Below are 72,089 nucleotides of genomic sequence, written 5' to 3'. Positions count from 1 at the left end.
CCGAAACGTGCCTTTGCAAATGAAGTTTGGATAGAGATGTTCTTGTTGCGGTTCATCCAGAACAGCTCCACGACACAGGACTCTGTGCTCTACGGTCTGCTCCCCAGGTTGCACAAGATAAACATCGACTTTGCCGAGAGGACCACCAGTTTGGTGAAATATACTCATTGGTCTACCTTGAAACCCGTTTTGGCCTCTCAGAGCAAGGACATGACCTCAACCTCAAACAAATGTTGCAGACTGGCATATTCCAAGGTCCAGGACTGCATGCTTAAGGAAGCACTCAAGCTTGGAGCAACTGCTGCCATGGCACAGCGGGGAAAGGCCAGCATCGAAAGTCTTTCTGCTGAAGTTAAATGGGGATCCGTTCAGTGACTGGATTATTATCTGTAAACATAGCCTTGTACAAGTGAGAAATGCCTTTGGTTTGTTTGTCAGGTCGAGTCAAACTCCAATGTTTGTTTGCTTCTTCATATGTATAGAGCCGAACAACTTTACTGACTATTCCTAAAAACATCTTTATCTACATAAAATATAGTTTGAAATAAAAATGGCTTGCTCTCCCAGGACGAGTCCCCAAAATATGTAAATATAGTCTTGTGTAAGTAAGAAATGCCTTTGGCTTCATTGGATAGAGTCAAACTCCAATGCTTGTTTCTTCAAACGCTACTGTACAGACTGAACTGCTTTTGTGACAATGTATGTAAAGTTATCTTTATGAATAAAGTATATATTTCTGAAATAAAAAATGCTTACTTTTTGTCATTGTAATCTGCAATGAACAGAGAGCAGGAGGTGTGAGTGACCTGAGTTTGTTGACGATTAGGAGAAAGTGAGGACTGCAGATGCTGGAGATCAGAGCTGAAAAATGTGTTGCTGGAAAAACGCAGCAGGTCAGGCAGCATCCAAGGAGCAGGAGAATCGACGTTTCAGGCATAAGCCCTTCTTCAGGAATTTGGTGACGATTGACTCGGTTGTGTAACTAGCTTGTGGTCTGTAATTGATTAAAAGTTGAATTGGCTGAAGAATGTGACCCTGTGGAATGTGAGCAAGGATGGTGTGTTGCCTCCCTGGTTCCAAGATCAGGGGTGTCACTGAGTGGGCACAGGATACTCTGAAAGGAGATGTTGTGCTCCATATTGGTATAAACAACATAAGCAGAAAGCCAGATGAGGTCCTGCAAAGGGAATTAGGCAGGAAGTTGAAAAGCAGGATCTCTACGGTTGTAATCTTGGGATTATTTCCTCTGTCATGTGCCACTGAGGCTAGGAATAGAAAGATAGTACAGTTAAATGTGTGGCTAAAGAGCTGGTGTAGAAGGGAGGGCTTCAGGAATGTGGACCATTATGATATTTTCCAGGTCAGGTGGGACTTGTACAAGAAGGCTGAGTTGCATCTAAACTGGAAGGTAGTAATATCTTAATAGGGACGTTTGCAAGTGTCACTCAGGAGAGTTTCTGGTGGTGGTGGTTGTGGGGGGAGTGGGGGGGGGGGGGTTGGCTGGGTGGTGGTGGTAGCGGGGAATCTGGCAGAAACCAGAGCTATAGGTCAGCAAGACTGAAGAAGAGAAAGAGACTAAGGCCAGTAAGACAAAGAGGAAGAACAGACGGGGGGTGGGGGAGGTTACTGAACACTGCATGACTGGTGGTCTGAAGTGTATTTGTTTTAATGTGACAAGTATGTCAAATAAGACAGATGAACTTAGAACTTGGATTAATACAGGTAACTATGGTGTTCTTGCTGTTACAGTGACTGGCTGAGAGAGGACAAAACTGGCAGCTTAACTTTCTGGAATTTAAGTGTTTCAGGTGAGGTAGAGAGGGATCTAAAAGTGGTAGGGGACCTGTGTTACCGCTAAGACAGAATGTCCCAACTGTAGTAAGGGAAGACACCCAATGAGACCATATAAATCGATCTCCGGAATAGGTAGGATGGAATCGCCTTGATGGGATTGTACTACGGGCCTCCCAACTGCCTTCAGGAGATAGAGGAATGAATGTGTGGACAGATTATGGAAAAATGAAAAATGAAAAAAGGACAAGATACTTGTGGTGGGTAATTTTAACTTCCCCTGTATTGACTGGGAATTACTTCATGCCAAGTGTTGAGGAAATTACTTAGTCCGAAACTGAGTCTTGTTTCAAAAAGCTTTTTTTTTGTGAATTCACAGAGAGGTTCCACAGTCTTCGCTGTCTCAGAGCATTCTCCTGAGCTGAACAGTTGGCCTATATTTACACAATAGTACAAACAACTTTGCTTACATTCCGCACTCAAGTAATGTTAAATGCAATAATTCAAGAGAAAGGTAAGCATAGTGTAGCTCCTCCTTTCGTTCTTTGATGTTGCTCAAGGACAGAGAAACTAACGAGCTTAAGATGCACTCCCTATATTTTGTCACATTATAATTACAGCCTTTATCTCCAGCAGTTCTTTTCCCTTGACAGCTGTGAGCCTGAGAGCCAAGACACCTTTTACCTTGGTCAAGTATCCCATCATGCAGCAGTACGCCAAATCGTACTACTTTCACACCAAGGGCTTGGACGGGGGGAGAATTTGTTAGATGTGTTCAGTTCTTTGAAATAGTATGTGAATAGTCCAACTAGGGAAGGGACCATACTAGACCCTAGTAATTGGAAATGAGCCTGGCCAGATGATCAAAGTTTCAGTGGAGGAGCATTTTAGGAACAGTGACCATAATTCTGTGAGTTTAAAATTATTTATGGATAACGTAAGAGTAGTCATGGTGTTAAAGTATTCATTTGGGGGAAATCTAACCACAATGTTAGGCAGGAACTGGGGAGTTTGGCTGAGGGCTGGCTATTTGAGGGTAAATCCCCATTTGGCATGTGGGAACCTTTTAAAGGCCAGTTGACCAAGATGAGGATGTTCTTATGAAAATGAAGGATAAGGATGGCAAGAGAAATTAACAGCTGAATCACAAAGTAAAAGGAGGCATATGTAAGGTTTAGGAAACTGAAGATTCGGACTATACAAAGAAAGCTGAGAAGAAGTCAAACAAGGAATTAGGAGGGTTAAAAGGGGCCATGAAATGCCTTCGGCAAATAGGATTTAGGAAAATCCCTAGTTTTTTTACACATATTTAAGAATCAAGAGATCAACTCGCAAAAGGATAGGTCCACTCAAGGACAAAGCAGGTAATTTATGCCTGGAGCTCGTGAGGCCTTTAATGAATAGTTTGTATCAGCATTCATAAAGAAGGGCATATGGGTACTGAGAGTTGGGAGAGTTCTTCCATTTACTGTCCACATCTCTCCTGTAGTAGACTTTCCAAAATGTATCACCTAGGGTATATTAGTATAAAAAGGAGGAGGTGTTGGGTGCTTGAAAGACATTCAGGTAGGAAAGTTCCCGAGACCTGATGGGATCGATCCCAGAATGCTGAAGGAGGCCGGTAAGGAAATTGCTGGAGTCTTGTACGAAATCTTTGCATCCTGTTTAGTCATAGAAGAGGTCCCAGAGGACTGGAGAACACCCAACATTGCTTCTTTGTTTAAGAAGGGCAATGGGGATAATCCGGAAAAATTACAGGCTCGTGAACCTTACGTCAGCGATCAGGAAATTATTGCAGAAGATTCCTAAGGATAGAATTTACTTGCATTAGAAAAAGCAAGGACTTATTAGTGATAGGCAGCATGACTTTGTGCAGGGAAGATCGTGTCTCACAAATTTGATTGAGTTTTTGAGGAAGTGATAAACATGATTGATGAGGCAGGTGAGTGAATGTTGTCTATATGGATTTTAGCAAGGCCTTTGGTAAGGTCCATCATAGCATGCTGATACAAAAGGTGAAGTAGGTAAAAACACGGACTGCAGATGCTGGAAACCAGAGTCTAGATTACAGTGGTACTGGAAAAGCCCAGCAGGTCAGGCAGCATCTGAGGATCCTCTTCTTCAGATGCTGCCTGACCTGCTGTGCTTTTCCAGCACCACTCTAATCTAGACAAAAGGTGAAGTCACATGGCTTCTGTTGTGAGTTGGTGTGGGAAAAAGATCTGCCACCCTGCTCACTCTCAGCATGGCCGCATAAAACACACAAAAGCTGGCCTGCAAAACGCAGAAATCAAACCGGTCAACACATACAGAAACTACCCAGAGTGCCCCAGTCTTGGCCAAACAGGCTAACATAGAAACCAGACATGGCCAAGCTACTCCCAGACCAGAGAATACACTTCCTAACATAGCTTTCACAATCAACACTCAGCCCAGATTAGCACTGCAGTCCCAACACCCTAAGGGCAGACTCTTTTCCCACTGAAACCGATACCGCATAAACAAAGAGGCAGACCAAGGGACTCGGTTGTGGGAGGTACAAAATGGACACACCTGAGTGCCAGGAGAAGGGACATTTCCACATATTCACGCTGACAGGAAATACAATGAAGAATCCTCGAGAAGACATTCTCACTCACTCACGGATTTGGCTGGAATCTCCTGTATCAATTACAAATGAATTGCTACTGCTGGAATCTTGATTAACTTCCATTCAGTTTATTCTTGTTCTAATCGCTTTACAATTTTCCCTATTGTACTGTAACAGCTTTACAATTATCATCTTTGGGTTGTACCCCTATAAAGCATGTCTGCACCTTCCGATCTGGGAAGAGCAGTCTGGCCAGCTGTGCAGAGAATGAGATCTGTGTCAGCCTGGCCAATTTGTCTTCCGCGGTGTCACTTTGTTTAATAAACTGTTGGTCACTGTCACTACGAACTTCATTTGTGGCCTCTGATCCATTGGGCTCAATCCTCCAACAGTTGGTAAGATGGTTACAGAGCTGGCTTAGTCATAGAAGACAAAGATTAGAGAAGGAAAGATATTTTACAGTCTGGAACTCTATGATTAGGTGTTCCTTCAGGGATCAGTGCTGAAATCCCTGTTGTTTATAATAATAAATTATTTGGAAGAGAATGTAGGTTGCCTGATGAGTAAGTTTGAGGATGACACAAAGATTGGGGGAGCTGCTGATAATGAGTAAGATTGCCAGAGGATTGAGTAGGACATAGATAGGCTAGATTCTGGATTAGTGGTGCTGGAAGAGCACAGCAGTTCATGCAGCATCCAAGTAGCTTCGAAATCGACGTTTCGGGCAAAAGCCCTTCATCAGGAATGCGGAGGCAGGCACTGAGGAAGCGAATGTGGCTGTGGTAGCGAGTTTGTTTCACGACATGGTTGAAGAGCTTCAGGGCAGAGGAAATGACCTGGGAGTTGCAGTGCGAGAGGGACTCCCTGAGATTCTTGTAGAGAGAGGAGGAAAACGTCTTCATAGGCTAGAGACATGGGTGGAGAAATGGCAGATGGAATTTAAGTTGGTTTTTTTTAATTTTATTTTCTATTCCCACACTACTGCCTGACAGCAGTAGTGCTTATATTTTCCCCGGCACCCGTGTTGTGTGTGTACAAGTGTTGGACACAGTGAAAAACAACAAGTGTGTAAATCTTTATTTATAGTCCACTACCAGGAAGAAAGGAAACACCCAAGTGACCAGTGACCAGCTTCTCAAAGGGCAATGCTGCGTGATCAAACAGAGAAGGGGAGGGCAGGGATTAAATCAAAATAGAGTTGGAGGGGGAAATAATACACTCCACTCCCTGCAGTGTGGAGTTTAATTCAGACAAATGCATGGTGATGCATTTTTGGAAGGTTTAATGCAGGAGAGAAGTGGACAGTAAATGGAAGAAACCCCCATTGCATTAAGATACAGACAGAAATAGGCAAACAGGTCCAAAGTTTACTGAAAGGGGCAACACAAGTGAATATGGTGGTCCAGAACACATACGGCATGCTTGCTCTTATTGGTTAGGGCACAGGGTATGAAAACTGGCAAGTCATGTCACAGATTTGTAGTTAGGCCACATTTGGAATGTTGTATACAGTTCTGGTTGCCACACTACCAGAAGCATGTAGAGGCTTTGAAAAGGGCACACAAATGGTTTACTAGAATGTTCCCTGGCTTGGAGGGTATCAGCTCTGTACAGCGATCGGGCAAACTTGGTTTGTTTTCACACGAGCACCAATGGATGACAATGTTCGAAGTTTGCAAAATCACAAGAGGAAAATGGATAGAAAGGATAGTCGGAGTCTTTTGCCCGGGGTAAAAATGTCAATTATGAGGGGACACAGGTGTAAGGTAAAAGAGGGTAAGTTTAAAGGAGATGTGAGAGGCAGGTTTTTCTACACAGAGAGTGGTAAGTGCCTGGAATGCACTGCCAGAAAAGTTGGTGGAAGCAGATACAATAGAAATGTTGAAGAGGCATCTTGACAGGTGAATGAACAGGCAGGGAATAGGGGAAACAGACAGCATAGAGACAAAAGATTTTCAGTTTCAATAAGCATCACGCGTCGCCACAGTCTTAGTGGGCTGAAGGGCCGATTCCTGTGTTGTTCTTTGTTCTCCTTTGCGCATAATTTAAGTACAAAAGCCATGTTTTAATAAATTTGTTAAGAAATTAGCAAAGTGGTATGGTGAGCAGAATGCCAAAAACCTTTTGAGAAAGGTAATCTTAATAAATGAACTAGTGTTGGCTGGCCCCGAAGTTTCCAAAGTTTTCAAAGTAGTAATTGATGCCAGTGACTTGGGGATTGCTGTTGTTTTCCTACTGAATAATGATGCAGAAGTGGAGAAACCATGGAGTCCTTCTCTAGTGTCAATATCAAAAAAAAACTCTACTGTGGAAAATAAGATTTTAGGATTGTTTTTGGCTCTTCAATACTTTGAAGCTTATGTCTGACACAGTTACAAGAAAATACTAATTTACAATTATCACAATCTATAGGCCTTCATTGCAAAGCTTAAAATTCAGAATGGAAGACTATTCATGCAATCATTTAATGCAATCATTTAATTTACAGATTATTCATTTTGCTGATAGAGATAACGTAACTGCTGATGCATTGTTGAGAGCGTACAATTTTGGAATATGTTAAAGGTGCAAGAGGTGCTAAGATTGTATGAGGAGAACAAAGAATGAATGAATGTAAGTCCTGTGTTTTGTGATTTGTGGACCACATAGATTCATACAGCAGAGAAAAGGCCCTTCGGCCCATCAAGGCTGCACTTACGTAATGACAACCAGAAGTGTGCTAATCCCAATTTCCTGTACTTGCCCCATATCTCTGAATGTTTTGATATCTCAAGTGCTCATCTAAATATTTTTTCAAGGTTGTAAGGTTTCTAGCCACCATGACCTTCCCAGGCAATGCATTCATAGAGTCATACAGCATGGAAACAGACCCTCCAGTCCACCTCGTCATGCCGACCAGATACCCCAATGTCAACTAGTCCCTTTTGCCAGCATTTGGCCGATATCCCTCTAAACCCTTCCTATTCATATACCCATCCAGACGCCTTTTAAATGTTGCAATTATACCCACCTCCACCACTTCCTCAGGGAGCTCGTTCCATACATCCACCACCTCTGCGTGAAAATGTTACCCCTCAGGTCCTTTTTAAATTTTTCCCCTCTCACCTTAAACCTATGCCCTCTGGTTTTGGACTCCCCAGCCAGAGGAAAAAGACCTTGGCAACTCCCCCTATCTGTGCCCCTCCGAATTTTATAAACTTCTAAAAGGTACACTCCTTAGCCTCCGACACTTCAGAGGAAAAAAACACCCAGCCTATTCAGCCTCTCCCTTTAGCTCAAACTCTCCAAACCCGGCAACATCCTTGTAAACTGTTTCTGCACCCTCTCAAGTTAGACAACATCCTTCCTATTGATGGGGCCAACTTTCACTAAGTAGCATAAGGTCAGGCAGCATCTGAGGAGCAAGAAAATCAATGTTTCAGGCAGAAGCCCTTCATCAGGAAATTATGAACCATAAGCATATAATGTTACAAATTAAGACTCCGATCTATTTAGAAACTGCTCCCTTGCACATACACAGGCACACCCCCGATGGCTGACCATCACTGAATAGCAAACAATGGCTGCCCTCAACTATTGCTGACAACAGCAATTTTCCTTGGCCAACTAAAACCATTTGTGGACTGAAATGAGAAAAGAACTGCTTTAAAAACCAAGGACTGCTGAGGGTTTCTCTATGTTTTAACAGTGAATATCCTGCACCAGTTACAAAGTTGCTTGTTTGAGCAGAACTTGAAGTGTAGATTTTACACACGTTGAAGTCGGAGGAGTTTTAGTTGGCAACAAAACATTGGTTGGTCCACAGACTAGTGAGTAGTTATCGATGACAATGCCTTCTGTTTGTCAACAACCATGTATTTGGTTCTCAGATAGCTGAACAATCATGTGATTGGTTCTCAGATAGCTAAACAACCATGTGATTGGTTCTCAGATAGCTGAACAATCATGTGATTGGTTCTCAGATAGCTGAACAACCATGTGATTGGTTCTCAGATAGCTGAACAATCATGTGATTGGTTCTCAGATAGCTGAGCAACCATGTGATTGGTTCTCAGATAGCTGAACAACCATGTGATTGGTTCTCAGATAGCTGAACAATCATGTGATTGGTTCTCAGATAGCTGAGCAACCATGTGATTGGTTCTCAGATAGCTGTACAACTTGGAGTCTGATCAACAAGCCTTCAGACCACCACCAACTCAGGAGCTCTCTTTGTTTTCTGCTTGACCTTTAAACCTGAACAAAACCAGTTTATCTTTCTTTCCGCCAGTGCTGTAAGTTATGGCTTTCAGTGGATACACGAAAGACCTATTGTAAGTGAAACAGCCAGCCTGTAACTCATGCATTCCTGTTGAAGAATCAGAAGAAGGATAACTGAAGCACAACATTGTGACCAACACAGAAATCATAAAAATCACCTAGAAATCAGCAAACCGCCTTCCATTCTTCCCTTCATCCACAAGATCCATTGGTGTTATTTCTATATGTGTCTATGTGTGCCTGTGTATGTGTAAGGGAGCAGTTTCTAAATAGATCGGAGTCTTAATTTGTAGCATTATATTCTTACAGTTCATAATTTCCTGATGAAGGGCTCCTGCCCGAAACGTCGATTTTCCTGCTCCTCGGATGCTGCCTGACCTGCTGTGCTTTTCCAGCACCACTCTAATCTTGACTCTGATCTCCAGCATTTGCAGTCCTCACTTTCGCCAACTTGTTGCTATAGTCTAATTACTTGTAATAAATAGTAATTTTTGCTAAATGCAGAAACTGATCCAAAAATCACATCAAATGGGGATCCTTGCATACTTTTTAATATCTTTAACTATGTGATGACTTTGGTGATCAGTGGGGTGTGGTTTCCAACACGCTACCCCAATGAGTCATAACATAATGTAATACTTTGGGCTGCCAATTCATTTCTAATTGCCCAAAATGTTTTTAATGACTAGAGGAGTAACCTTTATGCTTTCAGACCATTTTTGTCACGTTGTGTTTTGGAACGCTTTGATACTTTCACGTTGATGGATCATTTTTTTGATTTGAGCAAGGCACTTGTCTGGTAGATTCAATGCCACTGTTAGGCCGATGACTTCAAGAACATGTTGAGCTGCTGATCATGTTGGACCTGGAAGACTTCACACCCTGTCATAACAACTTCCACTTTATTCAGAGGGAGCAGAGCTCCCAAGGACATGTCTGTGAGGTGCATTTGTTCCTGTTGCTTGCATGTCACATCCAGATGGTATCTCTGAAATGAGACTAACATTCTTCACAGATGCCTTGGATCAGATAGCAGCAGCTTGAGTTCAAAGTTGCTAAATCACAGTTGCCTTAAATCCTGCCTTGCTGGCATCACACTGCAGGGTGTAGCATCATTTTATCATAGTATTTCAGCACTGACATTGCCAACCCTAGATACTTGATTCTAGAGGATGTTGCTTCCTGTGTCCCAGTACAGATGCTCAATCCTTCATCCAAAATGTTCGGGATCAGCTGGTTTTCAGAATTCAGAATTTTTCGTATTTCAGATTAAGTGACTGTTTGATGGTGAATGTTTTTAAAAATCGTACTGGAGGGGCTGACTCACTGACTAAAACAGGGCCTTGAAAGAGCATTGAGGCCTGCCAATGTTGGGCTACACCCTCCCACATCAAATCTGAGTGACACGCATCGAGTGGGTGTTGACTTGTGTTAAATGTTTGCACTCCAAAGAACCTTGTTAATGAGAAAAAAAAAGTCATGAAAAATCCTTCGGACTTTGGAGCTTTTTGGATTTCGGGATTTCGGATAAAGAGTTGTCTACCTGTACTGTACCTCTTGACAATGAGTTGGTAAAATGGTTCACGCTTTGACAACAACTTAAGCACAAAGTATACGAAATAATGACAGATTGGGTAGGGGGGTGGATGCTGGGGGGTGGGTTGGAGTTGATGACCTATTAACAGGAGGTCCAGGTAATGCTCTGGAGACCCAGGTTCAAATCTCACCACGTTAAATGATGCAATTTGAATTCAACTTTCTAAAAAAAACTTTGGAATTAAGAAACAAACATTTTTTTTTAAAAAGCTAGAAGAACTCAGCAGATCTGGCAGCATCTGTGGAGAGAAAGCAGAGTTAATGTTTCGGATGCAGTGACCCTTCTTCAGAACTACTTGCAGCAGCAAGGAAGAGGTTGGTAGATGTGCTAGAGAAGTGATGGAGGGGAGGGAACAACAGGAGGAGATTGAGGCCTAAAAGAGAGAAAAACAGTTGGCAGATAAAGGAATGGGTCAAGGTCAGCTTGGGCCAATAAATATTAATGGGGACCGTTAGTGGCTGACAATGGTTTGTTTGTGGTAGCAGCCCATGTCCTGCTGAGCCCAGTGTGTTGGAGTGAGGAGAAGGGACAGCACGCTTATACCCTAAAATTATTGAACTCAATATTGAGTCCAGAAGGTTGCAGGGTGACCAAGTGGAAAATGAGGTGCTGTTCTTCCAGCTTGTGCTGAGCTTCACTGGAGCACTGCAGCAAGCCCGAGACAGAGATGTTGGCCAGGGAGCACAGTGGCATGTTGAAATGGCAGGCAACCAGAAGTTTAGGGTCATTTTTTTGCAGACAGAATGTAGGTATTCTGCAAAGCAGTCACCCAGTCTGTGCTTCATCTCTCCAGTGTCAAGGAGACCACGTGGTGAGCAGTAAGTACAGTCGAGTGAAGTGCTGGTAAACTACTGCTTCACCTGGAAGGTGTGCCTGGGACCTTGGATAATGAGGAGGGAGGAAGTAGGAAGGTGCTACTCCTTCTGCAAATGCATAGGAAAGTGTTGAGGGAGTGTTAGAGATATTGGGAGTAGAGGACAAGTGGGCCAAGGAAGGGTGGACTACAATGCTGCTGGACCTGTTGAGTTTCCCAGAAATTTTTGATTTCCAGCATGTGTGCCTGGAATTAAAATTTTGAAACTAATAGCTTTGAAACTAACCAGAACCCATCAATTCACTTACTTGCTTTAGGGAAGGAAACTGGCCTATACATGACTCTGGACCCACAGTAATGTGGTTCCTCTTCACTGTCCTTGGAGCAATTAGGGATGCGATAAGTGCTGACCTATTCAGCAAAGCCCAAATCCCATGAATGAATAAAAGAAGTGACGAATCCTGCAAATCATTTCACTGTTTTTACATTTTTTTTTAGAATTAGAATTCCTGAAGACTGGAAACAGGCCCCTCAGCCCAACAAGTCCACACCAACCCTCTGAAGAGTAACCCACCCAGAACCAGTTCCCTCCCTAATGCACTGAACATACACATCCCTCAACACTACGGGCAATTTAGCATGGCCAACTCACCTGACCTGCACATCTTTGGACTGTGGGAGGAAAACAGAGCAAACCCACACAGACACAGGGAGAATGTGCAAACTCCACACAGACAGTAGCCCAAGGCTGGAATTGAACCCAAGTCCCTTGAGCTGTGAGGCAGCAGTGCTAACCACTGGGTCACCATGCTTCCCTTAGCCACTGTGCCACGCTATTTATTGGTTACCACATTGCTGCTACAGCTCTCACTTTTCTGGGTTATGCAAGGAGACCATTTCCTGTTTGTGCATGACATATTTTAGTTTCTCTTTTCGCATTTCCTTTCTTTTACTTACCTCTTGTTAAAGAGCTCGCCCAAGGTGACAGCATCAACATTGGCGCATGTATCCAGCAAGGACACAAATTGAGCCCAGCACAGATTTGTGGCAGTTGACGAGTTGGCCCGGCACTTCTGTAACAACAAGACAGTCCCAGCACAGATTCGGCCTGTAGTGGCGGAGGTGAGTTTGGGTTCCTAGCAGCATCTGCGTCCAGCGCAGATTCATGGAGGTGGTGGGGTGGGAGAGTTTGGACCCAGGACAAGGCCTGATGGCATTGGTAGTGGCTGCATTGGCAATGTCCAGTGAGTACTCATAGTGTCGGAGGCGTCAGTGGGCATGAGATGGCACCAAACTGTGACAACTCTTGTTCCAGCAATAACAGTGCAGCAAAGAGGACTCATGGCTGCCCAGCAGGTCCACTGAATAAGAAGGACTGTCAAGTTGAACAGTATTTGTTTAATTCTTTATTTTTCTGCCTTTGTGGTCTACGACTTGGTTTATTTTTTCCTTGCTTTAAGATGGCGACAGAGAGTGGTGAGACTGTACAACAATTTGTAACAAAATACACATAACAATAAATAAATAGATAGATAAACAAAAATGTATCGGACTATAGCCAAATTTAAATGAAATTACAACTTTTCAGACTCAGGTTTATTTGGTAGGCTCTATAAAGTTCAATCGCGGTGTTATCTTTTATTGTGTCTCTGCATCTATAAACAAAAAGATCATCCATTGAATGATAGAATCCCTACAGTGTGGAAAGAACCCCTCAGGTTCATAGCTCCTTGAACATGGAGTTGCAGGTAGATAAGATAGTGAAGAAGACATTTAGTATGCTTTCCATTATTGGACAGAGTACTGAGTACAGGGGTTGGGAGGTCATGTTGCAGCTGTACAGGACTTTGGTTAGGCCACTGTTGGAATATTGCATGCAATTCTGGTCTTCTTCCTATTGGAAGGATGTTTTGAAACTTGAAAGGGTTCAGAAAAGATTTACAAGGATGTTGCCAGGGCTGGAGGATCTGAGCTACAGGGAGAGGCTGAACAGGCTGGGGCTGTTTTCCCTGGAGCATTGGAGGCTGAGGGGTGACCTTATAAAGGTTTACAAAATTATGAGGGTCATGGATAGGATAAATAGGCATAGTCTTTTCCATGGGGTCAGGGAGTCCACAACCAGAAGGCATAGGTTTAAGGTGAGAGGGGAAAGATATAAGAGACCTAAGGGGCAAACATTTTCACGCAGAGGGTGGTATGTGTATGGAATGAGCTGCCAGAGGAAATAGAGTTGTACATCATGGAAACAGACCCTTCAGTCCAACCCGTCCATGCTGACCAGACATCCCAACCCAAACTAGTCCCACCTGCCAGCACCCAGCCCATATCCCTCCAAACCTTTCCTATTCATATACCCATCCAAATGCCTCTTAAATGTTACAATTGTGCCAGCCTCCACCACATCCTCTGGCAGCTCATTCCATACACGTACCACCCTCTGTGTGAAAATGTTGCCCCTTAGGTCTCTTTTATATCTTTCCCCTCTCACCCTAAACCTATACCCTCGAGTTCTGGATTCCCTGATCCCAGGGAAAAGACTTTGCCTATTTATCCTATCCATGCCCTTCATAATTTTGTAAACCTCTATAAAGTCACCCCTCAGCCTCCGATGCTCCAGGGAAAACAGCCCCAGCCTGTTCAGCCTCTCCCTGTAGCTCAGATCCTCCAACCCTGGCAACATCCTTGTAAATCTTTTCTGAACTCTTTCAACTTTCACAACATCTTTCCGATAGGAAGGAGATCAGAATTGCATGCAATATTCCAACAGTGACCTAACCAATGTCCTGTACAGCCGCAACATGACCTCCCAACTCCTGTACTCAATACTCTGACCAATAAAGGAAAGCATACCAAACACCTTCTTCACTATCCTATCTACCTGCGACTCCACTTTCAAGGAGCTATGAAACTGCACTCCAAGGTCTCGTTGTTCAACAACACTCCCTAGGACCTTACCATTAAGTGTATAAGTCCTCCTAAGATTTGCTTTCCCAAAATGCAGCACCTCGCGTTTATCTGAATTAAACTCCATTTGCCACCTCTCAGCCCATTGGCCCATCTGGTCCAGATCCTGTTGTAATCTGAGGTAACCCTCTTCGCTGTCCACTACACCTCCAATTTTGGTGTCATCTGCAAACTAACTATACCTCTTATGCTTGCATCCAAATCATTTATGTAAATGACAAAAAGTAGAGGGCCCAATCGTTAGGATTCATTGGATGACTCCTCCAAAGAGCTAGTACTGACACTGCAGACTGAATGGCCTCCTGTTGCTGTATGATCCTATGGTAGGGAGTAGGCTACTCAGCCCCTTGGACCTGCTTTGCCCTTCTAAGGTAGTGGATGTAGTGACTGTGGCCTGAACTCCACTACCTTGCTAATCCAAAGTCAATCCCATGCACCTCACGCATCTCAATAACTAAGCCTTCATCACTCCCTGGAGCAGGGCGGAGAAAAAGAATCCCACAGTCCAAGAACCCCAGAGAAAGAAACTCACCAGAAATCAGTACAATTCCCAGAGGCTTCGAGTCAGCTTTCTACCCAGCTACAAGCCAATGACATGAACAAGTTTAGTAGTCAGTCCCCCCTCGTCACTATGGCCCCTGTGCCTAATTTATAAAACCCAGGATGGTGCCCACATTTTTACACTAAATTATATAAACACGGTGTTCCTTTTTAGCAGAGCTCTGTCTCGTTCTTAAACCTTTCCGCTAACCTTTGACTAGTCAGGGTATATTTCACATGCTCCAACTTTCTACGGGAAAAAAAATTAATCAATTTTTCTGCATTAAAAAAGGTTAGCTCAGAGACCAGCTGTAAGTGATGTTTCTTGCACACTTTGCCTGTTCATTATTTCTGTGTCTGTTGGAAATATTCATCAAACTTTCCCAAAGATGTGGTAGTCTCCAGTACAGCCACTCCCCATCAGTAAGACTACTCCCGAATGGCAAAACTCCAACACCCATCCCACTCTCACCCAGCAACGTAAAACATTTTCCTGACCTTGCTCACATTCTCCCATATGACAGTTTTAAATTAGGAATGCTCACTCCAATTCTCAAGCCAGACAAAATTGCTTTCTCCCTAACAGTCCCCCTTCATGATAAACTTCAGCTCCAAAAGGAACATAGCCTCAATATCTCAGTTAAAAATCACACAGTTTATAGTCCAACAGGTTTTGGAGAACTGTTCATTCTCCACAATCACCAGATGAAGATCGTAAGACACAAACTTTATAGGAAAAGCTCACAGTGAATGACCATGTTGGTAAGAATGAGAGACTTAAACAATCCAGGACTTTTTCAATATATAATTTCAGTTACATCACACTGTAAACTTTTGCTACAAATTCTGTGTCTTACAAACTTATTCTCCACAAGCACCTGAAGGAGTGCTCCGAAAGCTAGTGCTTCCAAATAAACCTGTTAGACTTTAACCTGGTGTTGTGTGATTTTTAACTTTGTACACCCCAGTCCAACACCGGCATTTCCAAATCGTCAATCTCTCAGTCTGCTGCTTAGCCCTTTCAGCAGTGTAGCAAGATGATCATAGAATCCCTTCAGTGTGGGAACTGGCCTCTTGGCCCAACATGTCCATACCGACACTCTGAAGTGTAACCAACCCAGACCCATTCCTCTACCCTATTACTCTACATTTTACCCCTGACTAATACATCTAACCTACACATCCCTGAACACCATGGGCAATTTCGCACGGCCAATTTCAACTAACCTGCACATTTTTGGATTGTGGGAGGAAACCAGAACAAACCCACACAGAACACGGGGAGAATGTGCACACAGACAGTCGCCCGAGGCTGGAATCGAACCTGAGTCCTTGGCGCTGAGAGGCAGCAGTGCTAACCACTGAGCAACCAGGCCGCCCATTAAAGATAGTGATTTGTGTGACCCGCCTCCACATCCTTCAAGACTTTGGGTTTACAACAATCACCGATTCAGAATTTATATTTATCCCCAGTCCTAGTGAATCCCGTTCTCTGTGCTTTTAGTGAGCTTTCTGTAACAGTGAATGATACTGGATTAGTGGTGCTGGAAGAGCACAGCAGTTCAGGCAGCATCCAACGAGTTTTTACCAACAGTGAATGATAATCTCGTGCTCAGTATTGATTCATTATTACTTCTCCACACTTGTGGAGTATGTCTCTATTTATAAAACTGTACTGAATGTCCCTCTGTCCATCCACAACTTTCATGTCTTTCTCCTGAATGTACACCCTTGTTCCTTGCTTTTACTCCAGAAATGTATCGCCTCACACTAATTTGCAGTACTCTATCACATTCCATAAATGAGTCTGTTTTCCTGAAATCTTCCACAGTGTCCTCCTTGTTTGACAAGCCTCCTCCCAACGCTATCAGCTCATCTGGGCTTGGATGTCCAGGCCACAGTCTACACCATCAAAAGGATGGAGCAACCAAGAGGACCCAGCACCACCTCCAGTTCACTTGTTTTCGATATCCAACACAATCAAGTCAAACCTGGATTTCAACGGTTTGGGGCAGAGACTCACCACCACCTTTTCAAGAGCAATTAGCAACAGACAACAAATACCCATCTTGCCAGTGGCACCCAGCTATCATGAAAGAACATTTTTTAAAATAACTCCAATCCCGTTTTCTGTGTCACAGCTTGCATTCTATCCATGCAGCACCAGTTGCTGTTCGAAAACTTGGTCCAAATTCATCATTCACATCCACCACCTTCCCTTTTTCTGTACAAGTGGACACCTCAAGAGTAACTAAGATTACTCAGTACATTTCTATAGAGTCTTTCATGGAATAAAATCTCCTGAGGCATTTCATATGAGCTTTATAAAACCTAGAGCAACACTGAGCCAGGTTAAGGAGGTACTAAGACATCTGCTCATGGTGGTAGGTCTTAAACGGCACAGATGGACACTATGACACGGAATTCCAGAGCAGAGGGTTTGCAGGAAGGTAGCTCCAGGATTTTGACCCAGCAACACTGAAGGAATGCTAATATATTTCAAATTGTAGCGGTGCCAGTGTTGGACTGGGGTGGACAAAGTTAGAAATCACACAACACCAGGTTATTGTCCAACAGGTTTATTTGGGAGCACTAGCTTTCAGAGTACTGCTCCTTCATCATGGTGGAGGCTGGTACAATTGTAACATTTAAAAGGCATCTGGATGGGTATATGATTAGGAAGGGTTTGGAGGGATATAGGTCGGGTGCTGGCAGGTGGGACTAGATTGGGTTGGGATATCTGGTCAGCATGGATGAGTTGGACCGAAGGGTCTGTTACCATGCTGTACATCTCTACGACTCTATGAGTCTGCACTGCAAAGAATTACACTCATACAGAGCTCCACAGCCCATGGCCGTAACCCTGTCTTTACACTAGCTAATCCACCTTAGTCTGCAACTTCTGGGGCAACTTTTTTTCAGTATGGCCAATCTACCTAACCTGTACTTCTTTGGACTGTAGGGGGAAGCCAGAGCACTCAACAGAAGCACATGCAAACACAGGAGGAAATACAAACTACACATGGTCAAGCTTCCACTTGGGAAGATCATCTGTTGTCTGTTTTGATCGTTGTATGATGGTATGGAAATGTCAAACAGGATGCACAACCATCTGTACCTCCAAAACAGTATCCAGAATTAAGTTAAAAGTCTGTTGCTTTCCTACAGCTTCACCAAACAGTCTTTGCATCGAGGGTAGTGAAGATTTTTAGCTTTGCATACTATGGAAAAATTCCTGATTGTTGGCAATGTGGTAGTGAGATCTCTTCAGATACCTATTAGATTCGTTTGGTGAATCTAGATTCGTTTGCAGCTTTCCAATAAAGGGAAAATGCTGTGGGTGCTGGAAACAGAGTACGTGTTTCGAGTCTGATATGGCTCTTCTTCAGAGTCTTCTTTATTAGCACTTCTATTTTGTCTTTCAAACGAAATGTAGCAACACAGAAAATAGGAAAACAGAATAGGCCGTTCAGACTATCAAACCCACTCCATTGTTCAATGTAATCATGGCTACCGTTGGTAAAGAATTCCAGAGGCTGTCCTTGACTGCAACTGGATCCTTTCTCAGCGGATTCTGAATTGGTCTTACACTCTAACCTTCTTTGACATAATATTCTTCAGGAAGACATACCTTATTGTACTGGTCCAGGAACTGTTCCACATTCCACATTGCAACAGGTTGCAATTTTCTTTTGGCACGATGAAGCTTACCAGCTGACATTTTGAACTCAGTCTAGCAGAATTAGATTAGATTCCCTACAGTGTGGAAACAGGCCCTTCGGCCCAACTAGTCCACACCGACCCTCTGAAGAGTAACCCACCGAGACACATTCCCCCTAACTAATGCACTTAACTCTACTGACAATTTAGCATGGCCAGTTCACCTGCCCTGCACATCTTTGAACTGTGGGAGGAAACCAGAGCACCCGGAGGAAACCCATGCAGACACGGGGAGAATGTGCAAACTCCACACAGACAGAAAGCGGCTTTTGCTTGTTAACTATTATGTAGAACTCCAAATCTTTGAACGGAAAATACATACAACGGAAAGCTGACTGGAATCAAAGTTTGGTGGCCAGCCCTCAAAACCGATAGAGGCCCGGCCCAGAGCCACGGTGGAACAACTGGCCCTTACATTATGTTGATCGACATTCCAGACTAAAAGTGCAAAATGATCAAAAACAAAGTGCAGGAAGCAAATACTAAGGAGAACATCACAAAAAAAGGATAAGAAGGCTGCTCCAACATTGGGAAAGCACTGTTTTTACTGCAGTAAACCGAGTCATTTTGTACACAAGGATGAGGTTAAAAGAAAGCACGACCATCACTATCAGGTACACATGGTCACTGGAGAGATACAACTGAGCAATCTTTCCTCTTAGCAATGACACCATCATTTAGCCTTATACTTGAGGGATTGTTTTAGGATCACAATATTGAGGCAGTTTGACTCCCCCTCCCACTCCCCTGAGGACATGTCCATTCTGGGCTTCCTCTACCACCTTCTCAGTTGGTTTTACAATTTACAGGTGTGCCAAAAATTTCCCACTCTAGCTTCCTTGCAGTTTTCATTCTGAATTGCTGAAATTGCAGGCTTTCTTCGTGATTTAGGGGCAAGGACAACTGATGCCTCTGCACTACAATATTTTGCAGTGTTTCTCTGTTCAAATAATTTACTGTATCCTAATGCTTTCTGTAACAGTGAACAATCTCACTTTTTAGACATCAGACTCGACCTACCAAATTTTTGGCTTTTCTATTTCATTTTGCAGACTCTTTGTACTTTCAAACAACTTGATTTTTGACTTATTTTTATGAAGTCAGCATCTTCTGTACTGTAAAGTTGCATCTGCCCAAAATAAACTGGGAACAGCTATTTGAGGTTAAACTTCAGTAGAGCAGTGGGGGTGGGGTTCAAAAAGATATGGGGAATGTACAGCCCAAACATACCCAAGAGAACCCTGGATGCCTAGGAGTATTCAGGCGAAGGTAAAAAGGAAAAGAGAGATGTATAAAAAATTATGCAAAACAACGATGGCCCTAGAGAAAAGTAGGAATTGCAGGGGTGAACTCAAGAAAACAGTTAGGAGAGTAAAGAGGAGGTATAACAAAATAGCAGGCAAGATCAGGGAGAATCCCAAAGTATTCTGCAATTTTATCAAGAAAATGGAACTAACCATGGAAAGATAGGGGCCTATTAGGCACCAAGGAGTTGATCTCTGCATGAAACCAGAGGCCCTTGGTATGAGTACTTCATTTCTGCCTTTACTCAGACTGAGTCTCAAGACAGTAAGGTAAGGCTAGATGGTCTCTATTTTAATGCTAGGATGAATTAATGATGAATTAACGGTATGGATTGACACATGGAAGTATGGCATTGTTGCCATCACGGAAACATGTTTGAGGGAAGGGCCGGACTGGTAACACACCATTCCAGAATATAGGATCTTTAGGTGAGATAGAGGAGGATGTAAAAACGCTGGTGGTGCAGCACTATTAATTAAGTAGTCAATTACAGGACACCTGGTTATAGTTGAACAGGTTTATTTAAAATCACAAGCTTTCCGAACGTTGTTCCTTCATCAAGTGGGATGGGTGGAGGCACACAGCCACATCCTCAGAGTTCTGAAAGCTTTTGATTTTAAATAAACCTGTTGGACTGTAACCTGGTGTTGTGTGACTTCTGACTTTGTCTGCCCCAGTCCAACACCAACATCTGCACATCATGCAAGAGGGAGAAATAATATTGAATGCGTCCACAAACAAGGCTTTGTGAGTAGAGTTAGGAATTTTAAGGGAGCAACTTCTTTACTGGGAGCTTGGAATAGACACCCAAAGAGTCAGCAGGAAATAGAGGAGCAAATATGTAAACAGTTCACAGAGGTGTGTAAGTAATAATTGGGTAATTATACTCAGGGATTTCGACTTTCTCAACATAAACTCCGATAAGGTAAAAATAATGACTGTAGATGCTGGAAACCAGATTCTGGATTAGTGGAGCTGGAAAAGCACAGCAATTCAGGCAGCATCCAAGGAGCAGTCAAATCGACGTTTCCGGCAAAAGCCTTTAATCAGGAATACAGGCAGAGAGCCTGAAGGGTGGAAAGATAAATGAGAGAAGGGTGGGGATGGGAGAAAGTAGCATAGAGTACAATAGGTGAGTGGGAGAGGGGATGAAGGTGATAGGTCAGAGAGGGGAGGGTGGAGTGGATAGGTGGAAAAGAAGATAGGCAGGTAGGATACGTCATGGGGACAGTGCTGAGCTGGAAGTTTGGAACTGGGGTGAGGTGGGGGAAGGGGAAATGAGGAAACTGTTGAAGTCCACATTGATGCCCTGGGGTTGAAGTGTTCCAAGGCGGAAGATGAGGCGTTCTTCCTCCAGGCGTCTGGTGGTGAGGGAGTGGCAGTGAAGGAGGCCCAGGACCTCCATGTCCTCGGCAGAGTGGTAGGGGGAGTTGAAATGTTGGACCACAGGGCGGTGTGGTTGATTGGTGCGGGTGTCCCAGAGATGTTCCCTAAAGGGCTGTGCTAGGAGACGCCCAGTCTCCCCAATGTAGAGGAGACCGCACCGGGAGCAACGGATGCAATAAATGATATTGGTGGATGCGCAGGTAAAACTTTGATGGATGTGGAAGGCTCCTTTAGGGCCTTGGATGGAGGTGAGAACGATGTGGGTGCAGGTTTTGCAATTCCTACGGTGGGTTGTAGGGGGGGTGTGGACATGACCAGGTAGTCATGGAAGGAACGGTCTTTGCGGAAGGCGGAAAGGGGTGGGGAGGGAAATATATTCCTGGTGGTGGGGTCTGTTTGGAGGTGGCAGAAATGTCGGCAGATGATTTGGTTCATGCGAAGGTTGGTAGGGTGGAAGGTGAGCTCCAGGGGTGTTCTGTCCTTGTTACGGTTGGAGGGTTGGGGACTGAGGGCGGAGGTGCGGGATGTAGACGAGATGCGTTGAGGGCATCTTTAACCGCATGGGAAGGGAAATTGCGGTCTCTAAAGAAGGAGGCCATCTGGTGTGTTCTGTGGTGGAACTGGTCCTCCTGCGAGCAGATTCAGCGGAAGTGGAAGAATTGGGAATACTGGATGGCATTTTTGCAGGAGGTAGGGTGGGAAGAGGTGTAATCCAGGTAGGTGTGAGAGTCGGTGGGTTTGTAAAAAATGTCGGTGTCAAGTCGTTCGTCATTAATGGAGATGGAGAGGTCCAGGAAGGGGAGGGAGGTGTCAGAGATGGTCCAGGTAAATTTAAGGTCAAGGTGGAATGTGTTGGTGAAGTTGATGAATTGCTCAACTTCCTCGCGGGAGCACGAGGTGGCGCCAATGCAGTCATCAATGTAATGGAGGAAGAGGTGGGGTGTGGTGCCGGTGTAATTACGGAAGATGGACTGTTCTACGTAGCCACCAAAGAGACAGGCATAGCTGGGGCCCATACGGGTGCCGCTTCCTCACCACCAGACGCCTGGAGGAAGAACGCCTCATCTTCTGCCTTGGAACACTTCAACCACAGGACATCAATGTCGACTTCAACAGTTTCCTCATTTCCTCTTCCCCCACCTCACCCCAGTTCCAAACTTCCAGCTCAGCACTGTCCCCATGACTTGTCCTACCTGCGTATCTTCTTTTCCACCTATCCACTCCACCCTTCCCTCTCTGACCTATCACCTTCATCCCCTCCCCCACTCACCTATTGTACTCTATGCTACTTTCTCCCCACCCCCACCCTCCTCTAGCTTATCTCTCCACCCTTCAGGCTGTCCTCCTGAATTCCTGATGAAGTGCTTTTGCCCGAAACGTTGATTTGACTGCTCCTCGGATGCTGCCTGAATTGCTGTGCTTTTCCAGCACCACTAATCCAGAATAAACTACGATAATCATAGTTTTATGGGTTTATGGGGGCAGATTTCTTGAAATGTATCCTTGTGGGTAAATCTACAGCAAAGCAATAAGGCGCATTCAAAAAGGACTTGTGGAGAATACAGTCCAGCATGTACACTTTAAAGGGAAATGTAGGAGCAATATGTTCAGAGAACCCTGGATCAAGAAGAAGAGTAAGGTTTTTAGCAAGTCCAAAAGGAGCAATTCAGCAGTAACCCAAGAGGAATGCAGGAAATGTAGGAGGGATAATAAGAAAGCAATTCGAAGAGCAAAATGCAGACATGGGAATGGACTTCCAAACAGGATCAGGGAGAATCCTAAGATATTTCATAACTACATTAAAGGGAAGAGATTAACCAGGCAAAGAGTAGGGCCCATTAGGGACCAAGGGGGCAACTTGTGTGTGAAGCCGCAGGATATTGGAAGGGTGTTGAATGAATACTTCTCTTCAGTCTTCACACTGGAAGATGAAAATGTAAGTATGGAACTCAGGAAAAGGGACTGTGAGGAACTTGCACGCTTTGACATAGGAAATGGGGAGGTACTGGGGGTTCTGTCAGACTTAAGAACAGACAAATTTCTTAGACCAGATGAATTGCATCTCAGGCTGCTGTGGGTGGCAAGGCAGGAAATTGCAGGCACAACCTTTTAGTACCTCTCTGGCCATAGTAGAAGTGCCTGAGGACTTGAGGAGGGCTAATATCGTTCCACTTTTTAAGATGGTGGTAGAAATAAAGCAAGAAATTACAGACTGGTGAGTCTCACGTCAGGGGTAAGGAAACTATAGAAGAAAATTCTGAAGGAGTGAATTAACACCGACTTGGAAAGGCGTGGGTTAATTAAGGATAGTCAGCATGGCTTTGTCAGAGGGAAGTCATGTCTAACAACTTTTTGAAAATTTTTTTGGAAATATGATCTAAGCGTGTGGATGGGTTAAGTTCAGTTTGATGTACTCGAAATGGATTTTAGCAAAACTTTTAATGAAATCCCACATGGGAGATGATTGAGAAGGTTAAAGCATATAAAGTTGAGGGAAACTTGATGAAAAGGATCAGAATCTGGCTTAGTAAAAGGAGACAAAGAGAAACGGTAGAAGGATGGTTGAGTGACTGGAGGCTGGTGTCCAGTGGTGTGCCATTAGGATCTGTACTGGGGCTCTTATTGTTTGTTGTATACATAAATTAAATAGATGAAAATATGAGGGGGCATCTTAAGCAAAATTAGACTAGATTGCCTACAGTGTGGAAACAGGCCTTTTGGCCCAACAAGTCCACAGTGACCCTCCGAAGAGAAACCCATCCTCCTAGATTTACCCCTGACTAATCCACCTAACACTACAGGCAATTTAACACAGCCAATTCACCTAACCTGCACATCTTTGGACTGTGGGAGGAAACCCACACAGACACGAGGAGAATGTGTAAACTCCACACAGACAGTCGCCCGAGGCTGGAATTGAACCCAGGTCCCTAACCACTGAGCCACCGTGCCACAGATGAGTCTAAGATTGGTAGAATGGTTAATAATGAAGAAGATGATTGTTGGTTTCAGGAAGATATTGATGGGTTGGTCAGTTGGGCACACCAATCGCAGATGGTATTTAACCCTGGAAGAAGAAACAAGATGAGGGAGTATTTAATGAATGGCAGGACACTAGGAACCTTACAGGAACAAAGAGATCTGGGGCTAATTATTCACAGATTCCTGAAGCTGGCAGAAAACATAAATAGAACAGTTAGGAAGGCGTTTGGGACACTTGCTTTCATCGGTCATGGCATAGAATGTAAGAGCTGGAGTACAGTGTGTAGTTCTGGTCAACTCCCTACAGGAAGGGTGGGCAGGTTCTTCTCTGATGCAATGCTTATGGTCTTGTACAACCCTGCTTTAGAAACAGTGTTTAAAGTGTTGCCGATGTAATCAGCCCGCGCATGTTTTAAAAGTTTGCACTTTAGAAACAGTGCCCCCAATTCGTCAATCGCATTGCAGCGAATTTGTATTAACGAAACGCGTGTTATAGCAGAACGACCTGTAATAGCACTAGAGGAAGTACAGAAGAGGTTCACCAAGATATTGTCTGGAATGGAGAAACTGAGCTATGAGGAGAGACTAGATAGACTGGTATTGTTTTCTGTAGAGCAGGGAAGACGGGGGTGGGGGAGTGGACTTGATTATGACGGATATGGACAGGGTGAATAGAAAGCAGCCGTTCCCCTTGGTTGAGGGATCAATCATGAGAGGGCAGTTTTAGGGTAAGAGGCTGGAGATTCAGAGGGGATTTGGGGAAAAACTTTTCCCCTCAGCAGGTGGTAGAAATCTGGAATGCACTGCCTGGGAAGTTAGTGGAGGCTGGAAACCTTAAAACCTTTAAAAATATTTAGAAGTGTACTTCAAATATCATAGGTTTCAAGGGTAGCGGACAAGTGGAGGAATTTGGAGTTAGTGTATCTTTAGTGGTAGTTATGTCAGTGCGGACTCGGAAGGGACTTTTCTGCACTGTATGAACCTATCAATCTAAGAATATCCTTTGGTTAGGTTACGGAAGGGATTAAATAAGTTGCTCAGATGGTAGATGCAGGTTAATTCTGGTAAATGTGAGACATTGCATGCACTTTGGAAGAACGAACTAGACAAGGGTCTGCTCAATTAATGGCAAGGCACTAGGAAGCTCAGAGGAACACAAGAATCTTGGCGTGTGTGTCTGTAGATCCTCGTAGGACAGGTTCATAGGATAGTTCAGAAGGCACACTGGATGCCTGCAGTCAGAACATGGACTATAAGAGGAGGAACATCACGTTGGAGCTATACAAGGCTTTGCTTAGGCTCCAGGTGGAGTACTGTGTACAGTTCTGATCACCACACTCTCGGAAAGATGTGATTCACTGCGGGATGTTGCTGGAATAGAACATTTCTGCTATGAACAGAGACTGGACAAGCTCACATTGTTTTCTTTGGAGCAGAGAATGTTGAACAGGGAACTGATAGAGCTGTATAAGATTATGAGGCACACAGACAGGGTGAAGAGAAAGCAGCTGTTCCCCTTAGTCAAAGGCTCACTAACAAGAAGACATACATTTAGCACGAAAGGCAGGAGGCTTACAGGGGATCTGAGGAAAACTCTTTTAATCCATGGGGTGGTGGGGGATCTGGAATGTACCACGAGGAAAGGCTGGAAACTTCACAACCTTTCAAAACTACTTAAGTGAGCACTTGAGCTGTCATAACATTCAAGGTTATGGAACTACACACTAAAAAGGGAGTGGTATACGTCAAAGTATATTTTTGATCATATAGACCTGATAGGCCAAAGAGCCTCTTCTGCTCTGTATGATCCTATGATTCTATAACCTAGAGAATAGTTTAGTTTTGCTCATCTTATTTAGGAGGGATATAATTATATTGAAGAGAGTTCAGGGAAAGTTCACTAAGCTGATTTCTGAAATAAAGGGGTTGGCTTATGGGGAAAGATTGAGCAGGTTAGACCTATACACCTTGAATATCAGAAGAATGAGAGGTGACCGTATTGATACACATTAGGTCACCCAGGGACTTGGTAGCATGAATGCTGACAAGATGAATCCCCAGTGACTGAAGCGGGAACAGAGTTTCAAAATAAGGAGTCGAAAATTTAAGATGGTGTGGGTGGTCATTACTCTACGAATTATTTCCCTTGGTCAGCAGTAGTAGGCTGGGTCTTTGAATATGTCCAGTGCTGAGTTGGACAGATTCTTACAGACAATGGAGTCAAGGGTTAGCAGAAGACTGTTAGCAAACTTAAATCCTCATCAGATCAGCCATCATCTTATTGACGGGCTAAGCAAGCATGAGAGAAATAAATGACTCACCACTTTCATTTTTCTTATATTTCACTTGTCAAATTATGCTGGATCTTCATAAAGCAATCCAGTCAGTCCCTTCATCCTCTCCATGCCTGCAGCTCTGTAAATATATTACCCTCAAGTGCGCATCCAATGTCCTTTTGAAATCAGTGATCACCTCTACCCCTATTGTAAACAATACATTGCAGGATATTACTACTTACCATACTGAAACGGTTTTGCTCATACCACCTTGCAACTCTTAAATCTCTGGCCTCTTCTGCTTCTTTTACCACCAGCTAATGTGAATAGTTTTTACTTGTCCACTTTATCCAAAGCTGTCATAATCATAAATATATTAATCAAATCTCCCCATGATCTTCTTTTCTCCAAAGAGAACAACACAAATTTCTTCAACCTAACCTTGAAGACAAAATCCAACATCCCAGAACTTTACTGTGGAAAAGGATATGGAAGATATAGACTGTCGGAAAATAGATGGTGACATCTTGAAAAATGTCCAGATTACAGAGGAGGAAGAGCTGGATGTCTTGAAATGGTTAAAGGTGGATAAATCCCCAGGACCTGATCAGGTGTACCCGAGAACTCTGTGGGAAGCTTGGGAAGTGATTGCTGGGCCTCTTGCTGAGATATTTGTATCATCGATAGTCACAGGTGAGATGCTGGAAGACTGGAGGTTGGCAAACGTGGTGCCACTGTTTAAGAAGGGCGGTAAAGACAAGCCAGGGAACTATAGACCAGTGAGCCTGACCTCGGTGGTGGGCAAGTTGTTGGAGGGAATCCTGAGGGACAGGATGTACATGTATTTGGAAAGGCAAGGACTGATTCGGGGTAGTCAACATGGCTTTGTGCGTGGGAAATTATGTCTCACAAACTTGATTGAGTTTTTTGAAGAAGTAACAAAGAAAATTGATGAGGGCAGAGCAGTAGATGTGACCTATATGGACTTCAGTAAGGCGTTCGACAAGGTTCCTCATGGAAGATTGATCAGCAAGGTTAGATCTCATGGAATACAGGGAGAACTAGCCATTTAGATACAGAACTGGCTCAGAGGTAGAAGAAAGAGGATGGTGGTGAAGGGTTGTTTTTCAGACTGGAGGCCTGTGACCAGTGGAGTGCCACAAGGATCGGTGCTGGGCCCTCTACTTTTTGTCATTTACATAAATGATTTGGATGAGAGCATAAGAGGTACAGTTAGTAAGTTTGCAGATGACACCAAAATTGGAGGTGTAGTGGACAGTGAAGAGGGTTACCTCAGATTACAACAGGATCTGGACCAAATGGGCCAATGGGTTGAGAAGTGGCAGACGGAGTTTAATTCAGATAAATGTGAGGTGCTGCATTTTGGGAAAGCAAATCTTAGCAGGACTTATACACTTAATGGTAAGGTCCAGGGAGTGTTGCTGAATAAAGAGACCTTGGAGTGCAGGTTCATAGCTCCATGGAAATGGAGTCGCAGGCATATAGGATAGTGAAGAAGGTGTTTGGTATGCTTTCCATTATTGGTCAGAGTATTGAGTACAGGAGTTGGGAGGTCATGTTGCGGCTGTACAGGACATTGGTCAGGCCACTGTTGGAATATTGCATGCAATTCTGGTCTCCTTCCTATTGGAAAGATGTTGTGAAACTTGAAAGCGTTCAGAAAAGATTTACAAGGATGTTGTCAGGGTTGGAGGATCTGAGCTACAGGGAGAAGCTGAACAGGCTGGGGCTGTTTTCCCTGGAGCGTCGGAGGCTGAGGGGTGACTTTATAGAAGTTTACAAAATTATGAGGGACATGGATAGGATAAATAGACAATGTCTTTTTCCTGGGATCGGCTAGTCCAGAACGAGAGGGCATAGGTTTAGGGTGAGAGGTGAAAGATATAAAAGAGACCTAAGGGGCAACTTTTTCACGCAGAGGGTGGTACGGTGTATGGAATGAGCTGCCAGAGGAAGTGGTGGAGGCTGGTACAATTGCAACATTTAAGAGGCATTTGGATGGGTATATGAATAGGAAGGGTTTGGAGGGAGATGGGCCAGGTGCTGGCAGGTGGGACTAGATTGAGTTGGGATATCTGGTCTGTATGGTCTGTATGAGTTGGGATATCTGGTCCGAAGGGTCTGTTTCCATGCTGTACATCTCTATGACTGTATGACTCTAACTAAGCTGGTATTATATCCTCTATATCCCCGAAACCTTCTCAAAGGATGGCAAACACAACAGAACACAACAATGTAATTGTGCTCTAATGGTAACTTTAAAAAGGCTTCACACAATTCCCTTGCTTTTGTACTCAATACCTATTACATGAGAAGTCCAAGCTTTGCTAACCACTCTTTCAGAGCACACTGCCACTTTTAAAGTCCTGATTATATGCACCCTAAGTCCCTCTGTCACTGCACATAATTTGGAATTGTGATGTAAAGTCTTTGATGGTTTCTATTTAGCGAATTGGTTTCACTCCGTTGGCTGGGTTGTTGTTTTACAGACCAGTGTGATGCCCACAGGGCGGATTCAATTCCCATCAACGGTTTGGGGTTACCATAAAGGACTCTCCTTCTCAACCACTTCCCTCACTGAGTTCTGATGACCCTCAGGTTAAATCACCACCTGTCGCTTCAATCTATTAAGAGAGCAGCCTGATCTGGTAAGACTAAGGTGACAAAATCAGAGGTTTCTATTTTTTCAAGATTTTGATTTTGAGGACACATATCACTTTGCAAATGCATGATAACTAGGGAGAAATGCAATCTCAGTGAGTGTTCGTGGATGGGTAAAGGTTGCTTGCGGCCTCTTCCCCACCTGCACCTTTTCTTCCCTGTCTATCTCCTGGAGTTGCCTGGTGGTAATGGTTACCTCCCCATAATAGTGAGGTTGGAAAGGAAACCCAAAGCACAACTAACTCGAAAGACACACTAAATAAATATTGTAATATGCTCTCCACAGTGATCTGCGTTAGTGAAGCCGTTGTCTAAAAATGGCGATAACCTGTTCCACAAGGGTTCCATAATGATGTGGCAGTGTTGCTGTCATTGTATTTGAGATTTAGTCACATTTTTCTCATGTAATTAGGTCACTAAGGGGTGTCATGAGCTTTGCTTACGATAGTATCGCTGAGCAGTTAGCCTTGTTTTTCATGGTGGCTTGAAGACAGCAAGACTGGGAGACTGCTCACGATAAAGGGTGAAATTTGCTGCATGGATACTGGACACTCATTAACATATTGAATTGGGCTCAATCGGACACCAATTTCATTTTCAGTTTTCATACACATCTCATGATTGAACTAAGGGGTTGCAGAATTATGTTTCTCTAGTTAAAAATCACGCAACACCAGGTTATAGTCCAACAGGTTTATTTGGAAGCACACTAGCTTTCGGAGCAACGCTCCTTCATGAGGTGGTTGTGGAAAGACACAGAATTTTATTCCTCACAATCACCTGATGAAGGAGCAGCGCTCTGAAAGCTAGTGCTTCCAAATAAACCTGGTGTTGTGTGATTATTAACTTTGTCCACCCCAGTCCAACACCAGCTCCTCTAAATTATCTTTCGCTAAGCATCATTGGAAACCCTGCAGCCTTTCTTCTATCTGGTTAGAGGGAAAAAATAAATTTTCCTCTACTTATCTACAGGGTGTCTCTCATATTCCAAATGCAATAATGAATTGTGTGCTGACATGTGCTTTATATGTCACCAACTCACAGCTAGAGTAATCTAGTCACCAAGAGGTTGAGAATGATAGTGATGATGATGGCCACTGACAGTGATGCCTTTGGTAACTTCAACTTCTATTAAAGGAGGGGACACAGATATATGGAGAAAGTGAGGACTGCAGATGCTGGAGCTCAGAGCTGAAAATGTGTTGCTGGAAAAGCGCAGCAGGTCAGGCAGCATCCAAGGAGCAAGAGAATCGACGTTTCGGGCATGAGCCCTTCTTCAGGAATGAGGAGAGTGTGCCAAGCAGTCTAAGATAAAAGGTAGGGAGGACAGACTTGGGGGAGGGGCGTTGGAAATGCGATAGGTGGAAGGAGGTTAAGGTGAGGGTGATAAGGTGAGGGTGATAGGCCGGAGTGGGGGTGGGGGCGGAGAGGTCAGGAAGAAGATTGCAGGTTAGGAAGGTGGTGCTGAGTTCGAGGGTTGGGACTGAGACAAGGTGAGGGGAGGGGAAATGAAGAAACTGGAGAAATCTGAGTTCATCCCTTGTGGTTGGAGGGTTCCTAAGCGGAAGATGAGGCGCTCTTCCTCAAACCGTCGTGTTGCTATGGTCTGGTGATGGAGGAGTCCGCGGAACGTTTCAGAGAACACCTCTGGGACACCTGGACCAACCAATCCAACCACCCCGTGGCTCAACACTTCAACCACCCCTCCCACTCCACCAAGGACATGCTGCGCTTTTCCAGCAACACATTTTCGACAAAGATATATGGTAAGTCTCATGAGCATCAGGCCTTGTTCCTGCCTGAAGCAGAGTTCCTGAAAATCTCTATTGAATTGCGCCCTCTCTAAAGATAATTGTTCTATTTTATCTGTGCAGAGATTGCCCTCTCTACAGCCTCAACTCGATTTGTCTTTCATTCTGTCAACCTAGACAGCAACTATATTCTCCATACCTTTCAGCATATGTGTGAAAAGGTAACCAAGTCCCTATAAGGATGCAGCAATGTGCCCTATCAAATCGAACAACTGACTACAACACTTTTGGAAATGCTACACAGTGCTTCCAAAATTTACAATAGCAAAAGTCAAAGTATCTCACATGTAAATTGGATGGCGGGCTATATAAATAACACCTGTATTTAGCTCTGCAGCTGTGTAAGTATATAAACTGTGTGTGTACATTCACTGGACTTCAGCACTCCATGTTTCAAGAACATGCATCAAGTCCGCTATGAAGGCTATCATTAGCAAAATCTGACTGCATTGAAACACGTTCACCAGGCCCAGAACATCTTCATCCACAACAGGAGATGAGACTTGGGCAATGCCCACCCTGCCTCCTGTAGCAACCAACCCAACACAACATCCACTACAAACCCACGGACTCCCACAGCTATTTGGACTACACCTCTTCCCACCCTGCCTCCTTTAAAAATGCTATCCCTTATTCCAAATTCATCCCCTCACCACCCCCCCCCCCCACCCTCCTGGAGGACCAATCCCACCATAGAACATTCCAGATGGCCTTTTTTCAAAATCGCAGTTTCCTCTCCCACGTGGTCGACGATACCTTCCAGCACATCACATCCAATTCCCGCACCTCCACCTTTGAACCCCACCCCTCCAACAGCAAAAACAAGGACAGAACCCCCCCCATCCTCACCTTGCACCCACCAACCTCCGAATACATTGCATCATCTTCCGCCATTTCTACCACCTACAAACAGACCCCATCACCAGAGATATATTTCCCTCCCCACCCCTCAGTGCATTTCAGAGAGACCATTCCCTCCACGACTCCCTTGTCAGATCCACACCCCCCACCAACCCACCCTCCCCTCCTGGCATCTTCCCCTGTCACCGTAAGAAGTGTAAAACCTGCACCCACACCTCCTGACTCACATCCATCCAAGGCCCCAAAGAATCCTTCCACATCCATCAGAAATTTGCCTGTACATCCACACACGTCATCTACTGTACCCATTACACCCGATGTGGCCTCCTCTACATTGGGGAGACAAGACGCCAACTTGCGGATCATTTCAGAGAACATCTCTGGGACACCCTCACTAACCAACCCCACTATCGTGTGGCTGAACACTTTAACTCCCCCTCCCAATCCACCAAGGACATGCAGGTCCTGGGCCGCCTCTATCACCAAACCCTAACCACCCGAGGCCTGAAGGAAGCACGCCTCATCTTCTGCCTTGGGACCCTCCAACCATATGTCATCAATGTGGACTTCACCAGTTTCCTCATTTCCCCTCCCCCCACCTTATCCCAGTTCCAACCTTCCAACTCGGCACTGCCCTCTTGAACAGTCCTACCTGTCCATCTTCCTTCCCACCTATCTACTCCACCCTCCTCTCTGACCTATCACCTTCTCCCCCACCTTCATCTACCTATTGAATTCCCAGCTACCTTCCCTCCAGCCCCACCTCCCTCCCATTTATCTCTCAGCCCCCTTGGGCCACAAGCCTCATTCCTGATGAAGGGCTTATGCCTGAAACGTCGATTGTCCTGCTCCTCGGATGCTGCCTGACTGGCTGTGGTTTTCCAGCACACCTTCTTTGCCTTTCTCCGTGCTACATTGTGAATGTCATTTCCTGATTGCTATGCTTCCAAAACAGCACAAGTGCTATAACACCCAATTTAACAGCTTTGTGCTTAGCAGGAATTCTAGCACCTGCTAGTTCAGAGATAAATTAATTAGATAAAAGCAATGTTTCTTAAATATAAATGGAGAAAACTGATTTCCAGCCTGGTGAAGACTAGAAATTCATGACAGTGAGCAATGTTATTGGATGCAAATTTAGTACTTAAATAAGTTAATGAAAATAATATGAAGTGAACGTGATATAAGTTTTTAGAATGTTTGCAAAATGAAATTTCTCTTTTCCATTTATGGGCTCAATTAAAGCATAGAAAAAAAGGAGTTGCTTCAAGTCCCAATGCTGCCAGTCAACTGGGCATCACAATTGAGTGGGAAATGTTCTGGAGAGCAGTCTTTTTATTACTGCGCCTTATCTTGAGCTAACAATCACACAACACCAGGTTATAGCTCAACAGGTTTACTTGGAAGCATCAGCTTTCGGAGCGTCATTCCTTCATCTGGTGCTTGTCTGCTCTCGGCTTGTGTCTGAAATAAATATTTGATTGGGATGGGGTGTCTTGGGATTCCAATGTCAATGCAAATCATGAAGAGAAGCAAGTCCTTCTAGCTTTGCTGCTTATCTTACATTTGAACCAAGGTACATGCAATGGGAAGGTAGTGAAGCAAGATGTGGCACCCACTGTGCAACTGGTGAACTGAGATGAACAGCAAATGTAAAATGATGAGGAAAAATGGCTTTATCAGTGACAGGGGAAGTGGAGGATATCAGGTTTCCCCAGAAACCAGTCAAACCACTCAGGTAGCCCTGGCCTCTTTGTTGGACTCATCCCCAGCAGTAGCTACTGCTCCCAGCGACCATGCTGATATTACAGAGCTGTCCAACTTCTAATTACTCACAGCAGCTTGAGGTGGGTATCTGTTCTTTCAAGGGGCAGGACTTCTGAGTGCAAATATTTGGCTGACAGAAAGCCCAAAAATTGTGGTTTTGAATACCACAAATGACCAAGGTAGATTGTCCCCCGATTGTAGAGATTTTGTTGACAACCCACCATGCCAACAAAACATTGGTCCTCATGCAGAGTTGCAAGCAGAGACTCGGCGTTTCTACTCATAGAATCATAGAATCCCTACAGTGTAGACAGAAGCCATTTGGCCCATCAGGTCTGTAACGACCCTCTGAAGAGCATCGCACCCAGACCCAGAACCCCATCCTGTCCCCGTAACCACACATTTGCCGAGGCTAATCGACCTAACCTGCACTTTCCTGGACTCCACAGACAATTCAGCATGGCTACTCCATTTAAAATGCACAATTTTGGATTGTGGGAGGAAACTGGAGCATTTGGAAGAAATCCATGCAGACATTGGGATGACATGTTCTACTGATTGAAGATGGCTGAACTTAGTCTACTCCAAGACATCGAAGAACAGAATCCTCATAAATAATCCACACAAACTGCAACTAATTCATTCCATTGTAACAACGAATGTGTTAGAGAAACTAATATAAGTAATTGGGTCATTGCATGTAATTCTTTATGGAAACTTGATGCTACAACATAATTATAATTCCAACCAAAAGAGATTGTATAAGCAATGGTCTCTATTTTTTTGACCCAGATTTAGATTTAAGAATAAAATTCCATTTATTGTTCTGTCATTGCAATTCAATTACCACTGACTTGCATCATAGACTAACCCAAACTGAGAATGATTTGGAAATCATACACTAGAGACCATTAAGTCACATAGAGGGAAAAGAAAATGTTGTACCAACACTTGAGGGAATAAGGTGCACTGCATAACAGTATACAATTTACTTTGAAACATCTTTAAGCGCTTAAAGTTATAACTTTGAAATAAAGGGAAAAATACAGTTTTTCATGTGTTTTCCTTTTCTCAACAAAACAACCAAATCTCATGAAGAATTTCATGCTAGTATGTAAACGATATAATTGATAAAATATTTGTCAATCAAACCTCATAGGAACTTGGCAATAACATAAACAGAGTTACAGATAATGGAGGCAGTTTCAGATCTGTAATTCACCCTGAGCATTTGAGGACATTACAAAATGTAATAAACATGTGAACGACTTACGAACAGGAAGAGAACAATAGGTTGAGCTTTAAATGTGCTCACAGATATTTATTGTCAGAAGCCACATGAAACCAAGTTTCATGTCTAACACATTTATCTAAATTGGGAGATGCTGATGTTGGACTGGGGTGCACAAAGTTAAAAATCATACATCAGGTTATAGTCCAACAGGTTTAATTGGAAGCTCCTTGGATGCTGCCTGAACTGCTGTGCTCTTCCAGCACCACTAATCCAGAATCTGGTTCCAAGCATCTGCAGTCGTTGTTTTTACCTCCTTAATTGGAAGCACTAGCTTTTGGAGCGTCGCTCTTTCATCAGGTGGTTGTGAAGGACACAATTGTAAGGCACAGAATTTATAGCAAAAATTTACAGAGTGATGTAACTGAAATTATACCTTGAATAATACCTTGATTGTCTGTTGAGTCTTTCATCTGTTCGAATACCATGATAGTTTCACTTCTTTCATGTGTAAATCACAAAACATGTGTGTGCATGTCTGGGGCGAGGGGTTGTAAGTGTCTGTGAGAGAGAGTGTATATGTATGTGCATGAGCGTAGAGTGGTCTAAGTCTCTGAGAGGATGCCTGTGGGAGTGTGGGAGTGTGTGTGTCTGTAAGGGTGTGTGTGAGTGTCTGTGTGTATGTGAGTGTATAGGAGTACCTATGTGTGTGTGTGTGTGTGTGTGTGTGTGTGTGTAGGAGTGTCTGTGTGTATGTGCAATGGTGGTCACCTGTATTGTGACATGAACCCAATGTGACATGAGCCATGTTCTTCGTGACCTGCAACACATTATCAGTGAGGATGAGCACCTCACCAAGACCTTCCCCACACCTCCACTACTTGCCTTTAAACAACCGCCAAACCTCAAACAGATCATTGTTTGTAGAAAGCTGCCTGGCTAACAGGACAACTCCATACAACCCTGTCACAGTAGGCACTGCAAGATGTGTCAGAGTGTGGACATAGATACCACCATTACACTTGGGGACACCTCCCACCTTGTACATGGCAGGTACTCATGTGACTCAGCCAATGTTGTCTATCTTATATGTTGCAGGCAAGGATGCCCGGAGGCATGGTACATTGGGGAAACCGAGCAAAGGCTACGACAACGGATGAATGGGCACCACACAACAATCAACAGACAGGAGGGTTCCCTCCCAGTTGGGGAACACTTCAGTGGTCCAGGACATTCAGCCTCGGACCTTCAGGTGACCATCCTCCAAGGTGGACTTCGGGACTGGCAGCAGAGGAAAGTGGCCGAGCAGAGGCTGATAGCTAAGTTCGGTACCCATAGGGAGGGCCTCAACAGGGACCTTGGGTTCATGTCACATTACAGGTGACCACCATTGCACTATATACACACACAGGCACTCCCACATACACATACACATGGACACACATATACACAGACACGCACACAGACACTCACACAAACCCTTACAGACATACGCACTCCCACACTCCCACAGGCATCCTCTTAGCGACTTAGACCACTCTACACTCATGCACATACATATACACTCTCCCTCACAGACACTCACAACCCCCCACCCCAGACACGCACATACACTCCCACACTCACACATGCACCCCCTCACAGACTTAAGACACTCTACATTCATTACACACACACATACACTCTCTCTCACACTCCCAATCCCCAGCCCAGACAGACACACACACACACAGACAGACACAAAGACCCACATGCACGCATATATTTTGTGGGGTGAATTTGTACTTGCAGAGTTACATTGTACTTTGCTCAAAAACTGCATGGATTCATGTAAAACTCTGAGCTCAAAAACTGCATGAATTCATGTGAAACTCTGTTATCTCACTTTTTAGATTAGAATTAATCTAAACATCATGGCATAGACAGAGACTACAGGGGACTAACACCTACAACATATTGTCTAGCTAACATCAATTGTTACAGCTAACCTGAGAATGCAATCTTTAAAAAATTTAAAAATCACACAACACCTGGTTATAATCCAACAGGTTTAATTGGAAGCGCTAGCTTTCGGAGCGATGCTCCTTCATCAGGTGATAGTGGAGGGCTCAATCCTAACACACAGAATTTATAGCAAAAATATCCATGGACATCACACAGTCCAACACCAGCATCTCCAAATAATAATCACGGGAAACTTAAATATACAGGTGGACTGGTTAGCAGATCCCAAGACTGTTCGTGAATTTTTCTTTTTGGAGCATTTTAGCGGAATAGCCCACTAGAGAACAGACAATTCTGGATCTAGTCATGGGTAATGAAGCAGACTTTGTTAAGGAGCTTATTATGAAAAAAAAACAGTGACCACAATATGTTGGAATTCACCCTGTGGTTTGAGAGGGAAAAGTTGGAATCAGGTGTAACAGTGTTACAATTGAGAAAAGGTAATGAGAAAGACATGAGGAAGAAACTACAACTGTCAGAGGGTTATGAATCTGTGGAACTCACTGCCCCAGAGTGCAGTGGAGACAGAATCAATCAATCAATTCAAGAAAGAAGTAGATACACTTCTGATGAAAAGTAAGGTAAAGGACTGTGGGGAGCGGGCAGGAAAGCAGAGTAGAGACTAGCATAAGATCAGCCATGACCATGAAAAATGGTGGAACGGGTTAAAAGGTCTGCATTGCCCACGCCCTCTGCTAATTCCAATGTTCCTTTGAAGGAGGAGCTGGGCCAGAGTTGATTGGAAGGGAGCCTAGCAGAGAAGATGGAATGGCAGGAATTTCTGGGTACAACATATGAGACTTTGCAGAAATTCAGCACAATGAAGAAGAAAGACGCTAAGGGGAAGATGAGGCAACAGAGGCTGACAAAGAAGTCAGGGACAGCATTCAAAAAAGAAAAAAAAACGTATAATGTGGTGAAGATTAGTGGGAAGCCAAAGGATTGGGAAGCCTTTAAAAACTATCAAAGGACAAGTGAAAAAACAACAAGAGGGAAGAAGATGAAATATGAGAGTAATCTAGTGAGTAATATAAAAGAAGGTAGTAAGAGTTATTTTTAGATATATGAAAAGTAAGAGAGGGGCAAGAGTGGACATTGAATCATTGGAAAATGAGACTGGAGAAGTAGTAATAGAGAACAAAGAAATGACTGAGGATACCTGTTGGTATTTGTGTTTAAGCTTTGGTATCTTCTGCCTGACAGAAGAGCTGGGCAGAGATTACAACGGGGCGGGAGGGGTCTTTGAGGCCTTGGGAGGGGTTGGCTGACTTTCCAAGACATCAAGAAATGTAGGTGGAGTTTATGGATGAAAGGTTGGCTTGCATGGTGAGTGAAGGGATGAGTACAATTCCAGCAGTGCTGAAGAAGCTCAACATCATCCAGGGCAAAGTAGTCCACTTCATCTGCACCCTGTCCAACAACATAAACGTTCTCACCCTCTTTCACCAATATACACAGGCTGTAGTGTACACTATATATAATAGACACTGAAGGCCTATCCAAAGCTCCTTCCAAACCTTTCACCTCTATCACTTAAAAGAGCAAGGATAACAGCTGTTATGGGGTCACCACCACCAGCTACAAGTTCACACGTCATCCTGACTTGGCAGCATGGTGTGATTCATTCATTGTCATGGCATCAAAGTCCTGAAACTTCCTTCCTAGCATCAACTTCGATGTACCTACAGATGGACTGCAGCAGTTTAAGAAAGTGGCACACCACTGCCTTCTCAAGGGAAGTTCAGAATAGCAATAAATGTTTCTTGTGACAGCAAAGACTTAATGTAAGAGTTAAAACAACCTGTGCATATGTATTTCTGGTCTTTTGAGAATCCCTGATTCTGTAATTGGCTATACTTTCTGCCATACCACTAAGGCCTGGAATTCCACCTTTAAAGCTCTCTGTCTCTCTTTCTTCATCACACTCCTTAAAATCTATCTCTTTGATTCAGTTTTTGGTCATTTATTACAGTAAAGACCCAGGACATTCGGCCTCGGACCTTCGAGTGACCGTTCTCCAAGTCGGACTTTGGGACAAGCAACAACACAGAGTGGTGTCACACTACAGAGTGGTGACCCCACTGCACCACACACACATACACACACACCCACACACACACCCACACGCACCCACACGCACACACACAAACACACACACACACACACGCACACACAGACACACACACACACACACAAACACACACACACACACACACACACACACAGACACACACACACAAACACACGCACACACAAACACACACATACACGCGCACACATACGCATGCACACACACACACACACAAACACACACACAGATACACACACACAGACACACACACAAACACACACTCACATGCACACACACAGACACACACACACAAACACACACATACACCCTTACACACAAGCTCTCTCAAATGCACACACACATAAATCCCCCACACTCATACCGACACACGCACCCTCTCACACATACCCCATCACACTCACACTCACACTTAGCACGCACACTCAATCTGTCACCCCATATGAGCACACATCTAAGCTTATGGGGTGAATTTGTTTTTGCAGAATTACATTTTATTTTGCTGCATGAATCCACGTAAACTCTATAAAACTATACAGACGGTTTGTCAGTCGAACACAGCATTGGGACAGACAGGCTTCACACCTATTGTTTAAAAAGCTGAGCTACCTTGAGAATGTAATTTCAAAGAAGCTCTGGGATTTATATATCAAAGAACAGAAACCAGCATATTCCATTATAAAAGATGAAAGATTTAATCTAAAATTGTTTACTGTATCACATCTCCCTGACATAGGATTCCTTTAGCTATAAATTCTGTGAGCATGATCTTAACCTCCACAACCACCTGATGAAGGAGCAGCACTTCAAAAGCTAGTGCTTCCAAATAAAACTGTTGGGCTATAACCTGGTGTTGTGTGATTTTTAACTTATATTCGTACAAGTTGAAATTTAATTCACTTTCTCCTGCACTTTCTAAATTGCTGGAAGTGCAAACTGATAACAGTACATTGAGGGAAACTGGACGTCTGGGATCTAAATAACAAGAGCAAGCAGCTGTGTCTCTCCATTCATTGCTTGGTCCTTAATTTTGATGTATTGAACAGTGCAAGACGTGAGATGGAAGTTTACACAGAACTGGCAGAATTCAGTGTTGAAACAGGTTCTGAAAGAGATTTAGAGAAAAAGTAAAGACATATAGAAGCATACAGAAGAGGTGACGACCTGGAATTTCTGTACAATTGTGCTTTTTCCCTTTCATAGGGACCATATTCACCCAATATTGTCTCGACCAGCTCAAAATGGCATAATCGTTTGCGCATTAATTTCATAAATTAGTTATGGAGAAGGACAAAACTGGGTCCACTGGTTCAAGTCCTAAATTGGGACAAGGTGAATTTTGACGGAATTAAACAGGAGCTCGCTAGGTTTGATTGGTGTAGTTTGTTTGCAAGTAAAGGGACCTCCAAAAAATGGAAGGCCAGTAAATGTGAGAAAGCTAGAGTTCAAGGTATATGTTCCTGTGAGGGTGTAGGGCAGGTTTGGCAGCAATAGGGAACCCAGGATGACAACAGATATTGAGGCTTTGACTAGAAAAACTGAAGGAGATGTGGCCCGGGTACAGGCAGCTGGGATCCAGAGAATCATTGGAGGTATACAAGGAATTCAGGAGTTCAAAATCAGGAGGGTGAAAGGGGGCATGAGGTAGCTTTGGCTGAGAAGATTAGGGTGAATCCAAAGAGATACTTTAAGTATATTAAAGGGAAAAGAAAAGAGAGAATAGGACCCCTCAAGGGACATGTATGTATAGAACCACAGGAGATAGACGAGGTCCTCAATGAATATTTCTTCTCTGTGTTTACCGTGGAGAAAGACATGGAGACTTGGGAACTTGGAAAAGTTAGTAGTGGCACGGTGGCACAGTGGTTAGCAATGTTGCTTCACAGTGCCAGAGACCCAGGTTCGATTCATGCCTCAGGCAACTGTCTGTGTGGAGTTTGTACATTCTCCCCATGTCTGTGTAGATTTCCTCCAGGTGCTCCGGTTTCCTCCCACAGTCCAAAAATGTGCAGGTTAGGTGAATTGGTCATGTTAAATTTCCCATAGTGTTAGGTGAAGGGGTAAATGTAGGGGAATGGGTCTAGGTGGGTTGGTCTTCAGAGGATCAGTGTGGATTTGTTGGACTGAAGGGCCTATTTCCACACTGTAAGTAATCTAATCTAATATCTTGGGGACAGTCCACATCACAGTAGAGGAGGTGTTGGATGTATTAGAATGTATGAAGGTAGATAAATCTCCTGGTCCTGACCAGATTTTTCCAAGGGCACAGTGAGAGGCTGGAGCAGAAATTGTGGGAGCCCTGACTGATATTTTTGCATTAGCCATAGGTGAGGTCCCGGAAGACGGGAGGGTAGTGAATGTTATTCAAGAAGGGCTGAAGAGAAAAGCCTGAGAACCATAGACCAGTAAACTTAACACCTGTGGTAAATAAGTTACTTGAGAAGATTCTTCGAGATAAGATATACATGCATTTGGAAAGACAGGGTTTGATTAAGGGTAGTCAGCATGGCTTTGTGAGTGGGAGATCATGCCTCACAAATTTGTTACAGTTCTTTGATGAAGTGTTAATGAGCTCAGGGCGGTAGATGTAGTCTGTATGGATTTCAGTAAGGCCTTTGATAAGGTTCCACATGGTAGGCTGCTCTGGAAGGTTAGATTATGATGGAATCCAGGGACAGCTGGCAAATTGGATAAACAATTGACTTGATGGTAGGAAGCAGAGGGCCAGAATGGAAGGATGCCTTTCGGACTGGAGGCCTGTGATCAGTGGAGTGCCTCAGGGGTCAGTGCTGGGCCCATTAATGTTTGTAATCTATGCCAACGATTTAGATGGGAATGTACAAGGCACGATTAGTAAGTTTGCTGATGACACTAAAATTGGCAGAATCATTGACAGTGAGGAAGGTTATGAGGAATTGCAGTCAGACCTTGATCACCTGGGGAAGTGGGCCCAGAAATGGCAAACGGAGTTTAATATTGATAAGTCTTGCATTTTGGAAAGTCAAATCATTGTAGGAGTTTCAGGGGGAATGGTAGGGTCTTAAGGAGTGTCATGGAACAGAGGGACCTTGGAGTTCAGGTGCACGGTTCTCTGAAAGTGGAGTCCCAGGTGGACAGGGCAGTGAAGAAGGCTTTTGGCACACTGACCTTCATCTGTCAGGGCACTGAGTATAGAAGTTGGGAAGTTATGTTGCAGTTATACAGGACATTGGTGAGGCCGCACTTGGAGTATTATGTTCAGTTTTGGTCACCTTGTTATAGGAAGGAAGTTATTAAACTGGAAAAAGTGCAGAAGAAATTTACAGGCATGTTGCCTGGATGCAATGGTCTGAGTTACAAGGTGAAGTTGGACAAGCTAGGACATTTTTCTTTCGAATGTAGGAGACTGAGGGCGACCTTATAGATGTGTAGCAGATTATGAGAGGCATAGATGGGGTGAATGTACTCAGTCTGTTTCCCTCGGTTGGGGAATCGAGGACTAGAGGGCATCAGTTTAAGGTTAGAGGGGAAAGAATAAAAGGGAACCTGAGGACCAACTTTTTAACATGGAGGATGGTACACATATGGAATGAGCTGCCAACAGAAGTGGTTGAGGTGGGTACATTTACAACATTTAAAAGGCATTTGGACAAATACATAGTTAGGAAAGCATTAGAAAGATATGGGTCAAGTGCAGGGAAATGAGATTAGCGTGGACAGATGTTTTGGTCGGCATGGACCAGTTTAGGTCAAAGGGCATGTCTCCATGCTGTAGGACTCAATGACTCTTTCTGAACAGGTACTTTGCACTGGCCTGCACCTGGGAAGACACCAGTATCTTACCAGAACCTCAGGTGTATAAAAGTGTGTGTGGTCACTATCATGAAGGAGAAGGTGCTGGGGAAGCTGAAAAGTCTGACAGTAAATAATTCACGCAGACCGGAGGGACTGCACCCAAGGTTCTGAAGGAGATAGTTGAGGAAGTTGTGAATACATTGGGGGTGATCTTCCAGGAATTACTGGAGTCAGAGAGGGCCCCAGAGAACTGTAAAATGGTTATTGTAGCATCCCTTCTAAGGAAGGAAGGGAAACAGAAGATGGGAAATACTAATCCAGTTAGCCTGACCTCAGTCATTAGTAAGATTTTAGAATCCATTCTTAGTTTGCAGAGTATATTTTAAGTGTATGGTCAAATGGAGCTGAGTCATCATGGCGTTGTCAAGGGGAGGCCATGCCTGACATTTCCATTAAAACATTTTGAGGAGATAATGAGCAAATTAGACAAAGGAGAGCCATTTGATGTGATCTATTTAGATTTCCAGAAGGCCTTTGACAAGGTGCAGCACAGGAAAAAGCCCATGTTGTTAGAACAAAGTACTAGCATTGGCTGACTGGCAGCAGGCAGAGAGTAGGCATAAAGGGGTCTTTTTTTGCGATGGCAGTTGGTGACTAGTGGAATTCCACAGGGGTCAGTGTTGGGACCACAACCGTGAAGGTTATGCGCTAATGGTCCAGACAAATGAACTAGTTGACATCGTTGTTACATTTTCAAATGACACAAGGATAAGTGGAGGCACAAGTAGTCTTAAGGAACACACTGCAGGAGGACTTGGACAGACTAGGAGAGTGGTCAAAGATGTGGCAAATGGAATCGAATGTTGTAAAGTGTGAGCTTATACACTTTGGTAGACTAGGGAGGGAGTAGGCTATTTTCAAAATGGAGGAAGGCTTCAGAAATCTGAAGCACAAAAGGATTTAGGTCCTAGGTGCCCTAGATCAGGATTCTCTTCAGGTTAACATGCAGGTTCACTGGCAGTTAACACCCATTTCGAGAGGGCTAAAATAAAAAAGGACAATTAGAATATTGTGGAGAGTTTTGTGCCCCCTTGTCTAAGGAAGTTGTGCTGGTCTTGGAGAGGATCCAGAGGAAATTCCCAAGAACAATTCCAGGATTGAAGGGCTTGCATATGAGGAGCAGTTGAGGATTCTGGGTCTGTACTCAATGGTGGTTAGAAGGATATGGAGGGATCTGATTAAAACTTACACAGACAAAATCAGAAGTTGCTAGTAAATCTCAGCAAATCTGACAGCATCTGTGAAGAGAAATCAAAGTTGACATTTTGGTTCTGGTGCCCCTTACTCAGAACTTACAGAATACTGATGGAGGACGGGAAAAATGTCTGGCTGTAAGAGCTGCTCCTTTTTTTGAGGTATTTTAGGTGTTGGAGGTGATTTCCTCGAATTCCAGGAACAGCAATTACTGTTTTATAAGCTGTTGCATCGTTTTGGAACTTTGGGAAAAAAAAGTCAAAACTACAGCAGTTTGAAAGGGAGAAGAGCAGACAAAGGAAGCATATGGTGAGGTCAGTGCAGGAGAGAGAGAGAGAGAACCTGCTCAGTTACCACCTTTGCTGTTTGAATTCATGTATCACTGGACATCAGAGTGCATCTGGGAAAATTAACAAACAGTGAAATTCACAACTAATCTTGGAGGAACTGCTGGGTGAAGTTCACAGCACAGAATTAGATAAGTTAATTATTGTTTTAAGTCTGTCCAAGAGAAAGGCTGCAGTAGTGAGTACAGTGGATTCTTTCTTGATTATATGTTTTTGGAGATTAAATTTAAAATATAAGCCATAACTATAAATTTAACCTGGGGCAGTGTTTGTAGAGGAATAAGACGGTGTTATTTTCTGGGTCTGTTGATTGTGAAAGAGCAGAAATGGCCTTTGCAGTGATATGTACTTCTTCTCAGATGTGGGAGTTTAAAGAGAGTTTAAGGGTTACTGCAGATTATATCTGCCATAAATGCTGTTGGATGCGAATCTTGTCAGAGTGGATCGGTTGGAGAGACAGATAGAAGCGATGATGGATTTGCAACAGCAATAGTATGTGATGGATGGCAGTTATAGGAAGGGGGGAAAGTCTCAGATATAGTCACACAGATGGGTTAACTCCAGGAAGGGTGAGAGAGGTTGGCACCTAGGGTAGAAGTATTTTGTGGATATACCCATTTCAAACAGGTAGGCTGTTTTGGAAAATGTAGGAGGTGATGGATTCTCAGGGGAACGTAGCACGAACAGCTAAGTTTCTGGTATTGAGACTGGCTCTAATGCAACGAGGGGTATGTCGGCTTCCAAGAGATCAATTGTGTTAGGGGATTCTGTAGTCAGAGGTACAGACAGACGTTTCTGTGGCCAGCAGAGAAAAAGCAGAATGGTGTGTTGTTTCCCTGGTGCCAGGATCAAGGATGTCTCAGAGAGGGTGCAGAATATTCTCACGGGGGAGAAGGGTCAGCAGGAAGTCGTTGTCCACAATGGAACCAACGACATTGGGAGGGAAAAGGTTGAGACTCTGAAGGGAGATTACAGAGAGTTAGGCAAAAATTTAAAAAGGAGGTCCTCAAGGGTAGTAACATTTGGATTACTGCCAGTGCTATGAGTGAGGGCAGGAATAGGAGGATAGAGCAGATGACTGCATGGCTGAGGAGCTCATATATGGGAGAAGGATTCACATTTTGGATCATTGGAATCTCTTTTGGCGTAGAAGTGACCTGTACAAGAAGGACGATTGCACCTAAATTGGAAGGGGACGAATATACTGGCAGGGAAATTTGCTAGAACTGCATGGGAAGATTTAAACTAGTAAGGTTGAGGGGGTGGGACCCAGGGAGATAGTGAGGAAAGAGACCAATCTGAGACGGGTACAGCTGAGAACAGAAGTGAGTCAAACAGTCAGGGCAGGCAGGGACAAGGTAGGATTAATAAACTAAACTGCATTTATTTCAATGCAAGGGGCCTAACAGGGAAGGCAGATGAACTCAGGGCATGCTTAGGAACATGGGACTGGGATATCATAGCAATTACAGAAACATGGCTCAGGGATGGACAGGACTGGCAGCTTAATGTTCCAGGATAAAATTCTACATGAAGGACAGAAAGGGAGGCAAGAGAGGAGGGGGAGTGGCATTTTTGATAAGGGGTAGCATTACAGCTGTACTGAGGGACGATATTCCCGGAAATACATCCAGGGAAGTTATTTGGGTGTAACTTAGAAATAAGAAAGGGATGATCACCTTATTGGGATTGTATTATAGACCCCGTAATAGTCAGAGGGAAATTGAGAAACAAACTTGTAAGGAGATCTCAGCTATCTGTAAGAATAATAGGGTAGTTATAGTAGTGGATTTTAACTTTCCAAACATCGACTGGGACTGGCATAGTGTTATAGGTTGAGATGGAGAGGAATTTCTTAAGTGTGTACAAGACAATTTTCTGATTCAGTATGTGGATGTACCTACTAGAGAAGGTGCAAAACTTGACCTACTCTTGGGAAATAAGGCAGGGCAGGTGACTGGTGGGGGAGCACTTTGGGGCTAGTGACCATAATTCTATTCATTTTAAAATAGTGATGGAAAAGGATAGACCAGATCTAAAAACTGAAGTTCTAAATTGGAGAAAGGCCAATTTTGATGATATTAGGCACGAACTTTCAAAAACTGATTGGAGGCAGATGTTCGCAGGTGAAAGGAACGACTGGAAAATGGGAAGCCTTCAGAAATGAGATAACAAGAATCCAGAAAAGTATATTCCTGTCAGGGTGAAAGGGAAGGCTGGTAGGTGTAGGGAATGCTGGATGACTAAAGAAATTGAGGGTTTGGTTAAGAAAAAGAAGGAAGCATATGTCAGGATAGATCGAGTTAATCCTTAGATGAGTATAAAGAAAGTAGGAGTATACTTAAGAGGGAAATCAGGAGGGCAAAAAGGGGACATGAGATAGCTTTGGCAAATAGAATTAAGGAGAATCCAAAGGATTTTTAGAAATATGTTAAGGACAAAAGGGTAACTAGGGAGAGAATAGGGCCCCTCAAAGATCAGCAAGGCGGGCTTTGTGTGGAGCCACAGAAAATGGGGGAGATACTAAATGAATATTTTGTACCAGTATTTACTGTGGAAAAGGATATGGAAGATATAGACTGTAGGTAAATTAATGGTGACATCTTGCAAAATGCCCAGATTTTGGGAAAGCAAATCTTAGCAGGACTTCTACACTTAATGGTAAGTTCCTAGGGAGTGTTGCTAAACAAAGAGACCTTGGAGTGCAGGTAGATAGGATAGTGAAGAAGGCGTTTGGTATGCTTTCCTTTATTGGTCAGAGTATTGAGTACAGGAGTTGGGAGGTCATGTTGCGGCTTACAGGACATTGGTTTGGCCACTGTTGGAATATTGTGTGCAATTCTGGTCTCCTTCCTATCGGAAAGATGTTGTGAAACTTGAAAGGGTTCAGAAAAGATTTACAAGGATGTTGCCAGGGTTGGAGGATTTGAGCTACAGGGAGAGGCTGAACAGGCTGGGGCTGTTTTCCCTGGAGCATCGGAGGCTGAGGGGTGACCTAATAGAAGTTTACAAAAGTATGAGGTGCATGCATAGGGTAAATAGGCAAAATCTTTTCCCTGGGGTGGGGGAGTCCAGAACTAGAGGGCATAGGTTTAGGCTCTTCACTTAAATGCACACAGTATTTGTAACAAGAAACATAAACTTATTGTAAAACAGAGAAAATAAAATCCTATTTTTAGTAGGCAATCCAGTTTTCAATTTCAAGTACTTAAGGAGAATAGCAATCAATTATTAACATAACATTCATCTTAAGTTCTACAATGAGCACAACAGAGTAGTACAGAAAGGAAACCTTGCTGCCTTTATAAAGAACATGATGTGCAATGCTGGGGACGTGTCACTGGACCCGAGATATTAACTCTGAATGTTCTCCACAGATGCTGCCAGACCTGCTGAGCTTTTCCAGCAATTTCTGTTTTTGATTCGAATGAGCGCATGAATTGTCATAACACTCAAAGCTATGGACCAAGTTCTAGAAAACGGGATTGTGAAAATAGGTTGGTGTAGATTCGATGGCTTGAATGGCCCCTTCTTTGCTGTATGACTGTGTATGGGGATAGTGTTGCAAAATCACAATGAGTTGGATGATCAACCATGACTTAGAAGGGCTGACCTGACTTGAGGGGCTAAAGAGGCTAATCATGCTCCTACCGTTTCCTACCTTCATATGAAGTGGAAAATATTGCAGGGCCACAGAGGTAAGAAACAGGGAGTGAAACTTTGATGAGTTGCTGTTGTAGACAGCAGGCAAAGACACAATAGGCCAAATAGCCTACTCACTTGCGATAACCTTCTACAGTACAACTTTATACTATTCATTAAATTTAGGCTCCGGTGGCATATGAAAAATGGTCCAGTCTCAAAAAAAGAGAATGGTTCATCAGGTTGCTTTTACATTTATGTGATTACAATGTCTATGCTAGACCAAACTGTCTGTCTCGTAAACCTATAACTATAATTTATCCATTTAATCCCTCAAGTATTTCATACTCTTACTGTAAGCTTTTGATATGAAGCTGTTTCAGAAATCATTTCAACAATTGTGTCAGCAGTTTCTTCTTCATTTATGGAATGTGGACACCAGTGACCTCAGCATTTGCGGTCCATCTCCTGATGCCTCTGAAAAGGTTGGAGGGGGAGGTGGAGGTGGAGTGGTGAGCTACTTTCTTGAACTACTGAAGTCCATTTGGTGTAGAATACCTCTCCAATGCTGTTGGGTTGGGAATTCTGAGATTTTGACACTAAAGAAAAAGTCAAGAAAAATCATATAAGGTGGGCAAAGTCAATGAATTCAGAATCCAGCAAGGGAAGATTAAAAAGATCATAGAGACAGAGAAAATCAACTATGAGGGCAAACAAGCAAAGGTTACAAAAACTGACAAGAGCTCCTTTAAATAGATCGAAAGGAAGAGAGAGGTCAAAGTGAACATAGGCCCCTTAGAAAATGAATCTGGAAAGATGGTTTTGGGGAACAAGGAAATGGCAGAGAAGTTAAATCAGTCTTTAGGTGGAAGATACTTTGATCACTTTACTCACCCTAAATGTTAACCAAGTCTACCAAATGGTCAGGATCTGACTGGTCCCAGTGGATATCATTCTGAGCATCAGTGAGCAGGTTATTTTTTTTTTTCTTTTTCTTTTTTTTATATTTATTTTTTTATATTTATTTATATTTATATTTTTATTTTTATTTCCCAGCACCCATAGTGTGTGTGTGTGCAGGTGTGAGACACAGTGAAAAGACACAAAGTGCACGAATCTTTATTCAATTTCCACCACCAGGAAGATAGGAAAGACACCCGAGTGGCCAGTGACAAGCACTGCCCTTCAAACCACAGGGCAATGCTGTGTGATCAAAACAGTGAAGGGGAGGGTAGGGATCAAATCAAAATAGAGTTGGAGGGAGAAATGATGCACTCCACTCCCTGCGGCGCCCACCTCTCCCTGAACGACTCCAGGGTGTTGGTGGACACCGCGTGCTCCTTCTCCAAGGACACCCGGGCTCTAACGTAACCCCGGAAGAGGGGCAGGCAGTCGGCCCTAACGACCCCCTCCACGGCCCGCTGCCTGGACCTGTTGATGGCCAGTTTGGCCAGGCCCAGGAGCAGACCCACGAAGTGAGCAGGTTATAGCTACGCAAATGCTGATTGAAAGCATTTTTAATCACTTGACTGATAATTGAATGAGATTGAAGGGGCAGTAATTGGCTGGATTGAATTTTGCCTGTTTTTTTGTACATGGGAAATAACTGGACAATTGTCCACATTGTCAGATAGATTTCAGTGTTGTAGATTGCACTGGGAAAGCTCGGCTCAGGCAACATCCTGGAGGACGTGTGTTCAGTACTATTCTACCAACATCACTAAATAAGTAGTATGAGACAATGTAATGGGGTTAGAGACAAACAAGTGCCCAGACCCTGATGGCTTGCATCTTAGGATTTTAAAAGAAGTCGCAACAGACAGTGTGGATGCATTGGTTGTAATTTTCCAAAATTCATTGGATTCTGGAGAAGGACCAGAGAGTTGGAAAACTGTTAATGTGACAGCCTCTATTGAGAAAGACAGGAAGGCAAAAAGTGGGTAACTGAGGGCTAATTGACCTAATATTTATTGTTGGAAAATTATCCAATCAAGCAGAGTCAGTTTGGCTTCATAAGACCATCAGGTAAGGAGCAGAATTACACTATTTGGCCCATTGAGTTTGCTCTGTCATCTGATGACGGCAGATATGTTTCTCAAACCCATATGTTTCCAGACTCCTCATGATGAAGATTTCACCCTTATTGCACTTCAGAGTAAATGCTTACACTGGATTTAATTACAGATAAAGATGTTGACTAGAGATCACTTCTAAGGCTTCTAAAGGCTATGATGTCGGACAAAAGAAACTCCCACTTGAAAGACAATTGCTTGATAAGTGACAGAGAAAACAGGTTTCGTAGAATCCCTGCAGCGTCAAAGAGGCCATTCGGCCCAAAGATTCTGCGCCACCCTTCCAAACAACATCCCACCCAGAACCAATCTCCCACCCTTTCCCTGTAACCCTGCATTTACCATGCTAATCCACCTGGCCTGCACATCCCTGGACACAATAGGTCAATTTAGCACAGTCAATCTACCTAACCTGCACATCTAATGATTGTGGGAGTACCCAGCAGAAGCCCATACAGGGACTTCTTGTGAACTCCACACAACCACCCAAGGGTGTAATCGAGCCCATATCCTTGGTGCTGTGAGATTAGATTAGATTAGATTACTTACAGTGTGGAAACAGGCCCTTCGGCCCAACAAGTCCACACCGACCCGCCGAAGCGCAACCCACCCATACCCCTACATCTACCCCTTACCTAACACTACGGGCAATTTAGCATGGCCAATTCACCTGGCCAGCACATCTTTGGACTGTGGGAGGAAACCGGAGCACCCGGAGGAAACCCACGCAGACACGGGGAGAATGTGCAAACTCCACACAGAGAGTCGCCTGAGGCGGGAATTGAACCCAGGTCTCTGGCGTTGTGAGGCAGCAGTGCTAACCACTGTTCCTCCAGGCAATCTTGTTAAAGGTAGATCCAGAGCTGTTTGATTTGAACTTTCAAAGGATATTAAAATGTGTGAGACAAAATTGAAATCATCAATACAAATAAGGCTGTGACAGCATTAATATGAAAGTAGCTAAAAGATAAAATTCAATGCCCTCATAATTCTAAATTTATCACAGCACAACTTCCTAATCATCCCTAACACTACTGCAGTACAATACCCTTATCATTCTTACCTTATTGTAGTGCCACTCCTTCATCATTCTAATGTTACTAGAACCCAACTCCCTCATCATTATGATATCACAATAGCCCAACTACCCCATATTCTGATATTACAACAGCATAATTCACCCACCAGCTCAGAATTACTGCAGCTCAGAAATCCTCATTATTCTAACGTTATGCACAGTGGTTAGCACTGCTGCCTCACAGCGCCAGGGACCCGGGTTCGATTGCCACCTCGGGCAACTGTCTGTGTAGAGTTTGCATATTCTCCCTGTGTCTGCGTGGGTTTCCTGCGAGTGCTCCAGTTTCCTCCCACTGTCCAAAGATGTGCAGGTTAGCTGAATTGACCAGGCTAAATTACCCATAGTGTTCAGGAATTTGTTGATTAGGTGCATTAGTCAGGGGAAATATAGAGCAATAGGGTGGGGCAATAGGTCTGGGCAGGATACTCTTTGGAGGGTTGGTGTGGACTTGTTGGGCCACATGGCTATTTCCACACTGTAGGGATTCTATGATTCGATGATATTGCTACACCCCAACTCTAACCATTCTGACATTATCACAGCCCAACTCCTTTATTATTCTGACATTAACACAGCACGACTCCCTCATCATCCTGACAATACTACAGCACAAGTCCCTCATCATTCCATTAATTCTACAGTACAACACCCTTATCATTTAAATACCACAGCACAACACCCTCATCATTCTAAAATTACGATAGCACAAATCCCTTATTATTCTAATATTGCTACAGTTCAACCCCTATCATTTAAATATTATCGCAGCATAACAGCCTCGTCATTCTAAACTTGTCACAGCTTAGCACCATCATCAATCTAATTTTACAATAGCCCACGACTCTCAATATTCTAACAATACTACAGCACAACTCTCTCATTGTTCTAACCTTACTACAGCCCAATTACTTCATTATTCTGATATAATTTCCCCTGTTGCCACATTAAGTCTCTCAATACAATCTCTCATTACTTCCCTTCACTTTCTCATCATGATTTGACATTGATTTCATCCCCTCTAATTTATTATCTTCCTCAGACCTTACTTCCTTCATTTGCCAATTTTTCAACATGAGCGAGAAACTGATGACTGTTCTGTTCACTCAGGTTCTCAGATGGTACGTTTTCCCTGCACTCCATTATCAGCTCACACAATGAGCAATGTTGTGGGTCAATACTTTTACTTGCAGGATGCAGGGGGCATGTTTAACTAATAGCACGTTTGCTGATCAGACTAAAGCAAAATAGCGTCTTTCTCAAGAAAACAAATGTTTCCATTCTTGTTTCTGACTTGTGGAAGCCATTTTATATGAAAATCTATACATTATTACCTATTGTGTAAAAACGCGTGCATAAGTAATGTTAATTAAAACCCCACACATTTACATTGCTGGAATGGTTGAGTGAAAGGAAAGCAATGGATTCTGTTTAAGAATAAGGTCCTGGGGATTGTTGCTGAACAAAGAGACCTTGGAGTGCAGGTTCCTAGCTCCTTGAAAGTGGAGTCGCAGGTAGATAGGATAGTGAAGAAGGCGTTTGGTATGCTTTCTTTTATTGGTCAGAGTATTGAGTACAGGAGTTGGGAGGTCATGTTGTGGCTGTACAGGACATTGGTTAGGCCACTGTTAGAATATTGCATGCAATTTTGGTTTCTTTCCCATCGGAAAGATGTTGTGAAACTTGAAAGGGTGAAAAAGTGTGAATAAAGTTACAAGGATGTTGCCAGGGTTGGAGGATCTGAGCTACAGGGAGAGGCTGAACAGGCTGGGGCTGTTTTCCCTGGAGCATCAGAGGCTGAGGGGTGACCTTATAGAGGTTTATAAAATCATGAGGGGCATGGATAGGATAAATAGACAAAGTCTTTTCCCTGGGGTGTGGGAGTCCAGAACTAGAGGGCATAGGTTTAGGGTGAGAGGGGAAAGGTATAAAAGAGACCTAAGGGGCAACTTTTTCACGCAGAGGGTGGTACGTGTATGGAACGAGCTGCCAGAGGGAGTGGTGGAGGCTGGTACAATTGCAACATTTAAGAGGCATTTGGGTGGGTATTTGAATAGGAAGGGTTTGGAGGGATATGGGTCGGGTGCTGACAGGTGGGACTAGATTGGGTTGGGATATCTGGTCGGCATGGACGGGTTGGACCGAAGGGTCTGTTTCCATGCTGTACATCTCTATGACTCTATAAATCTGCCCTTGGGGAAGGTCTACTCTGCACACTAAAGCCAGGAAAATTCCCTCCCTAAGGGCATTACAGGTTAGCCTAAGCATGTACACTGCAGCAGATTAAGAAGGCAGATCACCACCATCTTCTCAAGGGCAACTAGGGATGGGCCAGTCAGCAATGCCCACATCCCACATGTGGTTTTATATATATATAGATATTTTTAAAATGTAAACTGTTAAAAATATGCTTACGATTTAATTTTGCATAGCAAGAAAGAAATTAATGAAACACATGTCATATGTTTCCTTGTGGATAAAAAGTGAAGTCACCATTGTCCCACACTAATAGACAGAGACAATGGGTGGGCTAACCTGTGGTTACCATGCCTCAGGTGAGGTTAAGCCAGCAGGACCTTTGTGATGACTTCAGCGAGAAGAAGAAATGAATCCACATTGTTGGTGCTGCTCTCCAACCTACTGTTCACTGAGATCATGGCAGATTTGATCATTCTCAAATCCTCTTTCCAAACATTTCCCTGTAACCTTTGATTTCCTTACTGAGTAAATATCTTTCATGAATGTATTAATGGCTCAGCCTGTACGACCCTCCGCAGTGAAGATATCCACAGCTTCACTATCCTCTTCATCTGCTGAAGGGGCAGCACTCCGAAAGCTTGTGATTTCAAATAAGCCTGCATTATAACCTGTCGTCTGACTTCTGACCTTGTCCATCCCAGTCATATCATCACTATCCTCTGGGAGAAGACATTTTTCTTCATCCCTGTCTTTAGTGGGTGATCCGTCACTCTGAGATCGTGTCCCCTTGTTACTGGACTCTCCCAGCAGGGGGAACAATCTCTTATCATCTATCTTACCGAGCCCTTAAGAAGCTTGAACAAACGCAGAAATTGCTGGAGAAACACAGCAGACTGGCAGCATTTGCGGTGAGAGAAACAGAGTTAATGTTTGAGTTTTGCACGACCCTTCTTCAGAACTAGTTCAAAGTCAGTTCCGAAAAACAATCATGCAGGAGTTGAAAACATTAACTCTGTTTCTCGCTCCACAGTTGTTGCAAGCGTGTTGACTTTCTCTAACATTTACTGTACAAGAGGTTCTCTGACAGCACGCATTTCTGTAGTGTGACTTGGCTATAACATCGCTGAAGAATTAGGGAGTGGTATTTTGGAGAATGCTTGCCTCTGATTGGCAAGAGCATGATTCCGGCGGGGAATGGTTTGCACACTTTGTTCTGCAGATGTGCCGCCATGCACACACAGATCTCTTGTGCCATTTGTGCCTGTGCTGATGTTCTTACCTTTTTGCACATGTGACGGTGTCTACATGTTGGTGCCAGTTTTTGAGCTGCTCTGCACGTGCACAGAGGTCTCTGTGCTGCTCTGCACATACATGATGTCAGCTGCTGACTGCAGCTTTCTGTGGAAGGTACTGTACAGAGATCAGCTTTCTGACATTTTCTAAATGTACTGTATAAAATTTACTTTTGTTTCATTAATGAATACAATTCCAATCTTCATTCCAGCTGTGCTATACTTTGCATTAGACTTTTGGGCGATTTTTGAGCGATCGTGAATGACATTTTTTGCTGGTCTGCTCCTAACCTCCCCCCCTTTTCCCACAAGTTCCATTATTTATATTTAGTGATTTTCTATTAAGTGAGGTTTCGCTGGAACACAATTACGGTGTTATAGAAGATCTACCTGTATTTGTTTCAGATTTTCAGCATCTGCATTATATTTCTTTTATTCCTTAAGAATCTTGCATGCTTTAATAAAGTCACCCCTCATCCTTCTAAAGTCCAATCTACTCAATCTCACACCCTTCTCTCTGCTGCATCTAATGCCGCTTTGCCTCTCCTTAGATAAGGGAGCCAAAATTGTTCACAAGATTCTAGGTGTGGTCTAACTAAAGCCTTGCATTAATTTATTGCAAAGGAAATGGATCATAAATGTCAACATATCTTTTTTTTCATTATTACCTACTGGACATGTATGCTCACTTCTGATTTATGCACAAGAACTCTGAAAAACCCTCTATATAGCAGCATTCCACGTTCCTTCTCTCTTTAAGCAATGTTTATTTTGCTCCTCTATTCTTCCTGCCAAAGTTCTTTAATCTTGTATTTTCCCACATTATTTTCCATCTCCCAAATTTTTGCCTAGGTACTTAACCAGCCTATATCCCTCTGCAGACTCTCTGTCAAAAGTGAGTACTGCAGATGCTGGAAATCAGAGTTTAGATTAGAGTGGTGCTGGAAAACGTCGACGTTCCTGCTCCTCGGATGCTGCCTGACCTGCTGTGCTTTTCCTGCACCACTCTAATCTAGACTCTGTGTCATCTTCACCACTTGTCCTCCTACCTATTGAAGAGCTAAAGTTGAGATCGGGATTTGCTGCCGGGCATACTGGTAATTATTGGTACAAAATGAAGCCTTGACTTGCCTGGAGGATTTATCCTCTCTAATCTGACATTATTCCAGGATAACTGAAACACAATATCAGGCCAAAGCTTGAACTAAATCCTTGAAATCTGTGTACAAAGAAGACTAATTGAATAGTACTTAACCTTGGGCTAGGACACAGCTAAAAAAAGTGTTACTGATAACCTTAAAGTACGATTGGCACATTCTAACATAATGCTTGCAGTAGATACAGTCGTAGTTTTGTTTCCTGGCTTTTTTGCTTAGATTTTGAAGGTTCTCTCGTTTGATAAAGCTAAAAGAAAAAAAATTCTAAAGGGAATACTTTTTGTTCAGACAATGTCCCATTTCTCAAGACGAGAAAAATAAACTTCAGAGAGTTGTCATTAATACCTTCTGTGATTACCTACTTTGTAAAAGTAGTTACTGACTACTGGCTTTCTCTAATGTGTTCAAGTCAATCTTCAGCACTTTTAAATGTGATCCTGGAGGGAAGGCAATGACATGAGTATCTCTTTCAATCCTACCGAAACCATGGAACAAAACGGGCACATCAAATAAATTGCAATTGTCAGAACTTATATCTTTTTCATTTCTGTAGAAAATAGTAAATTGAATGTGCATTTCACAATGCTGGCCGTACTGAGTAATGTGCTGAATCCATAGCCTGTGTAAGACACACTGACCTCAATATAGCAATAAGCATTCCCGCTGGATAACACTGCATTGCAAACAGCAGTAGGAAATAACATGCATAGGAAAATTTAGAGTTAACTGGAGGGATAATTCCATAATTTACACATGTGGGTATGCCATGCACTATTTCCTTCCTTTAAAATTGATATACAATGAATCAGTAGTTGCTCTCTGAGAATTCTTAACATGTGTTAACCCATGAATGTCCTCCCCCTAGTAATACCAAATTGTGGAATCATCCCCTAAACTAACAAGCAATGGTAACTTGTACTTTTACAGCATATTTAACATAATAAAACATTCAAAGGCACTTCTCAGAAGCAAATTTGCCACAGAATGAGGTATTAAGGTAAAACAAAAACAAAGAACTCTGAGTGCAGGAAATCAAAACAACCATAGAAATTGCTGGAGAAACTCAGCAGGTCTGGCAGTATCTCTGAGAGGAAGCAAAGTTAATATTTCAGGTCCAATGACTCATTGGCAGAACTGATTGTAGCTAGGAAATAGTTGGTATATATGGGCTGAGAGGAGGGGTGAGGTGCAAACAATAGGTGGAGATGGAACCCAGAGGAAGAGAACAGCAGTTGGGCAGGGAAAGGAATGAGTAATGATCAGCCTGCGAAAATCAATTGTTACTAATAGGCTGCCTCTTCATCAGGTGGACCTCGAAAGCTAGTGCTTCCAAATAAATCTGTTGGACTATAACCTGGTGTTGTGTGATTTTTAATTTTGTCCACTCCAGCAGGCCACTGTCCCTGCCTGTTTCAAGAGGGCCAACATCATCCCTGTGCCTAAGAAGGCTCATAGAGCATGTCTCAATCACGACCGCCCAGTGGCCCTAACTTTGGTGGTCATGAAGTGCTTTGAAAGGCCGGTCATGGCATTAATCAACTCCAGCCTCCCCACTCTGGACCCACTCCAATTTGCCTCTGGAACCAACAGATCCACGTCAGATGCCATATCACTTGCCCTTCACTCCTCCCTAGAACATCTTGACACCAAGAACAGTTACGTAAAAATCCTACACATTGACTACAGTTCAGCCTTCAGCCTTTGAGACTGGTTACTAAACTCAATGATCTCGGACTAAGCCTCACCCTCTGAAACTGGATCTTCAGTTTCCTGATCCACAGGCCACAATCTGTGAAGATTGGGGACAATATTTCATCCTCAGTAACCCTCAACACTGAAGCTCCCCCCAGGTGTGCATACTTAGCCCCCTACTATACTCACTGTATACCCATGACCGTGTCACCAAATACCAGACTAATGCCATTTACAAGTTCACTGATGACACCACCATAGTCTGTGGAATCTCAGATGGCAACGAAACAGACTATGGACGGGAGGTGGAAGACCTGGAAAAATGATGCACTGAGAACAACTTAGCTCTCAATGCCAGCAAAACCAAGGAACACATTATTGACTTTTGGCAGAATGTTACTCATGACCCCCCACACATTAACAGCACAGAGGTGGAATGAGTGGAGAGTGTCAAGCTCCTGGGAGTGGTCATCCACAACAAGCTTTCTTGGACTCTTCATGTGGACACACTGGTTACAAAGGCCTAACAATGTCTCTTCTTCCTCGGGCAGCTGAGGAAATTTGGCATGACGGCGAATATCCTTGCCAACTTTTATAGGTGCACCATTGAGAGCATTCTGTCTGGATGTATCACTACTTGGTATGACAACGGTACCATTCAAGATCAGAGACGGTTACAGAGAGTGGTGAACTAGGCCTGGACAATCACAAACACCAACCTCCTATCTATAGAATCCATCTACCAGGCCCGCTGTCAAGGAAAGGCCGCCAGCATTCTCAAAGATCCATCCCACCCTGGCAATGTTTTTCTACAACCTCTACCATCGGGGAGAAGGTACAGAAGCCTGAACACACCCACCAGCCGGTTTCGAAACAGTTTCTACCCTCCTGTTGTTAGAATACTGAATGGACTCACAAACTCTTCACATTTGCGTGTACCTGTGTTTTTGTTTTTGCCACTGTTTACCTACTATTTACCTTATCTGTGCTACTTAACTCTGTGATCTGCCAGTATTGTTCACAAGACAAAACTTTTCACTGTGCCTCGGTACATGTGACAATAAAGTCAGTTCAATTCAATTCCAACACCGGCACCTCAAAATCATGATTACTAATGGGGACAATTAGTAGCTGACAATGGTTTAGTTTTGGTTGCAGACCATGTGATAACAAGACCTGGTGCGTGGGGTTTTAAGGAAGGTCATGGAAGAAGGTACACAGGCCCTAAAATTATTGAACTTGAAATTGAGTTCTGAAGGCTGCATTTCCCAGCTATTCCAGATTGCAGCAGCGGGAATGGTGAGAGGATGGATCATGGACTGCCGAGAAGGTATGTTTTCCTGTTAAATACTTACCTTGTGAACTGGAAGGGCACCAATATCCTGGGCAGTTTTGCTCGAGCTCTTGGGGAGATTTTTAACTAGTTTGGCAGGGGGGTGGGACTGAAGCTACAGATCCTCACCTACCTCCCCTGCTATTCCTTTAGAAACATCAAAACATCCAACAACCATTCCTGCACCTGTGATATCCAAGTCCACAACATCATAGTTCCAAGTACCGCCCCATGCTCTAAGTTCATCACCTTTATTCCTGATACATTTTGTGTTAAAATAGACACACTTCAACCCATCACACTGACTGCAACTTTGCCCTATCATCTGTCGATCTCTCCTCACAGACTCTCTGCACACTGTATCTGAACAGGGTGTTGGACGTAGAGCATGGATCACTACCTGGAAAGATGATGTTGTTGCCATTACATACAATTGGATATCAGAGGAGTAGGAATGGTTATTGGATTTCCAGGGTTTAGATGCTTCAAAAGGAATTGGGGAGAGGTAGGGGAGGTACACCCTCCAGACGATTGGGGGGTGACAAATGTTATTCCCTTGTTCAAGAATGGGAATAGGGATAATCCTGAGAATTGTAGACCAGCTAGTCTTACATCTATGGTGGACAAATTATTGGAGACGATTCTGAGAGATGGGATTTATGGTTACTTGGAGAACCATAACTTGATTAGAGATAGTCACGATGGCTTTGTGAGGGGCAGGTCATGCCTCATAAACCTTATTGAATTCTTTGAGGATGTGACAAAACACATTGATGAAGGTAGAGCAGTGGATATGATCTACATGGATTTTAGTAAGGCATTTGATAAGGTTCCCCATGGTTCATTCAGAAAGTAAGGAGTCATGGGATACAGGAAAATTTAGCTGTCTAGATACAGAATTAGCTGGTCCACAGAAGACAGAGGGTGGTAGTAAATGGAAACGAATTCAGCCTGGAACTCAGTGACCAGTGGTGTTCAGCAAAGCTTCTGTTCTTGGACCTCTGCTCTTTGTAATGACTTGGATGAGGAAGTGGAAGGGTGGGTTAGTAAGTTTGCTGATGACACAAAGGTCGGTGGAGTGGTGGATAGTGTGGAGGGCTGTTGCAACAGTACATTGACAGGATGCAGAGCTGGGCTGAGAACTGGCAGATAGAGTTCAACCTAAAAAAGTGTGAAGTGATTCATTTTGGAAGGTTGAATTTGAATGCGGATTACAGGGTTAAAGGCAGGATTCATAGCAATGTGGAGGAACAGAGGGAGTTTGGGGTCCATGTGCATAGATCCCTTAAAGGTGCCACCCAAGTTAATAGGGTTGTTAAGAAGGCATCTGGTGTGTTGACTTTCATTAGCAGGAGGTTCGAGTTTAAGAGCCATGAGGTTAGGCTGAAGCTCTATGGAGCCCTGGTTAGTCTACACTTGGAATACTGTGTTTAGTTCTGGTCACCTCATTACAGGAAGGATGTGCAAGCTTCAGAAAGGGTGCAGGCAAAATTTACCAGGATGCTGCCTGGACTAGAGGACATGTCTTATGAAGTTAGGTTGAAGGAGCTAAGGCTTTTCGCATTGGAACGAAGAAGGGGAGATGCGACTTGATAGAGGTGCACAAGGTGATGAGAGGCATAGATGGAGTGAATAGTCAGACTTTTTTTCCCAGGGCAGAAATGGCTATCACGAGGGGGCATAATTTTAAGGTGACTGGAGGAAGGCTTTGGGGAGATGTCAGAGGTCAGCTCTTTACAGACAGAGCGGTGGGTGCCTGGAATGCACTGGTGGCAGATTCAGATACATTAGGGACATTTAAGCGACTCATGGATGATAGTAAAATGAAGAGTATGTTGGTTAGTTTGATCTTAGAGTGGGATAAAAGGTCGGCACAACATCGAGGGCCGAAAGGCCTGTACTGTGTTGTACTGTTCTATGTACTATGTTTTTCCAGCTTGCACTGAGCTTCACTGGAGCACTCCAGCAAGCCTGAGATAGAGACGTTGGCTATGGACGGTGGTGGTGTGTTGAAGTGGCTCAGGCTCTGACAGAACATGGGTGCTCTGCAAAACAGATCGGCCAGTCTACATTTTGTCTCCCCACTGAAGATAGACCACCTTGTGAGCAGTGAATGCAGTAAACTAGAATGAGCAAAGTGCAGGTAAATCGCTTCTGCAACAAGAAAGTGTGTCTGGGACCTTCAGTAGTGAGGAGGGAGAAAGTAAAAGGGAAGATGCTATACTTTCTGCACTTGCATGAGAGGCTGCTGTGGGGGTGTGAGGTGATGTTGGGAGTGGAGGAGGTAGGGACCAAAGTGTCCCAGAGGGAATGGGTCCTGCAGAAAGATGACTAGGGAGGGGAGGGGAAGACTATCTGGTGATGGTATCCTGTTCGAGGTGGTGGAAATGTCAGCTAATAATCCTTTGTGTGCAATCACTGGTGGGATTGTAAGTGAGGAGCAGGAGCACTCTATCAGTGTTGTGGGAGGGAAGAGAAGGGGTAAAGACAGAAGTGCATGAGATTGATCAGGCACAGCTGAGGGCCCTGTCAACCGCAGTGGCAGGGAATTGTCAGCTGAGGAAGAAGGTGGATATTTCGGAGGTCCCCTTGTAAAAGCTGGCATCATCTGAACCTATGCGATGGAGATGGAGGAACTGTGAGAAAAGAATGGAGTTTTTACAGGAAGCAGGATGTGAGAATGTAGAGTCAAGGTAACTGGGAGTTAGTGGGTTGTAATGGATATTCGTGGTCAGTCTATCCCAGAAATGGAAACAGAGATGTCGAGGAAAGGGAGGGAGGAGTCAGAGATGGACCAGGTGAAGGTGAGAACATAGTAGAAATTAGAAGCAAAGCTGATATTTTTTTCCAATTCTCTATGAGAGGGAAGCAGCATTAATGATGTTATCAAGTAGCAGAGAAAGAGTTAAGGGGTGGGACCTGAGTAAGATTGGAAATGTTCCACATATCCAACAAAGAGACCGGCATAATTGAGATCCGTGCAGGTACCTACGGCCACATGTTTGATCTGAAGAAAGTGAGAGGAGTTAGATTAGATTAGGTTCCCTACAGCATGGAAACAGGTCCTTCGGCCCAACATGTCCATACCAACCCTGCGAAGAGTAACCCACCCAGATCCATTCCCCGATCCTATATTTACCCCTGACTAATGCACCTAACACTATGGGCAATTTAGCATGGCCAATTCACCTGATCTGCACATCTTTGGATTGTGGGAGGAAACTGGATGACCCGGAGGAAACCCACGCAGACACGGGGAGAATGTGCAATACAGACAGTCGCCTGAGCCTGGAATTGAACCCAGGTCCCTGGCGCTGTGAGGCAGCAGTGCTAACCATTGAGCCAACATGCTGCCTCTATAGAGTTGTTACAAGGTCATTCAACCCACTTCATCTGTTGGCTTTCCAGATGAGCAATTCTCCACGTACACTTTCACTGTCTTCTCCCTGTAACTTGACACATTCATCCTACTCTGAAAGTGGTCTATTTCCTTTTCTGAGTGTTTTAATTGAATCTGCTTACCACCAGACCCTTGGGTAATGAAATCCAGATCTTGTTGTGTGAATTAGATTCGAACATTAGAATCCTAACAGTGTGGATACAGGCCCTTTGGCTCAACAAGTCCACACCTACCCTCCAAAGAGCAACCCACCCAGATCCATTCCCCTACCCTATTAATCTACATTGCCCCTGACTAATGCACGCAACCTATACATCCTTGAATACTATGGGCAATTTGGCGTGGCCAATTCACCTAACCTGCACATCTTTTGTAAATTTGGGAGGAAACCAGAGCATCTAGAGGAAATTCCACGCAGACACGGGGAGAATATCAAACTGCACACAGACAGTCCCCTGAGCTGGGAATCGATTCTGGGTCCCTGGCACTGTGAGGCAGCAGTGCTAACCACTGAGCTACCGTGCCACCCCAAGTTGAAGGAGAACTTGTTCAAAGTGAGGACTGGCTTGACCAGGCAGAAGAGGGCAGTGCTGGATAAGACTGCTTCAGGTTTTTCTTTCCAGGAATATGCAGACAGCAGTGAATCCATCCTGATGAGGGAATCAACGTGCAAAGTCATTGCAGATCAATGGTTAGGAGGAGTCAGCTGGAGCCTGCAAAATGGAGGTTCTGAAACTGACGTAAAGCGAGAATCGGGATGTAAGCGAGGAAGGACTGGGCAAAGGGTGAAAATAAATCTCGTTAAGGTGGGAAAAGATTAGTTTTGTCGGTCAAGAAGAAACAAAGTGTCTGTCTGGGCAGTCCTGCTTGTGAATTTTGGGAAGGAGATAGAATTGGGATGGTTGGAATGGGGGAGCATTGAGCTTGGAGGCAGTAGGGGGGAGATTGCGAGATGAAATGAGATCAGTGACCATTGTGGACACAATAGCCTGGTGCTCAGTGGTGGTGTCACCGTCCAGGGGAGATAGAAGGAGGCGTCCAAGGTGGCAACTCAGCCTCCCCAGTGTAGACGTCAGTCCAAAAGCCTTCATTAGGTCTGACAGTACAGAGTTCAGTTAGTTCAGATGTTAGAGCAGGTCAGCGAAATGGCTGAATTGAATTGAAGGAGTGTGCTAAAAGAAGGCAGAGATGTAAAGAGATAGGGCAGCTTACAGAGGGAGGTGGCCAGGGCAGCTGAAGGAATAACCAGCAACGGTGAAATAACTAAAATCACATTTGGACAAATGGCCAATAGCATGAGCTGAGATTCCCACTATCAGAGCGTAGCTGCAAGTAGACAATAACAATTGTATGTTTCAGAGGCCTTCTTGTGAGTCCAAAGCAATATGGTTATTTTTCCAAGCGATTCAACAAGCCACCCAGTGAGCCATCCTCCTGGGACACCCTCACCCACCAACCCCATCGCCCCATGGCTGAACACTTCAACTCCCCCTCCCACTCCATCAAGGACGTACAGGTCCTGGGCCTCCTCCATCGCCAAACCGTTACCACCCGACGCCTGGAGGAGGAACGCCTCATATTCCACCTTGGGACCCTGAAACCACACGGGATAAATGTGGATTTCAACAGCTTCCTCATTTCCCCTCCCCCCACATTATCCCAGTCCCAAGCCTCCAACTCGGTACCGCCCTCCGGACCCGTCCATCACTGTCCCTCTGACCTATCACCTCCTCCCTCACCTTCATCCACTTATTGCTTTCTCAGCTACCTTCCCCCCAGCCTCACTCCCCTCCCATTTATCTCTCAGCCCCAACCCACAAGCCTCATTCCTGATGATGGGCTCCGGTCCGAAACATCGATTCTCCTGCTCCTCAGATATTGCTTGACCTGCTATGATTTTCCGGCACCACACTCTGGACAGTGTCCTCCTGTGACTTGTTCACTGTTTCCTCATTGCCTCTCCATACAATATCTTGGACAATATTAGACTGACAATCCCCATTTGGCTCCTGAAGACTATTTCCTGCAACCAAAAACCATTAGAGCCCATCAGTCCCATAGCCATTACTATGTCTTACGCATTCAACAATTCCTTGAAACTATGTGGAATTATTAGGATTGACAGTGGAGCAGGAGGTCATGTAGAGAGAGGAGGAGGAGAAGGTCTTCAAGGTAGGCATCCTTGGAAGAGGCTTCGCAGTGAGGTTAAAATCAACTAGGAGAAAATGAGGGCTGCAGATGCTGGAAATCAGAGCCGAGAGTGTGGTGCTGGAAAAGCACAGCAGCATCCGAGGAGCAGGAAAGTCGATGTTTCGGGCAAGAGCTGTTCATCAGAAATGACCCTGATTGCCAGGGGTTCCATGCTGAGAAAAGCTTGATTTGGGTCCAATATAGGTCATGGAAATGACAGTGCTTGTGCAGGTTCCTAATGGTTATCGGAGAGAGGCAGGTTCCTTAACCACATGGGCTGCTGCAGTTCAACAGGACTACAACAGTTGAGAAGAAGAATCACCATAATCTCAAAGATAATTACCAATGGGCAACGAATGATTCCTTGCTAATGATGTCAGCTTCTCACAAGCAAATGAAAGTAAAAATGATCTGATCTCTTCCGTTTGGGTTGTACTGTAGATTTTCTCAAGCAAAAGGGGTCCAATCTGTACATAGTTGGGAAACTGAATTAAAGATGTCCCACAATTTAAAAATGGCAAGAGATTAGAGAAAAAAAATATTGCTCCGTGTTGCCTGAAGTCGTGCCACCAACCTGCCCTGTGACCTCAACCAAACCCCCCTCCCACCCCGAGCACATACCCCCAACCACATGAGAACCCACTGTCACGCCAAATTGAGAGGAATTTGGGGTTTAGTTTCTCAACAGTTGAATGTATGGCTGAGAATATTGGAGTAATTAAAATTGGAGGTGAGCAAGATCTGAGACTCAGGTGATACAAAGAGTTCTCAGAGGTCTTCAGTGCTGAAGGAGGTGACAGGGATACAGATCAGTGTCTACTGAGGAATTGAAAACAAGTACAAGAATTTAGAAATTAAGACAATACTCTTTTGGGAGCCATTATAGGTCGAAAAGCACAGGATCAATAGGTAAGTAGAGCTTGCTATAGGAGATGTGGGACAGAGTTTTGGATGACCTCCAGTTTATGGAAGATGACAAGCAGTATATTGAGATAGTTGTTGGGTGAGGAGAGATGCAAGGTAATTCCCACCCCCACCCCCCCTTTCCAACAACTAATTGCAACAAGAGATGCATTTTCCATCGTCTGAGGATAACTTTAAAAATCCTACACAGAACCAGACTTATTTTTAAGATAAAATTAAATCAAAGATTAGTACCAAAATGTAAATAGAACAAACATACATTCCCCAAGCACATAGGCATAGGCTTAAAAAACACACACAATGAAAATGAATTTTAAGGATGCAACATGTGCTTAGGAAACTTGTAGGATCACCTCTTTACAATGTCCTCACAATGATTAAGAAATTTCCCTCAAGAAAATGGTGGTTCTCAGATGAAGTTATCAAATCATTATAAGCTTGCAGGTACATCAAATTTCATCCCACACCCCACCCCCTTCCTAGAACATAGTACATAGAGCATAGAACAGAGAACATTACAGGGCATTACAGGCCCTTCAGCCCTCGATGTTGCGCCGACCTGTGGAACCAATCTGAAGCCCATCCAACCGACACTATTCCATTATCATCCATATGTTTATCCAATGGCCATGTAGATGTCCGTAAAGTTGGCGAGTGCACAACTGTTTCAGGCAGTGTGTTCCACGCCCCTAATACTCTCTGAGTAAAGAAACTACCTATATCTTATATCTATCACCCCTCAGTTCAAAGCTATGTCCCCTTGTGCTAGCCATCACCATCTGAGGAAAAAGGCTCTCACTGTCCATCCTATCTCACTCTCTGATTATCTTGTATGTCTCAATTAAGTCACCCTCTATAACCTGCAACATCCTCCGCACTGTCCACAACTCCACACTTCAGTGTCATCCGCAAATTTACTAACCCATCCTTCTATAGCCTCATCAAAGTCAATTATCAAAATGACAAACAGCAGTGGCCCCAAAACAGATCCTTTTGGTACACCACTAATAACTGAACTCCAGAATGAATATTTTCCATCAACCACCACCCTCTGTCTTCTTTCAGCTAGCCAATTTCTGATCCAAAATGCTAAATCACCCTCAATCCCATGGCTCCATATTTTCTGCAATAGGCTACCATGGGGAACGTTAAACACCTTACTGAAATCCATATACACCATATCAACCACTTTACCCTCATCCACCTGTTTGGTCACCATCTCAAAGAACTCAATAAGGTTTGTGAGGCACGACCTATCCTTAACAAAACCATGTTGGCTATCTCTAAACAAATTATTCCTCTCCAGATGATTATAAATCCTATCTCTTACAATCCTTTCCAAAACTTTACCCACAACTGAAGTAAGGCTCACTGGTCTATAATTATCAGGGTTATCTCTACTCCCCTTCTTGAACAAGGGAACAACATTTGCTATCCTCCAGCCTTCTGGCACTATTCCTGTAGACAATGACAACATAAAGATCAAAGCCAATGGCTGTGCAATCACCTCCCTGGCTTCCCAGAGAATTCTAGGATAAATCCCATCCTTCACAGGGGATTTATCAATTTTCATACTTTCCAGAATCGCTAACACCTCCTTCTTGTGAACCTTAATCCCGTCTAGTCTATTAGCCAGTATCTCAGTATTCTCCTCAACAATATTGTCTTTTTCAGTGTGAATACTGAAGAAAAATATTCACTTAGTGCTTCCCCTATCTCCTCGGACTCCACGCACAACTTCCCACCACTATCTTACTCAAGGCATTCCTTTATTATTGATATACCTACAGAAGGCTTTTGATCCTTTCCTTGATCCTACCTGCCAAAAACTTCACATGTCTCCTCCTGGCTCTTCTTAACTCTCTATTTAGGTCCTTCCTGGCTAAACTTTTAATTCTCAAGCACCCTTACTGAGCCATCACATCTCATCTTTACATAAGCCTCCTTCTTCATCTTGTGAAGAGATTTAACTTCTTTAGTAAACCACAGCTCCCCCGCTCAAACACTTCCTCCCTGACTGACAGGTACATACTTATCAAGGACACTTACTAGCTGTCCCTTGAACAAGCTCCACATTCCAATTGTGCCCATTCCTGTAGTTTCCTTCCCCATCCTATGCATCCTAAGTCTTACCAAATTGCATCATAATTGCCTTTCCCCCAGCTATAACTCTTGCCCTAGGGTATATACCTGTCCTTTTCAATTGTTAAAGTAAATGTAACCGAATTCTGGTCACTATCACCAAAGTGCTCACCTACTTCCAAATCTAACACTTGGCCATGTTTATTACCCAGTGCCAAATCCAATGTGGCCTCACCCCTTGTTGGCTTGTCTACATACTGTGTCAGGAAACCCTCCTGAACACATTGGACAAAAACTGACCCATGAAAAGTATTTCCAGTCAATATTTGGAAAGTAAAAGACCCCATAACAACCACCCTGTTACTCTCGCTCCTACCCAGAATCCTCTTTGCAATCCTTTCCTCTACATCTCTGGAACTATAGAGTCATAGAGTCATAGAGATGTACAGCATGGAAACAGACCCTTCGGTCCAACTCGTCCATGCCAACCAGATATCCCAACCCAATCTAGTCCCACCTGTCAACACCCGGCCCATATCCCTCCAAACCCTTCCTATTCATATACCAATCCAAATGCCTCTTAAATGTTGCAATTGTACCAGCTTCCACCACTTCCTCTGGCAGCTCATTCCATACACATACCATCCTCTGCGTGAAAAAGTTGCCCCTTAGGTCACTATTATATCCTTCCCCTCTCACCCTAAATCAATGCCGTCTAATTCTGGACTCCCCCACCCTAGGGAAAAGACATTGTCTATTTATCCTATCCATGTCCCTCATAATTTTGTAAACCTCTATTAGGTCACCCCTCAGCCTCCGATGCTCCAGGGAAAACAGCCCCAGCCTGTTCATCCTCTCCCTATGGCTCAAATCCTACAACCCTGGCAACATCCTTGTAAATTTTTTCTGAACCCTTTCAAGTTTCACAACATCTTTCCAATAGGAAGGAGACCAGAATTGAACGCAATATTCCAACAGTGGCCGATCCAATGTCCTGTACAGCCGTAACATGACCTCCCAACTCATGAACTCAATACACAGACCAATAAAGGAAAGCATACCAAATGCCTTCTTCACTATCCTATCTACCTGCAACTCCACTTTCAAGGAGCTATGAACCTGCACTCCAAGGTCTCTTTGTTCAGCAACACTCCCTAGGACCTTACCATTAAGTGTATAAGTCCTGCTAAGATTTGCTTTCCCAAAATGCAGCACCTCGCATTTATCTGAATTAAACTCCATCTGCCACTTCTCAGCCCATTGGCCCATCTGGTCCAGATCCTGTTGTAATCTGAGCTAACCCTCTTCGCTGTCGACTCCACCTCCAATTTTGGTGTCATCTGCAAACTTACTAACTGTACCTCTTATGCTCGCATTCAAATCATTTATGTTAATGACAAAAATTGAGGACCCTGCACCGATCCTTGTGGCACTCCACTGGTCACAGGTCTCCAGTCTGAAAAACAACCCGCCCTCCACCACCACCCTCTGTCTTCTACCTTTGAGCCAGTTTTGTATCCAAATGGCGAGTTCTCCCTGTACTCCATGAGATCTAACCTTGCTAATCAGTCTCCCATGGGGAACCTTGTCGAATGCCTTACTGAAGTCTAGATAGATCACATCTACTACTCTGCCCTCATCAATCTTCTTTGTTACTTCTTCAAAAAACTCAATCAAGTTTGTGAGACATGATTTCCCATACACAAAGACGTGTTGACTATCCTTAATCAGTAAGTTAAAATCTTCGAGGAGAAAGTGAGGACTGCAGATGCTGGAGATCAGAGCTGAAAATGTGTTGCTGGAAAAGCGTAGCAGGTCAGGCAGCATCTAAGGAGCAGGAGAATCGACGTTTCGGGCTTGAGCCAGTCCTTGCCTTTCCAAATACATGTACATCCTGTTCCTCAGGATTCCCTCCAACAACTTGCCCACCTCTGAGGTCAGGCTCTCCAGTCTATAGTTTCCTAGCTTGTCTTTACTGCCCTTCTTAAATAGTGGCACCACGTTTCCCAACCTCTAGTCTTCCGGTACCTCACCTGTATCTCAGCAAAGGCCTATCAATCACTTCTCTAGCTTCCCACAGAGCTCTCGGGTACATCTGATCAGGTCCTGGGGATTTATCCACCATTAAACATTTCAAGACAGCCAGCACTTCCTCCTTCAGTAAGGCGTTCGACAAGGTTCCCCATGGGAGACTGATTAGAAAGGTTAGATCTCATGGAATACAGGGAGAACTAGCCTTTTGGATACAGAACTGATTCAAAGGTAGAAGACAGAGGGTGATGGTGGAGGGTTGCTTTTCAGACTGGAGGCCTGTGACCAGTAGAGTGCCACAAGGGTCGGTGCTGGGCCCTCTACTTTTTGTCATTTACATAAATGATTTGGATGTGAGCATAAGAGGTACAGTTAGTAAGTTTGCAGATGACACCAAAATTGGAGGTGTAGTGGACAGTGAAGAAGGTTACCTGAGATTACAACAGGATCTTGATCAGATGGGCCAATGGGCTGAGAAGTGGCAGATGGAGTTTAATTCAGATAAATGCGAGGTGCTGCATTTTGGGAAAGCAAATCTTAGCAGGACTTATACACTTAATGGTGAGGTCCTAAGGAGTGTTGCTGAACAAAGAGACCTTGAAGTGCAGGTTCATAGCTCCTTGAAAGTGGAGTTGAACGTAGATAGGATAGTGAAGAAGGCATTTGGTATGCTTTCCTTTATTGGTCAGAGTATGGAATACAGGAGTTGGGAGGTCATGTTGCAGCTGTACAGAACACTGGTTAGGCCACTGTTGGAATATTTCATGCAATTCAGGTCTCCTTCCTGTCGGAAAGATGTTGTGAAACGTGAAAGGGTTCAGAAAAGATTTACAAGGATGTTGCCAGGTTTGTAACATTTGAGGTATAGGGAGAGGTTGAATAGGCTAGGGCTGTTTTCCCTGGAGCATCGGAGGCTGAGGGGTGACCTTATAGAGGTTTACAAAATTATGAGGGGCATGGTTAGGATAAATAGGCTGAGGTCGGGGAGTCCAGAACTAGAGGGCATAGGTTTAGGATGAGAGGGGAAAGATATAAAAGAGACCTAAGGGGCAGCTTTATCACGCAGAGGGTGGTACGTGTATTGAATTAGCTGCCAGAGAATGTCGTGGGGGCTGATACAATTGCAACATTAAGAGGCATTTGAATGGGTATATGAATAGGAAGTGTTTGGAGGGATATGGGCCGGGTGCTGGCAAGTGGGACGAGATTGGGTTGGGATATCTGGTCAGCATGGACAGGTTGGACCGAAGGGTCTGTTTCTTTGCTGAACATCTCTATGACTCTGTAACTCTGTAATCTGGACATTTTGCAAAATGTCACCATCTATTTCCCTACAGCCTATATCTTCCATATCCTTTTCCACAGTAAATACTGATGCAAAATACTCATTTAGTATCTCCCCCATTTTCTGTGCGTCCACAGAATGGCAGCCTTGCTGATCTTTAAAGGGCCCTATTCTCTCCCAAGTTACCCTTTTGTCCTTAATATATTTGTAAAAACCCTTTGGATTCTTCTTAATTTTATTTACCAAAGCTATCTCGTGTCCCCTTTTTGCCCTCCTGATTTGCCTCTTAAGTATACACCTACTTCCTTTATACTCTTCTAAGGATTCACTCTATCTATCCTGTCTATACCTTACATATGCTTCCTTCTTTTTCTTAACCAATCCCTCAATTTCTTTAGTCATCCAGCATTCCATATACATACCAGCCTTCCCTTTCACCCTAACAGGAATATACTTTCTCTGGATTCTTGTTATCTCATTTTTGAAGGCTTCCAATTTTCCAGCTGTCCTTTTACCTGCAAACATCTACCTCCGATCAGCTTTCACAAGGTCTTGCTTAATACTGTCAAAATTGGCCTTTCTCCATTTTAGAACTTCAACTTTTAGATCTGGTCTTTCCTTTTCAATCACTATTTTAAAATGAATAGAGATATGGTCGCTGGCCCCAAAGTGCTCCCCCACTGACACCTCACTCACCTGCCCTGCCTTATTTCCCAAGAGTAGGTCAAATTTTGCACCCTCTCTAGTCGGTACATCCACATATTGAATCAGAAAATTGTCTTGTACACACTTAAGAAATTCCACTCCATCTGAACCTTTAACACTCTGGCAGTCCCATTCCATGTTTGGAAAGTTAAAATCCCCTACTATAACTACCCTATTATTCTTACAGATAGCTGAGATCTCCTTACAAGTTTGTTTCACAATTTCCCTCTGACTATTAGGGGGTCTATAATACAATCCCAATAAGGTAATCATCCCTTTCTTATTTCTCAGTTCCACCCAAATAACTTTCCTGGATGTATTTCCGGGAATATCTTCCCTCAGCACAGCTGTAATGCTATCCCTTATCAAAAATGTCACTTCCCCTCCTCTCTTGCCTCCCTTTCTATCCTTCCTGTAGCATTTGTATCCTGGAACATTAAGCTGCCAGTCCTGCCCATCCTTGAGCCATGTTTCTGTAATTGCTATGATATCCCAGTCCCACGTTCCTAACCTTGCCCTGAGTTCATCTGCCTTCCCTGTTAGGCCCCTTGCATTGAAATAAATGCAGTTCAATTTATTAGTCCTACCTTGTCCCTGCCTGCCCTGACTATTTGACTCGCTTCTGTTCTCAACTGTACCCGTCTCAGATTGATCTCTTTCCTCACTATCTCCCTGGGTCCCACCCCCCCCCCACCTTACGAGTTTAAATCCTCCCAAGCAGTTCTAGCAAATTTCCCTGCCAGTATATTCGTCCCCTTCTAATTTAGGTGCAATCCATCTTTCTTCTGCAGGTCACTTCTACCCCAGAAGAGATTCCAATGATTCAAAAATGTGAATCCTTCTCCCATATACCAGCTCCTCAGCCATGCATTCATCTGCTCTATCCTCCTATTCCTGCCCTCACTCATAGCACTGGAAGTAATCCAGATATTACTACCCTTGAGGACCTCCTTTTTAAGTTTTTG

This window comes from Chiloscyllium punctatum, chromosome 1 (assembly GCF_047496795.1).
Source record: "Chiloscyllium punctatum isolate Juve2018m chromosome 1, sChiPun1.3, whole genome shotgun sequence".
Lineage (NCBI taxonomy): Eukaryota > Metazoa > Chordata > Chondrichthyes > Orectolobiformes > Hemiscylliidae > Chiloscyllium > Chiloscyllium punctatum.
The sequence above is the reverse complement of the archived record's forward strand: the minus strand, read 5'-3'. Positions refer to the sequence as shown.